This window comes from Sander vitreus, chromosome 18, assembly GCF_031162955.1.
Source record: "Sander vitreus isolate 19-12246 chromosome 18, sanVit1, whole genome shotgun sequence".
Classification (NCBI taxonomy): domain Eukaryota; kingdom Metazoa; phylum Chordata; class Actinopteri; order Perciformes; family Percidae; genus Sander; species Sander vitreus.
Window position 1 is genome coordinate 16653737 of NC_135872.1, and position 72089 is coordinate 16725825.

Here is a 72089-nt window from a genome sequence, read left to right on the forward strand (position 1 = left end):
CTCAAGAGTATGGTCTCAGTGTTGGCCTCGAGTCGGGCCCCATGATTTCTCAGGGAAAGCACATCCCCAAGGAGGGAACTTTTGCTCAATGCAAGCTCAGGTATTTTCTTCTCTCCAGGATGTAAGCAGCCTCACATCCAGTATAACAGAATATATATAACATACTTGGCCAATCCTGCTCCCATCACCACATTCTTACACAGAAAGGTTTTCTTCATTGAAAGGTGCCTTCAGAAGGACAATGGCCACCTCCCCCCTGATGTCTTGTAACATTCGGATTGCATTACACTCTGACTGACATAGCAACACACCCTCCCTGATTGTGTTTTACAGCTGGTAGTCAATCTCTCACCCTGTAAACCTGCCGGCCTGTGTCAGTGTGTGTTAGTGGGAGTTTTCTCACAGGTTATCACTCTTACAGCTGTTTTTTCTTGTTCGGTGGCTGTAATTTAAGCTACTCTGCAATGATAATGGATTTAACAGGTTCCTTTTAACAGCACCCTGACCAGATGTGCTCTGCAGCCTCAGGATAGACTGCTAAGTATCACTATGTCTTCATTTCGTCTAAGGTGGTCCTCCATTTTCAACCAGGTAAGTCTCGCCTAGAGGTCCTCGCTACACCTCTTAACTACCCTTAACTTTCACTACGTTTATAGCCTGATCTGATCCTCTCCGAACTCTTTTCTTCACAGCTCATCCACCCTGAAAACTCAACCTTAAAGGGATAGTTCGGATATTTTTGAAGTGGGGTTATATGAGGGCTGCCTGAAGGTAAAGCACTAAAAAAAATCGAAATATGGTAAACACTTAAACTGTTAAACCTTTTTAGGCTTTTTTGGTGGCTAAAATATGTTAACTCCTACCCCGGTCAACAGCAGTATCTTGCTTTGCTTCCGTGTGATCTGTTTCTCCAAACTGGGGGGCGTGCTGGCCGACATCCACTGTAGTAATACACTGACTATGTATAAGTACCTCAGACAACCCCACTTCAAAATATCCGAACTATCCCTTTAAGACTCAAGCCAGCAACACATCCATGTGCTGATAATCTTGTTTTCAAATTCCTTATATGTCATGTCTTTACAACTAAAATCGAATTACTTCAAGCTTAAAGTTCACAGTATGAGTCGCTCTCTTGTAGTCACGTATTTATATTCCACCTGAAGCAACTTCTCTTAAACAAATAGTTCAACATTTTGGAAAATACACTTACTTTCTTTATTGCAGAGAGTTGGGAGAGGTGATTGATACCACTCTCATATTTACATTAAATATGAAGGTCGAGCTAGGAGATGGATAATTTAGCTTAGCATAAAGACTTAAAAACGAGGGAACAGCTAGCCTGGCTCCATCCAAAGTTAGCTAAATCTTTATAGGGAACCAGCACTTCTAAAGCTCAATATTTAACACATTTTAACACACAAAAAAACAAAGTTTAAACCCCCACGTACCCTCACAGGTGCTTTCAGTTATGTTGCTGATTAGACCTACAAAGCTCTGCTGGGATTTATTTATGATTTATGTGAGGTCATTATGTACTAATAAAAAAGACAAAGTTGTAAATTGCCCAACAACAAAACTAACAGGAGAGCCCAAGTGCCGAAATTTTTTTTCTTGTTGCACATGATAATAACTCGTGTGTACAAATTATTATCTTGTGTGCATAAGATAAAAAAATATCTTCCGGCATCCTGAAGGCTCCATAATTTAAAGTGCTCATATTATGCTCATTTTCAGTTTCATAATTGTATTTAGAGGTTGTACTGGAATAGGTTTATGTGGTTTAATTTTCAAAAAACACCATATTTTTGTTGTACTGCACATTGCTGCAGCTCCTTTTTTCACCCTGTGTGTTGAGCTCTCTGTTTTAGCTATAGAGTGAGGCATCTCACTTCTGTTCCATCTTTGTTGGGAGTTGCACATGCGCAGTAGATACTCACTTAGTCAGTGCTTGGGCACAGACATTAGGGGAGGGTGTAGACTAATATGACTAGATAGAACTACGTGTGAAAGTTACGGACATGGCGGCAGTAGTTCAACCATACATGTTCGAACCAGAATCGGATCCTGAAGGAGGGGAGTCTCCTGCAGAACCTGAGACTCAGAGAATTCAAATGTTTCGGCCAATGACGTAGACGGCCCTGCCGATTTTGACCAGCTCAACTGGAGACTGAAGGAAGGATGCATTCAGAAACCCGTATCTCACTCAAAACAGCATGGTGTGTATGCGTGTGGAAGCACCAGAGAGACAAAATAACACCCCAAATCCCAAAGAAAGTGTTTTTTTTTCATAATATGGGCACTTTAACACTCGGGCAGGGGCCATTTTGCATAGTGAGTACTGTTACTTTTGAATCTTTAAGTACACTTCCACCACTGCACAAAAGACACAGAGCTCTTGGAGAAGAGATCAAGGAGGCAGAATGATGCAGCCAGGAGTAGGGCGTTATTATGGATTCCACTGCAGTTCTAGGCAAGACCTGCCCTATGAAGCAGCCCGATTGGTTGAGGTTAGCCGTTGACCTCAAGTAGTTAAGGTTAGCCAATTGGTCAGGGAATAGGACCTGAACAACGCCTGGCCAATCGTAGCGCGCAAATGCTATTGAAGGCCGGGTCTTGCCTAGAACTGCAGTGGGTTCCATAATAACGCAAGAGGAGGCTATGACAGGCATTTAGCCCCACCTTCAATAGTGGCCATTCAGAACAGGTATAAACACTTTTCAGACATGATCAGACAACACTTTGTACTAAGTAGTCTGCATACTAATACCCTGACATCTGAATGCTCTAACCATGCATTCTTATCTGTAGTCTACATAACTACTGTTTCCTCCAAATAGAAGTGACATATTTGAGAGGTAATACCTACCAGGTTAATAAATCTTCCTATATCTTATGAACAAGGATGATAATAGAGTTTGTGCATTCACTTTATGAAGCATCTCAACCTAAATGGCCACAAAGCCAGCATTTCTATGCTCTTAACCTTTCCCAGATGTGCGAGTCAACAGAGAGAGGAGGGTGTGGATGAAGAAGGTGCAGCAAGATGGGAAAATATCGCTGAAAAGAAAGAAAGAGTGAAGCCGTGGGAGAATGTAGCGGGGTGAGTGAGGAGGGGAAAGAGGCTGTCACTGCCTCCAGCAGTGAGGCAGGGGGCCAGAGGTGAGAGAGATGGGGGTCTCTGCTGTCTGGTTGGTGGGACCACAGGGAATGACAGAATTATTAGGATGAGCATCTGACAGGAAATAAATACAGTGTGGGCAGAATCGCCGAGAGGCAGCCAGCCAGACATTGTTGAAAACTACAATAAACTGTGCAGCACGGATTAAAAAAACTTTTCATAGTGTGCTGCACCAGAGAATTCTTAACCTTTGCTGCTCAGACTGAAAGCAAATCATTTATTTCTTCCAGAGGGCATCAGATAAATGCTCTCATCTGTCGGTTTCTTCATTTTATTTATGAACTACACTGTTGACTTTATCCAGTTTAATAAAAACTGTTAATTAGAGATAATTATTTTTGAGAGAAAAAAAAATCCCATTTTGAGTCTGTTTGGAAAACATTGCTTCATTAATCTTGTTCTGGTCATGTTTGTTGAGGTTGTTAAAAGACGTCACTGCGTGGGTTACGTTCCATCATGTTGTGTCTGGATTTGTTGTCATGTGTTGATTAACAGATGGAGCAGGAAGACAACTGGATACCTCTGTAGCTTCGCTGTGTAAGGGTCATCCATCCTCTCTGTCATTTGTACAAGGATATTTGAGAGGAAAAGAATGAAAGGCATGGAGAGCACAAAGACAGAAGAGAGCGGTGACTTTGAAGAATCCTCCTCGTATGTGTCATTGTCAAGACAGCGGAATCTGGGACCCCTAAGCAACACAAACAAACAGCTGAAACACTCCACGGCACTGCTTCTGACACAGTCAAGGAACGACATGAAAGAACATTTTTCTCATTCTGCTGAAGACATGACTTATGTGGCATTCTTTTTTTTAGTTTTCGTCTCTTTTTTTTTTTTTTGCAGGCACAGCACTGGCTTACAGCAACCCCCAGTTTAACAATTAGTAAGGTTATTGGAAAGGCTGGAAAATGTAACAATCATAGAAAAATGGTCAATTAGCTTCAAACAGGGCAACTGATACATTATCCGGTCATGTTCACAATTTAACTAGCTTAAATGTCTGGACATAAAAATTGAAATGCCTTTGTAGCTTCAATGTAACTCGATGTGTTGCTTTGATGTGGTTCTGACATCCCAGAATGACTCCACGATAATGAAATCAAATGACTGTGCTAATGCTTCCTGGCCAGGAGATGAGGATATCGCTCATACAATTTGTAATACTTCCTGACCACTAAACACACAGACAGCAGAGGCCTTCCAAGAGCAGTGTGTGAAAAGCAAATAAAAAGAAATGGATGTTAGAGTATGTTATGAGTCAGTTTAAGACAACTTTGTTATGTTGGATCAAATATCTACTGAACTAGAATCTTCTGCCTCCAATGTTTTGTTTTACAAGCCAATTTCCTAGTAGGTGGTTGGATGTCTAAAGAAAGTTGAAGCCAATGTTGTTTTGATTGAAGAGTTGTCACTGTTTATCCGAGCGGTAGTCTGGTTCCAGACCTCTAAATTGCTGCTCAGAGCTCAAATTTCGTCAGTAATTCAAATGGGTCAGTAGTTGTGCTCTTTGACTGCTCTTTCTCTGGTTGGAGAAACCACCAATCAGACAACCAGAGCTTTGTAAGTAAGATTTCAAATGAGAGCGTTATCTTTCTGTGCCAGAGCCAGAAAAATGGTTCCAGAAAATGGTTCCAGAAACATGGCGACAAGCATGAAAGTGACGCAGGTTGTTCCAAGCCCACAAAAACAAATTCTTAAATCAACATATTTCTTGAAGTAACAAAAATTTGAAAAAGATTTCAGGTGGACAGATATGTCTGAATGGGTAACAGCTAGCATGAATAAAATGACGAGATAATGTAGTGAAACAAAATGGCACATCAGTCAGATTTTCAGGCTACTGAGAGGTAGCTTGGAAACAAGAGTCTACAGCCATGGTAGTGGCTCCGTGAGGCTGTACTTTGCTTTGAGCTAAATACTAACATCTCCATACTAACATGCTTACAGTAACAATGCTAATATGCTGATGTTTAGCAAGTAATATTCATCATCTGTGTAGAATCTTAGGCAGTCCACAGTTGGTGTCAAAGGTGTCAAAGATGTCAATGATGGCGACGCTATAGGGAAAAAGTCACAGGAACACCAAAGTTTTAATGTCTGTACAAAATGTCATGACAATCCATCCTGTAGTGCAGTGGTTCCCAACCTGGGGTCCGGGCACCCCTCAGGGGGGCGGCAAAGATCACAGGGGTGCGCAAGTCTTTATCTGGTTTGAGGTTGAGGTAAAAACAAAAATATGTGCACATGTTAAACAAATTATGATAATACACTAGAATATATAATTTATACAAAAGTCTGTATAAAAACTATATATTTTTGTTCTCGCTTAAAATTGTAGGCAGGCTACTTAGTAGGCCAAACCTCCGGGACCTCTTAACCTGTGACCCTTGCTGTCATCAGGTCAGCTGCTAGCTGCTTGCTGCTATCATTGTCGTTTTTCCTGCCGTCACGGCATCACTATTTTATGAATGAAACATGGTGGAGAAACGTAAAAACGCTGATAACTCCTCTGTATCAAAAAAGGAAAGTAAGGCTCTATCTCGAGAGTTACCTCATCTTCGGTTTCGGGGTGGGGGGGGGGCTCAGCTTTTCTTAGACATGAGTAGCCAAGGAAAAAAGGTTGGGAACCACTGCTGTAGTGGTTGAGAAATTTCAGTATGAAACAAAGTGGTGGACTGAAAGACTGACCAAATTTTCCATTCCCAGAGCCAAGCTACTAATGTGGCTAAAAACATGAAAAGATGGCACTACAGCTATGCACTTTGTTTCCTCAAAAACAAAACAATTCTCCAATTCATTTCAGTTTAATTTATAGTTTCAAAACATAACAGAAGTTATCTCAGTACACTTTACAGATAGAGTAGGTCTAGACCACTCTGTACTTTACAGAGACCCAACTATACCCCCCATAGCATTTAAGATTAAAATTCCCAAATCACTTTTGAAAATGCAAATCAAGACACAGAATACAGACTTGACGCATGAATGCACAGTTATTATACTGTACATGTGTTTTGGGACAAGAACAGAGTTCTTTAATTAAAAGGGGCCAAGCAGTCACTGCTGTGCAACAGGCATGAAGCTAGAGCAACATCCGTGAAAAGTACATTTTCTGTTCTATACCATACAGACAAAATATCCTTTTAGTACATTTAATTAAGCAAACTAGTGTTTGCAACAGCCAAAGGGTGTGTGTGTCTACTCATCAGCATTATCTTTAGCAATCTAAAAACTAATATTATTCTTTATGTTTTTTTTAGTTTTTTTTAAAGTGACCACCATGCTTCTATGAAAAAGAGATAATTTAATTTCCAGCAGGGCCTCAGTCCACAGAGGTATTCTCTGCTTGGAGCAGATCTGCTAGGATCCCCTGTCAGGATGTAAAGACTAACATAGGATCTCTGTTGGGAACACTGCACGGCTCTTGCTCTGGGTACATGTCTTCTGTGTATGTCTTTTTTTGTACTTGAAGATGACAAAGATAATTTAATTTCCATGTTAAAAGACTGGTGGTGAAGGCTGAGCCCCTGGACACGTGCCCTGAGGTCCCTCTAAACTTTTACTGCGTCCCAGACCTATTTAATATGGATACAACATACACATTATTGCATGTGCATCTTAAATAGTCAATTGGGATTTGGGTTATTGTGAGTTTCATTATCGTTTAGATCACTGCTGGGATTCAGCAAAATCTCAAGAATGAGGTAAGGATATTATACCCCTGTGTGGGACGAAAGATAACTGCAGTTGTAGTGCTTCCAATGGGCCATTGTATGAGCTATATAAACATATTACAAGGATTTTGGCAATTGCAAAACTTCTAACTGATAAAGTAAACTGTTCTGTTTCAGTGTGTCTGAAAAAATGTATTTGAAGATAACACAAACACATTGCTAACAAACACTCCTTGTAAAAGACAGACCCCTGGGGTCTTTGGTTTGATCGGCAGTCAATGTGATTGCAATCTGGCTGGATTCCTGGAGAAATGTTCAGAGACCAATTTCATACACTGTATATGGTCAGGTTAGAGGTTGTCTGTGTCTTGTTCTGGATAGACAGCTTTCTATTGAATCCTCTGCAGAACCATGTAGAGACATATTCAAGGAAAATTATGGTTTATTTCAACCTGGCGTATTTCCCGTAAATGTGGCTATTGTGGCGCTCTGGCTTGTGCTGACTTTGCACTCGCCACATCAAAGAATTGGGGAAACGAGGACTCACGCAAAACAACGTATATTGGGGCAAGCTGCATAAGCCTCCTACAGCTCCAATACTTTTCTCCAAGTCTGAATGAAAATAAGGACAGAAAGCAGCCACCTGGAACGGCCATTATGGCTAACGGCATAGGGATCTACATCTGGGGAAACTTGCTGCCTAACCTTATTACACATCCGCGCATGCCGGTTTGTTTACATGTGTGATGCTGACTTTCACTATCGTTATACTGTCTTCTTAGGAAGCTCCCAAAGTTAAATGCAATGGTGGATTATCACCATATACAGACATTTTCTTTTGTTAACACAAAGGAAGAGGAGACACGAAGAATGAAGGCATAGAGGCAACAGGAGGAAAAGCTGAAAGTGGGACCTGTTGATGCCAAACTTGGAAAATAGATGTGTCTGCGGCTGTGAGTGATCCCAGCTGTGTAACTACAACAAATGAATTTGCAGGGCCTATCAACATGATCGTCAAGCAGACTTTGTTTCACTGTCTGTCTCTACCATTTTCTCATTGTATTCTTTCAATTCGGACACCTACAAACATTTGTTTGCTAATTCTTGTCTATAGCGCAAACACAGCCTCACATGTACACAAACCAATATGCAAATTGCCCTGGTTTTAGATCCCTATGCAGTTAGACAAAAAGGCTGAGCCAATTAGTCGCTTGTGCAGCTTGCCTTGAATCTCTACAACAGAAGCGACAAGTGCAAAGTTAGCATGACCCATACAGCCACAATAGCCACATTCATGGGAAATACAACAGGTTTAAATAAACAGTAGTCATCCTTTAAGAAATCAAATACAGTCAGATATTGTAGTGGGACTGAATGTACCCAAAAACAGAGCAACCAAGGCAGATGTTTTATATCTGGGCTCATATTCATTAAAACTAACAGAAGGACAAATCCCTGCTGAAGTAAGGTCTGTTAAAGTATTTTTTTTATTTATAGACCAATGTAATAATGTTTGCCTCAGAGGCCTTCATAAATTAAAAGATCAAAGAGTGGTCATGTTTGTCAGCGAGTACAAACAAAAACCATCTATTTAAACATTAGTTCTTGCAAATTAAAATACAAGATACAAGCTTGAGGAGTGACAATTTATATTCATATTTTAATTAGTTTTCTAATCATAAAATACAGCAATGGTTTAAATATTGACATCTTTAAAATGAATAAAATGTCATATTTACCACTGATATACTATATCTGGAGACCTGCTGGAATAGGAAAAGCACAGGATCTGGTGCAGTTGGGAAATGAAACAAACGTTTGTAAAAACAGTAAATCCCACCAAAGATACTGTGGAGCCTTCACTTACCTGTAATAGAGTTGCAAATATTTTGACAGTGCATGGGTTTAATGATGTTGGACTATCCTATTACTAGTGGCATGCAAACTCTATAGCCTACCTCCTGTCAGGGAACGCTCCGTTGCCTCGGGCTAAGCAGATATTACTTCAGGGAAAATAATCTCATTCAGCAGGCAGGTAATACTGTCTGTGTCCTCAGAGACTGTTGTCTGCTATCTGGATTTGAACAGCAGTGTTTTACAGCCAAGAGCGCAAGAGTTTAACATGATTTTCTGGATGATGACAAAGGTATGTCTTCCTTGTAAGTGTGGCCTATTGTGTCAAAGATATAGTATATCTGTTTTACATTACTGTGTGTCCCTAGCTTTACCCTGCTTTACCCTGCAACTAATTCAACATACATCTCCAATAATCAGAGCCACATTTTTGCTGCAGGGAGGGAGATTATTGGACTAGTATATATATATATATATATATGTACTTCTTTTACATATATATGAGGTCCAGGTCGTGATCACACTGTCAAATTGCCGTGGACGATTATTTTGTGCTGGTTACAGTCTCCTGGACCGAGCATATGCAAATAATAATTCACTCTTTATAATAACTATCTATATATAACACTCTATGTAGTTTTCAAAAAAATATTAAACTATTTTGGGACATTTTTGGAGAAGATTGATACCACTCTCATGGTTGTATTATAATTATGTATCTGGAGCCTGCAGCCAGTTATCTTAGCTTAGCATAAAGACTGGAAACAGGAGGAAACAGCTAGCCTGACTGCGTCAAAAGAAAAGAAAAACCTTACCAGCACCTCTAAAGGTCACTAATTAACACGTTATATGTAGTTTGTTTCACCCGTACAAGTGTTAAAGCACTTAATGGTGTGGTTATGTGCCAGACTATTTCTGGCTGGCATCCGTTAACTTCTTGAAGGTAATATAACGTGTTAGTTACTGATCTTCAGAGGTGCTGATAGGTGAATATATTTTACCTTTGGAAGGAGCCGGGCTAGCTGTTTCCCAGACTTTATGTGCATACCGTCTTTATGTACATACAAAAGTAGATACAAGTGTCTAGTTACTGTCTTTAAAGCTATTAGTGGCACGGCTTTGGTCCAGCTTTCATTTGATTTTTGGCTCCGAGTTCAGCACAAACACATGCTCTTTTTGAACTTAAGCGATCTTAAGAGATCTTCCTCAGATCAAATATCTGCAGATTTCCTGAGGATCAGCAGTAGATGAGCTCCAGTAGTAATTGAATCATACAGAACACTTACAAAAACAACACATACATTTTAACTTAACTTCTAACAGGTGGTGTGGTCAATGCAAAAGAGAACCTCAATCACTGTCATGAAAAACAGTACTGTACATGTATGTGCAGTGCTGTGAAGTCAGTTAAACCAATGGCATGTGCTCCATGAGGATGAAAACAAGTTGTACAGCGATGGAAACCCATCACTGCTTAAAAAATCATATTCGCTTTTTTTTTTTAGATATATAAGTCTGTTGAAATGAAATAAAAGTTCTCTCCGGAGATGAGCTATCTCTGTTTAAACATGGAAACACTTCCCATTGTTCACAGTAGGGAGTGAAGCTCGGACATGATCCAGATGCAAACGCAGAGCAATATTTTAGGAAAAGTCTTCCTAAAGCGAGAACTGGAAGTCAGCCTGAGGTTAAATTCTGGCAGCAGGCTATTATTTAAACACAGAAACAGAATAAGCAGCTACGCTGTGAAGAACTGTGAGTGAGCACGGTTGGTTAGCTGAAAACATCGCTGTGCTTAAGAGCCGTGGCTGTAGACTCTTAGTCTTGATATAGTTTTCTGTTTGTGACTCAGTCCAGTTTCCTAGTAGTTATACCAACATATTAAGATCATATTATAAGACACTCACTTAAAGGTGCAGTAGGTAAGACTTATAAAACTAACTTTCTGTCATATTTGCTGAAATTGACCCTATGTTGTACGAGTAGACCTACATGAAGCAGGTAATTTAAAAAAAAAAATCTGGCTCCTCTGGCACCACCTACAGCCTGTAGTGTGATTTGCAAAAATCGACAGCTCCTTGTTCAGATGCACCAATCAGGGCCAGGGGGGGTGTCTAACTGTGTGTCAATCACTGCTCATGCACACGCATTCATTCTCCCTTGTGGGGGATTTTGGGCTTTAGCAGAATGGGGGGAGGGACTGAGAAGTTGTCGAATTTGTGTTCAAATGTTTTGGCTAAGTCCTGGATCTTCACAATCCTACCTACAGCACCTTTAAAGGTACAATATGTAACATTTCTGCATTACAATGTCTAAAAACAACCATACCTATGTTATATATTTGCTTGAGTTGTATTCGTACACTATCCCAAATGTTTCCACCGAACTTCAAACCCAGAGAAATCTGTTATTTTGTCTTTGACATGGGACGTTTCCTTTAGTCGTTTATGTTTATTACTTTTGCAACAATCCATAAAAATCACAAATACTCTGTCAAAAATATCAATAAAAAAAAATCACAAATACTGTCTGGAACATTCTCCAGAATAACCTCAAAGTGTCATGGTTTTGAGTTTGAGTTTCTGTTGGTTTTGAGGTTCTGTTCTTGTTTCCTGTTATTGTGTATTTGTTCTGTTTTCTGTTGTAGCCCGTGTTTCCTCCCTTGTCTTGTCTAGCTGTAGTTCCTGTCTTGTTTTCACGTGTGTCTGTATGTTCTGTTTCCTGTTTTATTTTGATAGTCTGTTTTCTGTCTTGTCTTGTCTAGTTTTGCTTCCTGTGTTTTCTCGCCTTGTCTGATTATCCTGCCCCGCCCTGATGTGTTCCACCTGTTTCACCTGTCCCTTGTTAGTCCTCGTTATCCTGTGTATTTAGTCTTTGTGTTTCCCTTGTCTGGTGTCAGGTCATTGTTGTAGTGTTCCGTCTTCTGGTTCTGTGTGTACTGTTTGGATTCAACCCTGTTCTCTGTGTTCCTGGTTATGGATTTCCTGTGTCATTTGGATTACGTTGAGAAATAAATCTTCTGCTCAACTTACCTTTGCCTGCACTCTCTGCATTTGGGGCCACCTTTCCCTGAAGATCATGACACAAAGGTACTGTATGCTCAAAAAATATGCTGAAAGCATAATATGGCAAACAACGGATGTGCATATTGAACTAAATGTAACATTACTTGGTAATACTAACACAATGTAGTGTCCCACTTTACACTTTTACTTCTTACACTTCTTACGTCTCTGTTGCAAACTATCCAGCGCGGCCTGCCTTTGGCGCATCAGCCGTATGCTTGGCAAGCAAGTGGTGTTTGAGGCTCGACCCATACTCCGGTGGTAACTCAACTCACATCGACAGTACATGCAAATAAACTTTAGTCTTGTCGAAAGAACCATCTGGAAGGGTTTTGAAACTGAACTTGCCATTCAAAAGACCCTTTTCTTTATCCAATTCTGCTCAAGGTTGGTTTCTGCTAGCCATCGACAATGTTACTGCTGCATCGCTTTCTGATTTCCCAAAAGACGGAGCGGCCCGAGGCCCAAATCACAGAATGCACGTGCGTCAAAGTGGCGTTGAAAGGAATATACGTCAAGTCGTTAGTATCGCGTTCATTTTGACAGCCCAAACTTATAGTAAAAAGATTACACTTCCTAAAATGAATCCAGGTAGAGGTCTCCTATCTCTCAAACAGCTGTAGGGTCAAAAACATGAAAGAGCATGAGACATTGTTCAAATGTAGGGGACATGAGGGACCAGAGGCTTTGATGCTTTTGTGCGTATTTATTTCCTGTACGAGCATATAGGGATACTCTGACAACAGGGTGTTTATCAAACATGAATGGACTTAAATCACCTGAGAGGACTTTTGTGTTTGTTCTTCCCGGTACTTTGTGTTTCCTCCCTGTTCCCTCTTCTCTTTAATCCTTTTCTTTCTTTCCGCCATCACCCCATGAAGGTCCCTTCTGAGATCCGGGTGTTTAGAATCATTTTGCTTACCACAACAGAGAGGGAACATCCCACATTTGTAAATTTGGCTCTTGCCAGTTGGACAGGTTTTCTTAAACAAGTATCTCACCAGAGGGGAAGGAAGTCTGCTCTTCAGAATCTCAGCAGCCAATACCGTGGGTTGAGGGTGAAATGCATGACCCAATCTGATCTAATTAGATTTTTACAATGTTTTATACAGTTGACACCTAAGATCTCTGCAAGTCCTGTGTCTATTTACAGATCTTAAGTGCTGGGTGAGATCCCATAAAGATGCTTTATCATTGCGGCGATACTTGTGAGCTGTAGGGGGTTTATTAATCATAACATTGACTTGTTTCTTTTCAAAGTTCTTCCGTTGGACTTTTTCTTGCTTGTCTTTCCTTTATGAGAATTAATGTAATCTTTGTAAGTCAGCCAGAATTTTAACACTGAGCCCTTTTCTAAGACCAAATAAATACAAGCACGTTTTTTAAAAAAAGGAAATGTATGTATTTCCTTAGTTTGGCTTTTTTTCATTGCCAACAGAGAGAATATAGCAGATAATCAATTAAAGTTTTAAGTACTCAATACTAAAGCAGACACCATTGCTATGTCTCAAATGGAGCAGAAGAATCAGTGGCAATACACCGAGGTGTCATGGACAATTTGGTCTGCGGAACCAGTGCCAGTAGAAAAACCCGGAGAACAATCCGACACTAATGACATGCATACAGCTATGGTAAAATATCAACGTTTCATAAATTGGAAACATCGGGGGGACAATTTGGAAACACCACCATCCAAAGCTCATCTACAACACCTAAGAAGATATGGGTGGTGTCGCTAAAAGTCAAAAATGAGTGAACCCCTCATTTTCGCTTCAAGACAGTCCAAGCCAGCTGAATATGGTGTAATATCAGTTTACTGCATAAAGATAACAAAATGGTGATGCACTCAAAAACCTTTTTGACTCACTGTCTGCAGTGTGTTTTTATTGGAGTCAGTCAGGGTTTTTGCTGCTACAGCCTTACTTGGTGTTCTATGGCCAGTATTTAATGATGGCTAATGTTAGCAAACTTTAGGTAGATATTGAGTTAGTTAACCGACTCTCTTTTTACTTGTGTATACTGTTACACTACATTATAGGGATATCCTATAATGTTTTATAACGCAAAACTAAAACAAATAGGCCTACTGTACCTCTCCACCTGACAACCAAATGGCATCAGTAGGCTAATTTTCGGTAGCCTTGCGAGCTTGTCTACTATTCTAGAAGGTAAAGAGTAAAATACAAAATACAGCTGCCCTTAAAGTCCATACAACAAAAATTGGTTAACTTTTTTTAATTTCTACTTGCTGACACTGTCTGCAAACATTACACAGTCCCACCTTTTTAAAGCAAGTAAACTCAAAGTAAAGGTAATCTGATTCATACTGAAACATGGCACAAGTCATAAGAATTGACCATAAAGCATACATATGGCGGTTATGAGCATAAAACTTTTTTTTTTTTTAAGTTTTCCTTTATTTAGTGTGAACGGAAAGAATTATGCATGTGAGTGCGCGTCCACTTGATGACAAAGCAGCTCTTGGAAAAAGTAGCTCTTCCTTTCTGACTGTTCTCAGTCCTGTTTGCCAGCCATGGAATTTTACTGGAGAGTTTGCCTTGTGTTTGACTGCCCAGTCCTTATACATACGAGTGAATGGGAGATGGAAGGACTTCTTCAGGTTTGCTTCTTTTCAGCGTCCACTCTTTTGTTACATCATGTCTCTTTATGTTGAGAAAATGTCTCCTAATTAAGCCTGATGCATAAAGACAGGAGAAACTCTTGACTGCTTGCCGTTCACTGTACTACTACTTCTCAACGTGGCAAAGGCAGACTGGAAACACACACACACACACACACACTCTAAGGTTTTTACATTCTCTTTCAGGAAATGAGATGTATTGGACATGGTGCTTAAAAATACAACAAAAAAGGGTAGTGGGGGGGGAAAAAGACGGTCTCAAGTTGTTTCCATGAATAACCCCCAACCGGGAAAGGAAGAGAGCAAGGGACAAAGATCATGTACCCCATCAGGGAGCCCATATAACATGTCTCGATGATGGAACAAGGGGTTTTGTAGGTCTGAAAACGCACTGCTGTGACGGAAAAGTAATTAACTGTCTCTTTTATTCCACTTGCAGATTGGAGACATTTAATTCCTTCATTTATAATGTTCTTTTTAAATTTGTGGAACAGGATCAGTTTATTTAAAGGTATAGATGTCACTAGTGCCTTGTCTGCTTTGTTATATGTAATAACTGAACCTACTTGAGAAGTTGTGAAACCACTGTGTCTAGTATCCTTGATAACATCCTTTTTTTCCCTCAAGGTCTGGCTGGCTGCTGCAGGTCTACAGAAGGTGGGAGGCGAGGCAGTCAAACAGTGTCAGTGGAGTGAAGCTGCACCTGAGAATCACCACTGTCCCCTGCTGGCCTCCATCTGTCTACAATTCTGTGCATTCTATACCATTCAATACATTAACCCAGTTTCAGTCAGAGAAAAGGAGACAGACTAATGAGGGTGAAGCAAATGCTGAAGTGACATTATGTAACACCAGGTTTCTTTACAAGCCAGGTGTGGTTCACATAAAGGAGGGGTATGGAGCAGGCAGATATCTGCTGTTCTCACTCTCTCTTTTCTGTGAGAGAATACATCATGTTGAACTTGAAGGTTGCCTCACACAACTTTTAACCTTGTGACAACTAAAGTGTTACTATCCACTGGGGAATTCAGTATTAAAATGTCCATTATTTCAATAAAAAACTTTTAAACATGCTACAAACCCCATAGGGTATTGTGGTTTATACAGAGTGTCAGCAGTGCAGGTTAACCAGTTCACATTTTGCTGAAATAAGTATGTGATGTAGAAAAGCAAGGCAACATTAAAGTCAACTCAACAGATTTCTCAATGGAGTTGAATTTCGTGAATGGGGTGAATTTCTTACCCATACAAAGAGGAAAAGAATGGCACGTATTGAGGCTACACTGAGATAAGCATTACTGTGAGGAAATGCAGTGTAGAAATAAGTAGAACCAGAGTGACGTCTGACGGCGATGTCAACAAAACTAATTTAAGTGTTTGCACCATGGCAACACATTTCACAAATGAAAGTGTTGTGTTTTTTTTTAAAAGGCCAGAACTCTCATGTCAAACTATCATATCAGAGCAGGCCTTTTGCACAGAAATGCTAGAAAATATGTTTAAAGCTGCGCTTCAGCTCTGCTTATAAAAATAAATGTTTCCATTCAAAGCTTTTTAGCATCTTTCAGCTCATTGTTTTGGTTTTACAACCCACAGCTTTTTGTGTTTTGATTTACTGTCCCGGCTACGATCAGTATCGTATTCAGTCACAACGGGCAGCTTTTTTTTTAAAGCTCCTCTCACTGTACCCTTTCCGCCTAGCACCAAACAGATAGCATTGTTTAGCTGGTGAGCATACTGTAGTGGAGCATTTCACATGGAAAGAACCAGCTATTTCCCTAAGGAGTTAGTGGAGACCAAAACAGAGCTAAAAGGAGAGTGAATATTTGACATTTGTCAATTCTGAATGAAAGCTAAAGTTGCTACATGCCTGCTCGATATGTAAATATGCCACTGTTTTGCTAACAACACCATATCAACTTAAGGTGATCTTATGTCAATTTTGTGTTTATAGCTCGTTGTGCTGCCCCCAAGTGGCCAACAAATCAATTGCTGTAAGTCTGAATTTAATACATCGACCTGAGGAGTAAAATTCATACATATGTTGTAAGGACGACATCAAACAGAAGTAAGTCCAGCAAACAAAGAAAAACAAACGGGAAGCTTCTTATTTTTTTAAGATAATTTTTTGGGGCTTTTCCGCCTTTAATTTTGACAGGACAGCTAAGTGTGAAAGAGGAGCGAGATGGGAAGACATGCAGGAAATTGTCACAGTATGGATCAGAACCCTGGACCCCTGCGTCGAGGCGTAAACCTCTAGGTATGTGTGTGTCTGCTTTACCCACTGAGCAACCCGGCCACAAAATGGAAGCTCCTTTAATAAAAATGGTCACCTCATAAGTCATGCCTAGGCCTACTTGTAGACAGCCTTTTAGTAAAAGGGACTGCAGTTGACTGGAAACCATCTGGTCTATGTAAGAATGCCGCTGCAGGCGTCATGGCAACACAAGGAGGAAGTTAAGAGCAGAGGCAGCCATGGTGGGAAACTAATCTGGGCAGTGCTGCACAAATCAGCACAGCATGAAATGGCCGTGTCACATTTAAACATTCTTCAGAGCTTAAATGAATCACAGGTTACATTTTTGTTGTTGCTATTCCTACAGGTATAACAAAAACAGATGGAGCAGAAAAAACTCCATGCAGGTCAGAGTTTCGTTTTCAGGTATTGATCCTCCTGCTTTAATTGATTTATTTGTTGCTAGTCACTGGGGGTCACAAACACAACTCAGCCGAAGGAAAAGAAAAATGCAAATGGTACAAAATGTTTCCAAACATTTGAAGAGCATCACTCAGGAGCCAAGGAGCTATTGTTTGTATTGTAGTGCAAATGTAATGCAACCTGCATGAAAATTGTACTGACTCGAAGGCCCGCTCGTCATACATAAAGTGTGTATATGAGAAAAACAGATCCAGGGGAGCATGTATTTGTGTGTACGTGGATTTACGGGCAGGCTGAGTTTGTGTGTGAGAGAAAGGATGGAAGCTGGCTCTCAGAGGGCTAAGTGGAGGAAGAAACGGGGATAAGAGCCTCTTTAAAGAGCAGCAGGTTTGTTGAAGAAGCCAGTGCTATTTAGCACGTACACCCAAATAAGTGAAGAGTAGTGAGTGAGAGGGGCTGAGAAAGAGGCTGGGGGGGGGAGTGGCTCGTTGATACTTGGATGGATAAAGATTCATGTCACTTTAGGAATCTTTACCCAACATCAGAGCAATAAACGCACATTGGATGTCACTGTAGACTTTGAACTCCACTCCCCTGGTCGAGCGTCTAATGTTTCCAGTTGTCTGCTTTGGCAACCTTCTTTTCCGTCACCTCATCTTACAAGCAGTGGGGGCCTTTAACCAAACTCATTCTCTTGAAATAGGCTAATTGTGTTCAGTTGACTTCCTTAGATGCAACAGCCCTTAAAGTTAATCACCCAGGAAAGCCTCTTAGTGATAGCTATGCCTTAATTGCATACCAGACTGTGCCCATCAATTTGGATGGCAGCAAATCCACACATTCCATCTGCATGGGAATGAGAGAATCTGTCGAAAAGTGTTGGCTCTCACTGAGTGAAATCTTCATCTTAGGGTAACACTCAGCACAGACAGGCATTGGAAAGCCACGACAGTCAGGTTGTGTAATGCAGTGATTTTGAATAAAGGTACCACCTCAACTTCTGAGATCCCACGGTGTTGCTGTTATGAGCCCCTTGGAGGTCTTTTGTGTTTAGACTCTTCAGCAGAAGCTATCACCAGGGGCCCTTCAGTCTTCACCAAAACATTAAAGGCAAAACAAACTGACCAGTGTGACAATAAAAGGGGAATGCGGTGGGGTGGGTTAGATTTGTTTTTGTGTGATGTGACCGTGCCCACTCATCTTCGCTCCAGTCTCAGCTCTTCTGCTTGTTCCATGCTGCGTTTTAGCAGTTTGTCCAAGGAAGCGGGGGTGAAAACTCTAACCTTTTCCAAACAGCAATAACTTCCCACCATGACATCGAACCAACATCGCTTCAGCGTCCCTCAGCTCTCGCTGTGAAAATGTCAGACGAGTTCTTTTCATCTGAGGGAAATCCTATCTGGTATACTCTCCCCCCTCTTCCTCAGCTGAGGCGCCTGTTTGTACAGGGCCATGTTTCATTTGAATATCAAAGGCTGTGAGGAGGTGGTCAGACACTTTAAATGCCATTTTTTGGGCTTCTCTCAAGGAATGTGACTGCTTAAGTGTCCTTGACGAAGGGACCTGATCACTGAGACAATGCTTCCTTTGTGGCGGCAGGGTGATGGTAATCTCTATCTATCTACTCTCTGCTCCGTAGATGAGATGAACACAGAAGTTCATTTGCATTTCAGTGTGCAGCTCTTTTAGGCTCCAAGATGGCATTCGAGCAATTGTTCTCTTTTTTTTGCCATGAAACCAAACAACCATGATGGTGAATGTGAAATGAAAATTGTTACGAGAACAACTTAATTGTTTAGTGTGTAATGACAAAGTTGTTCTGCATTACAGCTGCTGGAATCTTCACTTGATGTGGTCATATCCCAATTAATGTGTGCAATATCAGAAAATAAACAACTAAGATGTCCACTGTCTACAACGTGCATACTGCTGTATCAAAAATACAATTCTAAATTTAACTAGATTTCAAAATCTTAAAGATGTCATGAGTTTTTTTTGTGAAACAAAAATTACTTAAAGTGGACATATTATGCATTTTAGAGAAATCCCCATGAGCTAAAATGTTCACATTTCCAATTGTTCTGAACGTTCCGGTTTCAACAGTTTGTTTTACTCTCGGCTGAATGTTACGCAACACTTAGCTGGCCTTCTCCGGCCTGATTGGTCATCTGCTCCAGGTAGGCAGGACTGGAGTGTTTTTTTTTGTTTTTTTTAAGCTACATGGCAGAGGATCGCCCCGCTACTCGCCTCGTCACAGCTGCTCTCGATCGTGTTCTTAAACCTTTCTACCACCGCTGTGTTGCCCTTTTGATGTATACCCTCCTGTTTTTACCTCTTATGAGTTTCTCCTAATGTCAGTAATTGATTTTTAACATTGTCATCTTGGCTGCCAATGTTGATAAATTCTCCCTGGGTCACATTACTCCTGAAATATTTTCGATTATGAAGTATTTGGTTTAAAAGCCTTTATCTGCAATTTCTTATTGTGAAAAGTGCTGCTATACTCTGTTAGTGTCCACTGCTAACTATAGTAGCTATATGCTAACGGCAGTAAAAAATGTCATCTTTTCCTTCTATCATCAATTGACCTCTCTAAGAGGAGGAACCCATGAGCAAAACTGCATATTAATAAAGAGACTGTTGCATGCATCTTAAAGCTCATGGTCAACTGTGGGAGTGTTTCATATTAATATTTTTATAATTTTGTTTGAAAAATTTAGACTTACCCTGGAAACCTGTTTGTACAAAGATAATAATTGTAACCAAACAGTCTTTATCATATTTACAGTTGTAGGAGATCCTGCAAAGGGAGGCTATGTCTCATGATGGCTACGCTGCAAAGTTATTAGGCTATAGCTCTAACTTGCACAAAAATAAGTTCCACAAATGTATTTTACTGTATCTAAGAAAGGACTTCTGTAAGTAGATCTATTGTTGCAGCCTGTATTGGCTTTCTTAATGCTTTCTTTATGCACACAGATGAGGCCATGAGATAAATCCTGAAATACAGCAAACAAAAACATAACTGAAAAATGGCATACTGTTCTCATGATAACACTATCAAACATCAAACTCTTTATCTTCTCTGAGTCTCTTTATCTGGGCATGAAAAATCTGCCTGTATCTTCCAGATTCTGCAACAAAAGCTTGGCATGTTCCTACACTGCTCCTTTAGGTGCCTCTCATACGTTCATCTGATCAGCGTGGTATAAAGCGTGTTATGAACTCTGAGCACCTAAACGCAAGCAACACAAGGATGAAAGTATCTCTAGGATCCACAGATTCATGCTGCAGTTTATCGTAAAGACTGAAGGATTTATTTTCCCCTGCACTGGCACGTTATGTTTAAATCTTCCATATAGACAAATACATTCTAGCTTTACACTGATCTCTCTCTCTGGGCTTTTAAGTTTTATGATCCAGATGTCACTATCTTAGATAGGATAGATACTTTTCAACATGCCATATTTTCATTGCTGTTCCCCCTTGTGTTTAATTTTATTTGATATTGTGTTGCAATTTGTTTTGGGGTTTATTGTAGATTAATTACATTTAGGCTATATTGGCTCATAATGTGCTGTCCTTGATAAAGGAAAATAAAACCTAGAATTATATTCATCTGTTTTTGAAATGGAATTTCCTGTTGGCCATGCAACTATTGTTTATCAAGCCAGTTCATTAAACACAACCACATGTCATACACAGACATGTTTCTGTTGGAACTTGTCTTTTATTGGTCTTTACCAACATCGATGTAATAAGTGGCCTACACCGTGAGTGTCGCTGTTTTCATTCTCGCGAGATTACCATACAGGAAAGCGAAGGTCAGGAATTAAACATGGCAGCTCGCAGTATGTTGAGTTCTGTGTGGACCTCATTTGCGAGCTTGAAATTAGGTGCCACGGGCACCAACGTGAAGGTTCAACGGAGGATAAATGTTTCCCAGCTACCGAGTTTAACCATTCAGAGCAGAGGGATCCGACAAGGTGGGACTTATCTTCAAACGTTAAGATTTTAGTCGAGCAGTGTTAGAAGAGCTAACGTTAGCTAGCATGTTAACGCAGTGATTAGCTAGATGCAGCAGCACACGACCTGCATACAACAACACGCACCTCTAAGGAAATACTGACTTGCTAATGCAACAACACATGGGGACATTTTTTTTTATATTAATTAGCTGTTACCAAAAGCTATGCGCCCGTTGAGGCAGTCTTTCCCCTTGACATCTTTTCATTCACTCCTAAACATCCTTAAAATTGTTGGTTTATGTAGACTATCTTAAGTATTTCAATATGACTATAATATATGTGGCATTTAATAACTCAACAACGATGTAAAAAGTACTTACTGTAGCCTCACCTAACCACATTTTGAGTCAAGATTACTGTATATAAACACCATTTGTTGTTAACTGTGATTTAGCTAAAGTTGGAGACTCAAGCTGAATGATATCTACTGGCTGTCAAAGTAATTGTAACTAATGTTTGTATAACTTGGGACCACACTCGCTGCAAATGTCTATCAAAGATTAGGAAAGCAGAACTGTTTAAAGTCTTAACATCATACAATGTGTCTGTTTTACAGTGGTGGAGAAGCAGGAGGGTAAAACAACAACAGTAAGTAAAACCAGGCTGTAATGTGAAACTGATAATTATGTTTTGGTTGTTAGATAAAGCCCTTGTCCGTTATATTTGCGATATGCACACAGAGTTTTGATGTTTAAAGCACTGTAAAAACACAAGCATCAAACTGTATTAATTGCGGCATTCGAATGAATTGTGAACTAGTGGTGAGCAGAAATACACATAACCTATATAATGTATTTCTCAAATCCTTGATCGCTATTGTATTACATCAGGCTATTTAATAAAGAAACACATTTAAAGCCAGATGGAGAAAACTCTTCTGCTTTATTATAGCATGGATATTCAAATTAAAAGAACACTGTGCAATACATACAATTCAACAGTGATCTATCATAAAAATAAAAGCTGTTGATATGTATGCGGTTGTTTTTTTTTTCTTCTACAGTAGTTAGCAGGGCCTTTCAGTTTGGAGTAATATACTTGCGGTGATCTTATATTGTTGTCCAATTTTACTCAACATTGACATTTCAAAGGTGTTATTTTAGGATCAAGATGACATCATTGCAACACAGAGCTGTGTTTTCCAAAGGAGAGGCCTTGTCAGATGTTAGGACATTCAACAAACTTTTGGCCTACATTGGCACACCTCTATGACCAACAGTTAGATAGGATATGGGGAGAGAGACTCGTGTCTCATACTGCATACATAAATATTCAGTCACCCTGTCAAGGAACCTACCATAATGTAATATTACCCTAACTGTCTGTCAGATTGAGGGAGAAATACTGAACATTGCAGCAGGACCACAGCCTCCAAACCCCACAGCCAAGTGTCCTATCTACAGATGGAACCTGCAGCACAAATACAACTACACTGTAAGTCCGTCCACAGGCGTGTAATGATCAAATAATCTCCCACATTATGGAAAATGTATCAGCTGTTTATTGTGTCTGGTTTTCTTTCTCATTTTTTTGTTTGACTCCCTCCAGGATGTCTTGTTGCTCAGTCAGTTCATCAGGTCAGATGGAGGCTTGTTGCCCAGGAGAATCACTGGTCTCTGTCCAGAGGAACATCGCAAGATTGCCGTGTGTGTTCAGATGGCTCACAGAGCAGGTCAGTGTTAATGCCTGCCTTTTGTTTGTGTGTTTAAATCTTTGACCGCTCCAAACTCAAATTACCCTCATATTCACTATCTGTTTGACACTGGGAACCGCTTACTAATTTAAAATGATCGCAAGATTTCTGCAAATTTCAAATAAAGGCATTTACAGGCTAAGGTTGTGCATGCCTGACGTTATGCTGTTTCTTCAGGGCTGCAATCCTCACATTTGAGAATCAACAAATGTTGGGCATGTTTGCTTGAGAAATGACTTAAATGCTTGATCAATTATCAAATTTGTCCACAATTTCATTGATTAATTGAACAATAGTTTCAGCACTGTTGATTTGAAAAAGAAACCAGACAATGCTGCTGGTAAAAGTGCTAATGACTTAGTTTAACTGTGCTAGTTCCTAATCGAATAGTTTGAGTCTTAAGCCGCCTTCACACTGGCAGTTGAAATCAGCTCCGTAATACGCAATACGCCCCCAGCGGACGTCGTATTACACCGTTGAAAAGCTTCGGAAGGGACTCACAAAAATGGCAGAGAGACTAGAACGACTGATAAGTGTCTGAATGTACGATTCTCTATGACCTCTCTTATACAGATATAAATAGAAAGGCTGCTGCGTGGAGAAAAGTTGCCCAGGACGTTGACATGTCACGTCGGTTAAATGTGATATAGCGGTATAATGTCAATAGTTCGATGTCTGTTGCTAGCTAACTAATTAGCATTAGCAGGTTTGTTTATCAGTACCATAGCAACGCTGGAATTGTCGGATAGGAACCGTCCGTAGCCTTTCGCAAGAGTTACATTTTTTGAACGCATCCGTATGACCAACTGACACGGTTTTTTTTTCCGGACCCAGTTCGGACCCATTCGCATGCAGTCTGCGACTCTCCATAGGAAACGAATGACTTCCGGTCGTTTCGAAGCCGTATCGGAGCTGATTTCAACTGCCAGTGTGAAGGCGGCGTTAAGCATCAATAGAATCCAGCAAATGATTTCTGTAGTACCTTTTTTTTGGACCTGCTTTACTGATGATTAGCTGTTTTGATGACTCATTTACATAATCAGTACATAAATGTGACTTTTGTTTTCCTCTGTGTTCAAGGTCTGCTCCCTGACCACAAACCCAAACTTCCGGAGGGCCATGTCCCAAAGAGGCCCAAACCCCAACTCAACAGGTAATGTTTGCATGTGTGTCTGCTTACATGTGTTTCTCACCATTATCTACCAAATTGTCAGTCGAAGTGCAAATGAAACTAGCAATGATTTTCTGTTGTGCAGATACCTGACTCGCTGGTCCATTGACTCTGTGAAACCAATATATAAAACCGGACTAAAGTGGTGTAAGAAGCGCATGGCTGTCGGCCACCCAGTACTCAAGGACAATGTGCGTTACGGTGTCAAGCCCCTTAACATAAAACACTGAAGAACAGAAAGCCTGATGAATCAGTGCAGCAGCTTGACAGAAGTGGGTGGGCGCAGTTTTATCCGAGGAGTTTCAAGTGGATTACATTTTGTCATACTGCCCTGGGAAAAGGCCTAAAAGCTTCATCCATTTGTATTTATTCTACCTTTTTGTTTATTAAGATGCGTCACCCTTTTGATAAAGCATGCTCAGTCCCACCCAGACCCATCTATTCTGTCTCTGCTGGTTTTCAAAAAGGCCTTGAAGTAAACTCTCTGACAACGTAATGTGAGCAACAACTGGAACCGCAACACAGATGTGCAAATAAAATGTGCATGTTTACTCTGCCTCTCATGTGTTTACTGTATAGGAATAGCTTTTGTATGTGAGAGCTGTAGACACAAACTGCATGTACCTCTTTAGTTTATTCGTTTCAAGATAAAACCAACAAAAAGTCCTGCAATGTTACATAGAATACATGTTGAGGGTTGATGTGAACAACAGAGACACATGAGTCTGTAGCTTGAAACAGGAAATGTCTCTTTTTTTCTTTTTTTTTTTATAGCATAAAGGGAAGGTCCAAATTCTTGATCCCATCACCGATATAGATGTATCCATGCTGAGGTGTCATTGGCACATGGTAGAAGCTCAGGCCAAGCCACAAGAGGCTGCGAAGCACGCACACTTTGCTGGCACATTCAAGCTGAAGACTCCATGATCCTACACACAAACGAAGGCTTGCTGTAAACAATTGATGTGAAATGTAGGAGGGTGCCACGCCATGTTGAGCGGAATTGTAAATAGAGGCTGCAGTAACCTTTTAAATCGGTCCAAAAAGTTTATACTATTCACATGCTAGAGGCAACCAAGGGATAATTCAATAAATCAACCCTTTGTGCTCTTGATATTTACAGTTGAACCTGTTTCTCAATATGTTTGGGTGTGACCATGAACCCAAGACCCAGGGAATTGAGAACAATAGGTGGATCAGCTACTATGTAAACGTAAAAAGCCCTTTGATTAATGCTTTTACACAAAAGGGAGATGGCTTCGATCTATTTGACTTTTTTTTTTTTTTGCTTTTTGAACTTATCTGGTATGATTCAGCTAAAAGTATAAGGGTCTCAGAGAAAAGCACCTGTCTTTTGGTGGAGATAACATTTCCCCCAGAGTCCTGTTTTAAAAAATGTTAACTCATTCTCCTTTTCAGCAAATGCATGCAATCTGCCGTGGTGATGGCTGCAGTAAGTGTGGCGTTGAGACAGCTGTGTAATGTCTGCTGCAGTGCTGACATCCACATCAACTCAAAGAACACACACAAATATATACACATGTGGAAGCCCTCTTAAATCAGACATCTGTTGCATGTTATGGTCATGGGCGCTAAACATTTTTGTCTTTCACACACAAACACTTGTACATCCACTTCATCAATGTCCACTATGGGCTGGAGTGCATTCATCTGCTGTAAGCAACTCACCTCAAAACTTTCTTAACACCATTTAATTTACATTCTTTACACAGTTTAACTACTTGCTTATTCTTTGACTGATTGGTTTTTCCAATATATGTAGTATTTTTCAACAGCTCACATGTTTGAGCTTCCCAACAGGATTTGAATTCACAAACCTGAAAGACTCAAAATCATTTCCTGCTTTCAACTACACAAAAACAAATTAAAGGCAATACAGAATACAGGGAAATTACCATTCTCAAGAAAGCAAGTCTCAGTTCATTGTCATACTGCACTTCAATTTTGAATGTTTAAAAAATGTATTAAAAAAAACCCCTGTGTGCTCTCCATACTAATTGGCAGTAGTAATGTGTCATAAATTAGTTAAAACTTGCTAAAACACTGATATTAATACTCAAATTGTTTTAGTTTGATTTCCCAGATATGTGAGCAATCCCATTAATCATTTAACATCTGTTTGGTTCGAGATGGTCCTCTTCCCTTGTACTGTGTTTTATGATGATAGTAGAATTCTCTGTAATTTTTTATGATGATAGTAGAATTCTCTGTAATTTTCCATACCATTGTATGCAAAGGTTCCTCCAACATATTCCCAGAAAATCTGTTGCATCATGGCAGCTAGGTTGACCTTAGCATTTTATAATATAACTATTTTTTTTTCAGTTGAAGCTTGCGCAGCCAACCATTTTACTGTTAGAATGATTAAGCTTTTACTTGGAAGATTCCCAAAGACTTCCAGTTAGTTGAATTACCATTATGATTTGTGGTAAAATCACACCTCATTTCGTTGTAATGTAGCATGGCAGTTGGAACACACTAAATGAGAAAAAGAAAACGAATGTACCACTGGCATTGTAAAGGCCTCAGCAACACTTGCCAATGCTCAAAATAGTTGTTTATGTATGTATAGTTGTGTATTAGTTTATGGTCCAGATCATAGGATGGCCTTTTTCCTGCACTGGCTTCATCGACTGTAGTTTTCTTTACAAACCCTCTTAAAGCCCAGTGATCATAAAAAAACAAATCTTGTAAGATATATCTGTTATGTGATGAAACGACTGGTGATATGTTATAGTGTGGAATAGACTGAACTCTGTGGTTTCACCTTTAGGAATGTCATCACTCAGTACATCCAGGAAGTCGATAGCTGGGTTCAAATCACCCATTTCCAGGATGGATTTCTTCTTCAGATTCTTTGCCTCGCTGAAGTGAAGGAAGTTGGCAAGCTTCGCTGCTTCTGAGTGAGACAGACCTGAGGAACAATGCACATTGGCAAGTAATTCAAATGAATCACAGCAAAGATGATGCAATTTTACAGTCAAATGATGTCAGAATATACACAGACATGCATATGTTTACAAAGTAGGGGTAAGCAAGGTAACCACGTAATTTTGAGAAGTGTTTTTCCTAAAAATGTTTTGTCCACTTAAATATAAATACCAAATTTGACGCCTTATCTGGGTCACTCGCATGCCGCAGAGGATGTTAACACTCCACAATGAGACACAGACACACACACCATGTGGGAGTGATATAAATATTTACCACCAAAGCTGCGGTTCATCTGGACAAGACCATGTGGACTCTTGACGAAGGCTCCACGTGGTACCACGGACGCTTCATCGTCAATCTGATGAACTGTCACTGCCAGCCGGCTCTCCTCGTTGACTTTAGTCTGAAACCAAGAACAGCCAGTTACTAAGTTGGAATTTTATGGCTGTGGTGTTGTAGATAGCGTTGATATCAGCCAGAAATGGACAGATTCAATTCTCTTCTGCACTAATTCTTCATGAAGAAAAACACTTGTTTGTTGCAGAGATAGTTGACCTTTTTTGTATGATTAATTGTGGTCACATCACCCTTGTTTTAGGTTTAGTTATAATTTTACTTGCATACTAAAATATTTTTCTTTGTATAGCTAGATGGCTGGATTTATATTTTTCAACTCGTCCCTTGCTCTGATACAGTACTACTGACTATAATAATGACACTATGTCTTGAGTTTCATCTGACAGCTCAATATTTTCACTATGTTGAATTTACAACTATACAGTATTGATGATACTTACCACTACCTCTTCTGTAGTGTCATCCTCTCCTTGCCTGCGGATCTCAATGTGCTCATACACATATGAGGGGTCTCCTATGAAGCGACTCTTGATTTTGGACGCTTTCTCGATCATAGATTGTGTGGCAGGAGGGAGCAGGAACCAGTCCATGCAGTTGAAGCTGGAGATAGCAAACCAAAGGACACACAAACAGGTATTTTACACCGCCAAGGGCAGACATAAAGTAGCTACAATGAAACAGAATCACAGTTGAGGCTATTTTACCTATAGAGATTCTTTTTATCCTGCAGTTCATCTTCTCCTTTCCCCTGAGCGATAAAATAATCCTCCTTTAAACCCAATATTTTGCCCCAAAACAAGACTCGATGGAACTTGTAGTTTTTCTTCAGGATCACCAATGAAGTCTGCAGTGCGGTTCTTTGCTCAACGTTTAAAGTACTCCCGCTACCGGCAACGAGTTCCAAAGAATAGTATAACGAATTAGAGTCCATTGTTTATGTAATAAACGACTATAAAACGGCGTAGATATTGGTTACCGTAACGTACCTGGTGTTTTAAACTACTTGCTAGCCAACATAACAGCTAACCAAAGCCTTCGGGTCGAAACGCTAGTTTGGTTGCTAATGACAACAAACACTGTTGCGCTGGTTGTCATAGCAAAGTGCCAGTTTGTGTTCCTTTTTTCTTTTCTTTTGCAAATGACATTTTAGTGTGAATATAACAGTTAAAACAGAAACAAAACAGTAATCGTTTCTGTTTGCATGTAGTGTTTATACAAACCAGACCACACGCGAGTCTAACTGCGGTCACGCCATCTGTGCTTCGGAGAACGCTTAAAAATATATTGCGCGTCTACACGAGGTTGCGTGGTAGGCTCAAGGTGTATGCGCTTGGTGTCGGCAGACTTTTAAAATATATTCATAATAAAATAAATAAAATAAAATTGTTTTCTGCAAACTCCACCAGATTATTGTTACATCTCACAGACTACCACTGTGGTGTTGTTCATGTTGCTTTACTGTTTTATTATTTAATAATTGCCACAGCAATATTTAATAAATTCATAAAAATTTCAAATCAAATTGTTTTCTGCAAACTCCACCAGATTCTTGTTCTTCATCTCACAGACTACCACTGTGGAGATTTTCATGTTGTTCTACTGTTTTATTATTTAATAATTGCCTGCCAAAGTCCTATACTGGAGGTGCCATAACAAGACTTTGGTCCATAGTTTCAGGCAATGACTGACATATTGGAGTACAGTGCATCACTTAATACACTCATACTGAAAATCAAACAATGTTACTGTATCATTTTGGAGATTTTTGGAAGCAAAGTCCCATACTTCTGCTGTAAAATGACTAAAAATATGAAACTTGAGGTGTCATAAAAAGACTTTGGTCCATAGTTCCAGGCAAATACTGACATATTTGAGTTAAGGACATATCTGACAACACACCAGTGTGTTGTAAAAATTAAACATTTTTACTGTACGTTTTGAGTACATTCACACATTTCAACAGTGAAATAGTTACATTCCTGAAACTGGAGTTGCTATAAAAAACGTTGCTCGATAGTTCCAGTCAATGACATATTTGAGTTAAGGACATCTGGGACTAAACCCAAACCAAACATTTGTACTGCTTTAAATGATTTGCTACAGAACTTTGAGAAAATCATAACACTGCTCCATAATTCAAGGAATGATATATTTGATTAAATGACATCTCATTAGTTGTGATTCTCTGAAAATGTGTATAAAAAAACTGCAATCTGCATCTCTTTCTAGCATTATAGGCTGGTTATCCGCATTTGCAAATATGAAAGCTGTTAATTGAACTAAATGAATAAAGACTGCTGTCTGTGAGTTCTGGTTTTATTTAAAGTTAGAGGAAAGGTACAACAACACTCTGTTGGAACATATTTGTGTCTCAGATGAAATGATTTAACCTTCTAAATAAGAATTTCTCTCAAGATCATCCAGAGTCTCTTTCATCACACTGCCAACGACTTGAATTTGGGAAGTAGAATTTATATTCTCAATCACCATATAGCTGGTGTGATGCTCTGGGAAGAGAGAAGTGGTCAGAAGGAACAGTTTATCCAGGGTAAGTAGTCTTTTTTGTCGTGTCGACGTACAGATGTTTGATTGTTTCAATGTTAGCTGATAAAACATGTTTGTGTGACTGTGTGTACAATATGAAAAAGCAGATACAATTTAATAAATCATTTTTTTTTTTAAATAACATTTTAAAATGTAAATTGTTGGATGTGTTACAGACCAACTTTGACAACTACGAAGCAATAGTGTCTTTTGTGAACGTACACAATGTACACTGGACGTTTCTGGTTAGTATTGACTTTGTTGGTATTTATTATGAATTTTTTTCATGAGGTTGGGAATGATTTGTGAATAATACTTAATGTGTTTTCAGTACATCAGTACAGCAACAAGCTGCGTGTATTTGGTTGATCCAGCACGCAGCTCCACAGAGCTGACAGACTCCAACAATGCTGCAAAAAGATTGAAGTATGCAATTACAGTTTTTTTTTTCCTAACTAGATTTAATCCATTCCCTCATCAAGTTATGTCACAATATTAGTCAAGGTAGTAAAAGGAACATTAGTATAGAAACAATGGTCAGTTACAGACTAACAATAATTGGCCGCTGGTCATAAAACACAGTTAAGTAAGTTATTAAGAGTGTCATTGTTTCTTTTTGTGAGTATGACAATGATCTGACTGTATCATGTGCTATAGCCTTGACAGTGACTGGATGCCAACCTCAGGGAATATGTTGTTAACATGTCTTAACTGTTTTGTGACACATAATGCTGTTGATTTTTTTTATATTTTATACACATTGTATGTGTGTGTCTAAGTGCATATAGAACATTATAGTAGTACTTCAAAATGAGGAGGACCTCCCTTGGCAGGACTGACTGGGTTGACATTAAATGGAAAGGAGGTGTTATGCAACACCCAGTGCAGCAGGATGGAAATAGCTGTGGGGTACTTGTCATCATGGTAAGATTAATATTGCAATATATTACCAGATTTTTGAATGATCTCCATTAATTCAGCATTTTGGATTTAATTCTGTTTTCCAGCATTTACAATCCCAAATTTTTTTTATCAAAAGTACATCACATATTGTGTCATTGTTTAGATGGCAAAGGCAGTCATGGATGCCTTTCCCAAAATTCCAAAAATGGAATTTGGTACATCAAAGAGAGAGATGGCACAGCAGTGTCAACATTTTGCTCTGGAAATACTTAAAGCCTCAGGTGGGTGAGACCTTTTCATAGTTATTATGTGATATTGTAGTACTACAGATCTAAAATAATCTTTTGTATATTAGTTTGACACAGAGAGCAACTGTGCCATGTGCGCAACAACAAAACCACCCAGCCACGAACCTTCCATCGCTGACTGGGTAAGTTATTGTATGAGTCTTTTAATTTTTAGTTTTTATTGTGCATTTTTTTTTGAAAATCAAAAGATAGATGACAGGAAGCAAAGGTTAGAAAAATGGACAATGACATGCAACAAAGGTCTATGGTCAGAATCATTTCAGGGATGTGTAGTTCAACCATCACCCACCATGGCGTCCTCTGAATGCAAAGATAATGGTATGTCTTTTTAAGTAAAAGTGGTTATATATTTACCTTTTACAGATTCAGTGTGATAGCTGTTCCCGGTGGTTTCATTCCCAGTGCCTGCAGATGGACACAGCACAGCTTGATGCTGTGAAGACAGGTCATTGGGATTGCTCTCTGTGTCGGAAATGATGCCACATACAGTATGTGCTGTGTCATAACCTCAGGACAGCAGGAAATTTCAGGTGTAGCCTATCTAATAGCATTATGGTGTCCCAGTAAGCAATGACAGTGAGGATGAGGATACAAGTTAATGCTTAAAAGCATGCAGCCATCATAAATCTCCTACTGTGAAAAGGCAAGTCTCTGCCACAAAAATGGTGATTGTGGGCACTTTGTGCAGGCTTCAAGCCCTCTCTCTCACTTTCACCCATAAAGCCCAGGGGCAGGGAAGCATGCAGAGGAATGGGAGGACTTAAAAGTCTGGCAGTTTGGTTTCTGTAAAACAGAATCAGTAAAGCTCTTTGCACAGCTGGCAGGATGCATGCTTAGATCCCTCTATTGTGATCTGTAGGGCACTTTGGAATAGGAGTGAATAGTGCTCGTAAATCATCTTGCATTATGCTATTTATACACAATCGTGTGTTTTTGTCTGCGTTCTAGGGAAAAGAAACCGCATGTTAGTGTTCACCTGAATAGGTTACAAATGCATGTCTAAATAGAGATTGCATATTGTAGAGGTAGGCTACATTTGTCAAGTCCTCCCATGTTCAAGGTACCGTAACTTCAGGACATGAACTCCCAGCACATGGCAAGCTGTCTTCCTTTGGGCTTGCTAGGATTTCGAGCTGGAAAGTGAGAGTATTTCAGTCATATCTGATCAATCAGCTGTCTACCAATCTGATCTTTAATGTGCTTGTGATTGTGCAGCATTTGACCAAAGAGTTTTTTTTTATCTTCCACCTGCTGCAGCTTCTTGTTTACCAATGGATCTCTTCTTATCGAAACTTTGCTCATTGTGGTGATGTAACTTCCTGGTCTCAGTGGTCCATATCTACAGGTATACTGAGCACTGAAATCACTGGTTCATCTAAGCAGTGTATGGAGCAAATCCTGCAAGACACCAAATGAACATCGGTTGTTTGGTTTATCCTGGCTCAGATCCAGCAGTCTCAGCCAGCATACGCAGTGTGAAGCTGGCTTAAGTTACACTTAGAAAAACATGATTGGCTACTGTCCAGCAAATGATTTTTGACAGTCTGCGAGTGATGGGCTAATCTTGTGGTTTGTGATCCTATTTTGGTCCCTCACCTTGCTTGACAATACTGGCTTCCTCTGTATTCATTTGTTTCTGGGTTCCTGAAAAAACAGGGCTGTGCATTCATTCATGCTCAATCCAGCATTACTGTTTGTAATTTTATCTCATTGATATCGATATTGATGACTGTTTACTGCTCACTCACCTAATGTATCAGAGCTGTATAAAGTTACTGCTAATGCAAATCCAACATGTCCTACTGCGGCTGCATCCAACCAGCCAATTTAATGTAAAGCATGCATTATTTCCTTTGAATCCCTTGAGCGTGTGAAGGCAATATCAATTCAGCATTGGAAAGGCGGACTCAGCCACTAACAATGAAAACTACTGTCTAAAGAGGTAATCACAGAATGCAAATACATTGAATGCCTATTGCAGAGAAAAAGCAGACCATAAATAGTAACAAAAATGGGGTTTAATTTCATGAACATTTTAAGGGTTGTAACTTCAAGAACCCATTGCAGGCAGTTTCTCTAAAGAACACAAGCAGGTTTTAATAACTCCTAATGTCCATTCATTCCCATGCATGTCTATTCCCATGCCACACTGCATTTCCAGAGCTCTGTGTGTTGGCTGTAATTGTCCAAACAAAAGGGTCTCGGTCTGGAGTCACATGCTTCATCAGCAGCAGTGATTTCAGCTGTCAGGCCCTCCGCCCTTCTGGCTAATGTAGTCCTCCAACAGAAAAGGGAGAGAGAGTGGGGTGACTTTTCTACAGAGTACCCCACACAGACGAGAACACACAAGGACAGCCCCTCACCAACCCAGCCACTCACACAGACAAACACACTTTGAGCTTGTGGCTCAGGATGTCACCTCATTAGAGTTGGCAGTCTAGGTGGAAGTTTTGGACTTGGAAGCCACAGAGTGACCCACACAGACACACCACTCCAGTTCTGTTTCCCAATTGGCCGGGAAGGAAGTAATACTTGGAGTGAAGCAGCCTGTTTCTGTCCTGGTCCCGCTGTTCTGGGAAACTAACCTCCCAGGCGACCAGCGTTGCCACGGCACTAATCCTGACGGACAAAAGATGGGAGTGCCACAGAGCACGATGCTGCCAGACACTCTTATTGGCTGGCACCATCCCACGCGATGCTGTGATTGGCCAGTGCTATGTTTATATACAAATCGGAGCAGTCAGAGGTCACATCCATCGATCTTAGTGGTGACATGAAGGAAACCTGACCTCAAAACCTTAGAACTCTAAATGGGTTTAATTCCTAAATGGGTTTAATTCCTATTTGATACACACACACACACACACACACTTTCTTAGGTTCAGTGGCCTGGGAGTGCAGAATTATGTGAATACTGAGAAAAAGGGAGGGAAGTGACTAAATAATAGTGTCTGTGGTATACAAAAACACAGATGACAACAATACCAGGAATGTATAGAGGGCACTGAGTTGTACTGGATAAATATTCTGATCCGGAGAAGGGCGTGTTGTGTGAACTAGTAATACCTTACAGGCTACATTACTGATATTTCATTTGACCTGGGGTGCCAACAAACTGCTTAAAACCAGTAATTATCATCAATAGGTTTTATCTGTTTTCCTCAAATTTCAAAACATTATTTTCCCTTAATACTCCCCTTATTTACTTCTCTGTGTTTTCCAAAGCTATCTAGTATCCACACTTTCACTTTAGATTGGATTAGGAATAGACAAATATACCTATAGACAAATTGGCTAGGCTTACATAGTGGCCAATTTTAGCTTGTTGCAGATATATCTGTATCAGTGTATGTGTCGGCCAACAAGTAACAAGAAATTTCAGTACAGAAATGCCATTCATATGTTTGAGGAAAAAAGTGTCTCATTAATATTTTGTCAATTTTTTCCACTGTTAAATCCCCTGCTTACATCTCGGTCAGAACTCTGTAAAGGAATAGTTTGACGTTATGGAAAATATGCTTATTTGCTTTCTTGCGCAGAGTTTGATAAGAAGATTGATATCACTCTCATGTCTGTGCTAAATATAAAGCTACTGCCAGCAACCTGTTAGCTTAGCACAAACACTGGAAGCAGGGGTAAACAGTTAGCCTGGCTCTATCTGAAGATAATAAATTCCACCTACCAGCATCTCAAAAAGCTTACAAATTAACATCTTGTTTCTTTAATCAAAAACAAAGATAAGTGAAATTTGTGTACAGGCAAGCATACAATTTAACATATTCTCTGATAATAAATTAATAGTTAATATTTTCTTTGAAATACATTCCCTTTACCCTATAATTTGATTTAAATGAAATAGTTGTTTTCTAGGAAACTTCTTGGAAATCATTAGCAAATGAATTAACCACTGACCTGTCAAACACAGTTTTACCACACAAATGTAATGGTGTCTGATGATGTCATCTGGGTCATCTCAAAGTAGGCTTGGGCCTCCATTTTGTTTTTAACAGATCTGTTTGAAAGATCTGTGCATTTAAACAGGAAAAAGAGAGAAAATAATCTATCAAGCATTATGGAAAAGGATCCAGCATTTTTGGATCTTGTACCACGCGAGGGACTGAAGGTCAGGACGATGCAGCCTCTGGTGCATTTCGACAATTCTTTTTTTTAAACTGGAGAATCCCTTTAAGTGTCTGAGTGTAGGTGTAGAGCATTGTTCTTATGTCTGTGACAACATCTGAGTGAGCTGTTTGAACATGAGATGCCACAAACCGCTCCCAGTTTGCATGTAATTGGATCAAACTTAAGATCAGACTTTCACACACCCATTACTAGAAGCCCAGAACCACGTGGGCTGAAACTGAGCCAGTTAATTTGTGGTGTGTTTAACATCGGGTCAAAGTTTGGATTTGGGTTTTGGAAAGCTGTACACTAGTTCTGGCTGCTGCTGGTAGACAGAGCTGCTTCCCAGGCTCCTGCAGTCTTAACATCCACATTATTCCTGTTCCACTGAGCTCGCAGGAGATAGTCTTCTGTAACAGCAAGTGCATTAAACACATATTTAATACACACAAAACCCACAGACAATACAGGTGTCTAGTATAAAACACTCATCTCTTCCCCAGCTCAGCCTGAGGATATCTGCAAGTTATTAGTGCCCCCGCATCCTGACCCTGCGCAGCTTTCTCATGTGACTTTGTTGAGGTACAGTATGTCTGTTCACATCTGTCTCAAAGTCTGTTTCCATAGAAATCATGCAGTGTATGTTTGTGATTATTAGATTTCCATCAAAAACCATTGTGAGTTTTTCCTATCACTTTCAGCACACTGTTAAGAACTGTCTTTATTGCTTAAAAAACAACACACACACACACACACAATTTGAGAAAAACTAAACAAGTGAGATTGTTTTGTAATGCTTAATCTTTGTCTGACAGTGGTAAAGCAGTCAATAACCTTTTTGCACTCAGGTCGTACAAAATGTATATTGCGATGAAAAAAAGTTTTAAGATGTGTTTTGTCAAGGTCTCTTTGTAAACAATCTTTAAATGTGTGACCACTATCTAAATATGCAGTTATTAGCAGCAGCTCAAATGTGATGGTTTTAAGAATGTCTTTAGTACACTGTGACTTCTATGTATTTAAATGTAAAGCCTGTAAATGTGCACATATAGGCAAATAATAAAGCCGGGGAAGGGGAACGTGTGTCAGATACTTGAGCCAGGAAGTACTCGTTTGTTGTTAAGCTATTAAGGAACACTTCAATAGCTACTGTTCCTGAGTTTTCAAGAACTAGTGTGAGGCTCCATTAGGGTACACTGATTCTCGTCCAATAGTCAAAACCTTTCTGCAGCTAATAACCTATATATGTTGTTAGCTTAGCACTTCATTAACCATATTTAACAACTGTGCTAATCACTACAGCTTGCTAAAAGTCCTCAAATGACAATAGAGGTCTTTCTCAGCTGAGGCAGATACCGTGGTGAGAAAGGGTAAAGGGCAGGGAACAGACAATAGTGAAAGATCAGGTGAGGAGGTGGAGCTACTGGAATTGTCGCCCAGTAAAATGGTTCATACCAATGTCAGAATAAGTTAGAAATCCTCAATGCAACACTGTGCATTTGTCCTTTTAACACTGCTGAATGAATATTTCAGAGGTTAAGCTATGGCACTGCAGCTCAACAGTGCCACCCAATGACAAGACACGCTCATAACCGTAAAGTTGTTCCCGTTTGTATTTAAAAACAGCATGTAAGATTGTTTCATATTGACATTTAAATCACCAAATACAAAGCTAAGTCTGAGTTTCTCGTAACATTTGCAATCTGAAGACATTTTATCTGCTAAACTTCAACACTCTTATTAAAGTTACACATTTGCCTTTAGGATTTAGCCCCTTGTTAAAATGCACATTTAAAAAAGCTGCAAAAACATAACTTCAAAGTAAATTAAATACAAAAAACGTTGACCTGTTTAAAACGTTCCTTCATTAATGGAACAACATGATTGTCTTATCTGAAACAATAAGAGAAAATAATAGCTCTAACCCCATTGCCATATGTGAATTAAATAAAAAGTTGTGGTTGCAAAACTCCTGCAATACTGAAATACATGTTTGTTCTCTTGTCATATTACAAAAGCCAACATTAACTTCTTGTGTTAGTAACACCAAACAGGCCTCTCTTGATACAAAAAGTGCATCATGAACATTAGGAAATAAGGTATTCCCTTGGCAGGTGTTGTCATCTGGCATCGGAAAAGGCACTGTGAAGAAATTTAAACTGGAACAAAATCTGGACAACAAATAACAGTAACAGAAAGTTCTGCTTGTCCACCTCTTTGGCATCAGTGTTGCTGACTTGGCTTGATTGTCTTGTTCTGGTAATACTTGCATAATCAGCTTCACAAGGTTTTTTTTTTTTTCACATACAACATAATGGCTTGTTTGAAATGGCAGGTTTTGGCTAAACATACTTTGAGAGGTCTCATACAGAAAATACACATGCATATGTAACTAATTCAGATAGACTCAGCACATTCATATTTACCTTCTTTCCTGTAGAAGGCAATTTAAATGTAACACACTGTCCCCCCACTGGTTATTTTACCAGACTTTCCAAACGCAGAAGGTAAGAAAGGGGGACTTGTGTTGGGCGGCACAGTGCAGGTCTTTGTAATCTTTTGCACATTCTTCTGTAGTACCATCTGGAGATTTTCCTCTCCTTAGCCTCTCCTTTCTTCTTAGCCTGGCATTGCCAGACTAATTCACAAATGTGTATTAGTATGAAACCTCTCAGTTCATTTTCGATTTCCAAGGGACATTAATAAGGGCGCAGACCAAAATGCCTCTGGACGCAATTGGATAGACCTACAACCAATCAGAGCAATGAAACGTGTGACATAGCGCTGAGTGACACATGAAAGTTGGGGCGGTGCTTGGTCCGTTTTCAAGCAGGTAAAAAAATGGCGGCCCGGGTCACAAACTTTCTCAAATTACAGCTAAACATTACAGTAAAATGTCTTTTCTAAAAACATTTTAAGCGAGAAATAGGCAATAATGTCACAGAATCTTGATTGGTATCTGATTAGCACTGCCCAGTTTGACAGTTTGATCTGAGTTTCGTGAGGCTGGTACGCGAGCCAGGCTAGAAATCATTGTGAAGGAAGCAGATTTCCGATCAGGAGTTGTGGGCATCCTGACTACAAAGCTTTGACTCAGTGTTGAGATACACTGAATCAGCCATCTGACATGCGGTCTGTCACTGGGCTGGAGCTGTGGACCGGGCTGCCCTCTGTAGAGCCGTAAGACTGCAGATGTTTAGAGCCCTGTTGTGCTACGGCAGGTGATTTGGGATTAAGCACTCTGGGAAGGTAGACCTGTAATTATACCATACAAAAGAGATGAGTACTGAAAACAAACAAAAGGGCTCTTAAGGGTGTTTTTCAATATTCATTGTTGTGTATTCTTTTATCTCTCTGATGTGTATGATGCAATACTGCATGCGTTGGCCAAAGTATGACGTTGATACAAAAGAATGTTTAAGATTAGCGAAAGAGAAAAGCTTGTGAACATGAATAAGGGAAACTAGGATGTGTTAGATATGAGGATAAGGACCAAAGTTCACTGCAAGAACAGCTCATTTGGAACAATCAGGGCTTTACCATATTGTTCAGAAAGCAAGGTAGAAAACATTGGGCCTCATTCACCAATATCTTCCTAAGTTTTCTCTTAAATATGTTCTTAAGAAAGTCCCTAAGAAAAGTCTACGTCGGATTCATGACGTGTTCTTAAACAGCAGAATTGTTTGCACCCGTGTTCTTAGGATTGATAAATCCCACGTCTTCGTAATTGAAAGCGCGTGCCAGTTGTTCCTAATTAGCATAAGGAAACGCCCTGCAAATTCCCATATAAGGACATCCCTGACAGGACATTCCTGTGCACCTCCTGGGAAGTGGTAGACTGCGTTCAAGAGATAATTGTCGGAGTCGCAGATGACTTGTACATTGAAGTGGTGGAGGAAGTACTGAATCTCAGTAGCCTAATTAAGTAAAAGTACAAATAACCAGAGACATATTTACTTTAGTAGAAGTAGAAGATGTCCACTACCACAAACAAGGCCAGCTGGCTTTTAAAAGAAGTTCCTATCCCTACCAGCATAAAACGGAAATATGTTGTTAGAATCGGAATGTGGTTGGTTTTATTCATGGATGCATTTTAACACGGTTTTACTTTCTTTAACCATGCAAGTAAGCAAATAGAGATGTAAAGAGGTCCAGCCAAATAAATAAGATATGAATGCGTCTTACGCTGCCCTGGCGGAGAAGAAAATGACGCTGTGCAGAGGCAACTATAACTATAAAACGGGAATAATAAAAAACATTTTCATTTTCACTTTTACCGGAGGCTGTATTACCGAGGGTCAGCGGCGCTGCGCCCGGGCTCTGGAGCACCGGAGCCGGCTTGGAAGCCGATAAAGGAGCGGCGGTGCCCACATATATACAGTATCTGTGGCAACCAAACTTCACTGGTGAGACAAACGCGTGACGGTCAGGAAGACGTTTTGGCAGGGGGAAAAACTGATCAGAAAATGTAACGGAACGTTGTAGAAATGTAGTGGAGTAGAAAGTATAGATAATTGCTGCAAAATGTAACAAAGTAAAAACCACTCCATTTTGGCCCTATAAATAGCGCGATCAATCACCAAGTAACGCAGGATTTAATCAGTTTAATTGCTGATGTAAATTGCAGTGTTAGTGTTTCTTTGCATACTATGATTTTTTTTCTTCCAACAAATGATCAGAAATACATTACAGTACAATACTATCATTGTAAGCGACTGTAGTATTAAATAAAATGCAGTAACCAATTATTTGGAGCAAATTGTCATCACTCAAATGTGAGTAAGAGTGCTCGAGTGTTCGTATTTTGTTCTTAGCGAAGAACAAATCCAAGATAAGAAAACATTAGTGAATGTCAGAATCTTCGTAAAAAGTGCGTAAGTGGGGTTTAAGAACACATTTCTTCGTAAGAACGGTTGGTGAATGAGGCCCATTGACCTTAAAAATTCCGCAAAACAGCTTTACAGCAAAGCTGTAAATGTAAGTAAACTTAAGATCAGGCCTGCCCTAAATACATCTGATCTTTATTCAAGCTGTGGACTTTGTTATGGAACAAGTACAATACCTTGGTGTTTTCTTCCACTCCCTCTACTCTATCCTCATCCTCCTCTTTCACCTGCAAAAGAACACAAACAATATAAAGGCTCAGTGGGAAGGATGACAAAGAAATGACAGCATGTGCCCACACAAAGCAAGCGCTCACCGCATAGTTGTGTGGACTGAGGTACTTGAAATGGCCAAAGCAGGTGTAGCTGACACAGATGAAGACGGTGATACATAGGACCACCAGTGTGAATAGAGATGTAGGTTTCCAGAAACCTGAAACACCACACACACACAGAGTTTAAATGGCGACATAGAGATTTTACGTTTTATGTAGCTGCATGAAAACACCTACATTTACACACATTACTAAATCTACATTTATAGTTTGTTTACATCACTAGTACTTAATTGCCACTAGTGAATCTCAGGTCACTTGTCACTATGTTAACTTTCTCCAGGTTTGGCACATGCTTGTTTCTAACCTGCTCTGAGGACAGAAAAGAAGTAAAGCCATATTAGGCAGATGATGGGCGCGGCCAGAGCTTGATTGACAGCTCCCAGGTGGACCTGGCGGTCTAAGCGAGCAGGTAGGTAGGCAAAGTACAGGTTGTGTTTGTCCACCAGGTGCTTGAGCATCATGTACAGGAGACCTGATTAAGAAGACACACATACACACACACACACACACACACACACACACACACACACACACACACACACACACACACACAGTGTAAGTGAAACTGAGGTCTCTGGCAAAGGCTGACAGTGTGAAGCAATCAAGATAATGTTAAATAGATCTACTGATGATATACTGAAAGTGATTGAATGTGTTGAGTGTGTGTGAGTGCATGCTTGTGTGCATAACTACTCACCGAAAGGCACAATAATAGGACATATGATGCTGTAAGCCATAATTACAGTGAAGACACATAGGGACCAGCCATACATGGCTCCATATTCAAACTCATAGGCCTGGTTCTTTAAACAGAAGTAAAAAAAAAAATAGTTGACTTGTAAATGTTGAGGTGAGGCTGACAACAAAGCAAACTACAAACAAAATATATAATATATATATATATAATTGTCTTCTGTAATGATCATTGACTTGACTCTAAAGGACAATAAAGCACAGTATAAATCTCTATAGTCACAAAATGCATTGATCATTCTTTGGCCAGAGCACTTGATATATTACACATTGTCCATCTGTCTACAGGCATATTTACACTTGTTTACATATCATGCTCAGTCTGGAACAACTGACCAAAGATTTTCCCTGCATGCCTTCATGGAGAACGTACAATCTAAAAGTGGTAGCCCTTTATATATATTTTTTTTAAAAAAGTTGACAAAGGACCCTTAAAAACAGAAGAACATCTATAGAAGAAAATCACTAAATATTTTTACAATTTAATTGTTCAAAAAATTTATGAGCAGGACATTTTAGTTCCCTAGTGCTCTGTTTCAGGCTATGTAAGATATTGATATAAAACACACCAATGACTTTTAGGTGTAACTTTCCTTTAAAGGACAATGCCTTTACAAACCTGTTTGACATAGTTCCTTTCAGCAGCAGAGCGAGCAAACGTCATACGGATGATGTAGAGCAGTAATCCTGGCAACCGCAGCAACTCCATCCCAGAGCCCACCAGGGCTGCTGTGATCACATAGTTGACAAAAAAAGCCCCTTGATCAGGTAAGAACACACACCTGGTGTAATGGAAACCAAAAAGACAAAAGAAAAGATGACTATAAAATCCAACAATTAATAAAATCCAGTCCACTCTGATAAAAACTGTACACATGCAAGACCATTTTCTTATTTTGCATTTCTCACATATTTTTCTGACCAAATCAGTTTCAACAAACTTTTGAAAAACTAAAATTACAACCAAGCTTTAAAAGTTAATTTTAAAAAGAAGAAACTAGATTATGAAACAAGGTTGTCTTGAGTGACTGCAACAAGAGTGGGTCACGCATTGCAACTAAGGGATGTTTTATAAATAGCAACTTGAATACAGCTGAACCTTTATGATGCGAGTTGAAAGTAAAACTGACAGATTTTTCTCTCTTTATAATGTAATTACTATCATTATTTTAATTATAATAAAAAAAGCAGAAGCAAAAACAAGAGGGATCACTTACTCAAACCTCAGTTTCCCATCTGCGAGAAAATTTTTATCAAACAGCCAGCGGAAAAACACTTCAAGACTAATGGGGGGGAAAACACAAAGTTAGGAAATGTTCTCCAATTATACAAACATCATCCATTAACCTTTGAGGAATCCCTTTCAGCCAACTGACATTCACTGTTTTATTTGGTATTTTACTGTATATACATACAACGTGTTAACTGAGTCACATCTTGTGCCTCCTATTTTTTCCAAGTTCATGCTAAAGTTCCCAATTTATCACTGTACATCTGACACATCTGATTGCTTTGCTGTAGCAACTAAATTATTACTGCAAAGAAACAATGTTGGGCAAATTGTTGCTTATTCAAACTGATGGTTATGCAAATTACCTGGTGAGTCCTAGCGAGGGGAGGATAAGCACCATGAAGAGCAGGAAGAAGTACAGCTTACGCATCATGCTCAGCTGCTCACTGGACCTGAGACACAGATGGCACTAGATCAAAACATGTCCTCTGCCAACAAAAAACAATCACTGCACTACCAGTGTGTGTGTTTGTGTGTGCGTGTGTGTGTTCAATACCTGCTCCAGTGTGCCTCTCCTATTGTAGAATAGTAAACTATGGTAGGCAGCAACGCAGAGAAGGACCACAGCAGGAGAGTGGGGAAGAACTGACTGATGATAGGACTCTAGGGTGAAAAATAAAACAATTGACGAACGATTTATGGTTTCGAAAGCAGAATTGTGACAAGTATGTGTCTGCACGTGTCTCACATTGAGATAGTAGATGGGCATAGTCACGTTCCACTTATCCATGGTGTTGATAATGATGGTGGGAGTCGTGAGGAAGGTGAGCAGGACGAAAAGGAAGAAGTTGAGCGTAACATAGCGCATGAACCAGTGAAAGCCCCGCACTGAGAGATTGTTCCTGTAGCATGAGGAAAATAGGAAACTGAAGCAACACGACAGATTCACATAAAGAGGCAGTGCAAAGTAGAGAAAACATATCAGTGTGGGGTACACACAAATTCCTCCCACACAGATTTATATTCCTCTCCTTTGGGAACTCAAATCAAAAGTGCTATTTTGCCATACTGCATAATCACAAATAGAAAAATCAAACTGGCGATCAATGCAATTAATTGTGTTCACTGTTATGACTTCCGGTGCGTAAATGGGGTTTAAGAACACAAAAATGTTTTTGTTAAATTGGAATTTCATTGGAATCATTCATTTTGAATTGTCTAAACAATAATACCATATGATTAGACTAAAAGTCAGTCGATGATAATATTGAATTATTGCCCAGCCCTATTGGCACCAGTACTATAAATACTAAGTCATAGGATCTGCATGGTGCACATACTGTGTGAAGGGGTTGGTGTTTCAGACCTTACCAATACACATTTCTGGGATGGGGTGCATAGCTGACGCTCCACTTGTTTACTTTTAGAGTTCCACTGTTGGATGACGGTTGGGGCAGCCTCCCACAACAGCAGCTTTTGCCACCACACTCGAGTGCATTGAAGTCTCTCAGAATGCTGAAGTGAGTAAATGACCGCTGTTAGTGATACCAGCGTTAAACAGTGGCAGCTGTGCAAAGGCCTGATTTCACTAAAAAGTCAAGCGGTGACAATAAAATCAAAAGATCACGGTCCTGATCAGGCCAACAACAAAAAAACCTAAGCGCAGTCAGCCGACATAATACTGCTGCTTCTCCGCTGTACAGTAAATACAGATGCAAGTACTGACAGAAAAAGACACCTATAAATTGGTACTCACTACTTGGCCATAGCCTCGGTCTGCAAGGTGACGAAGGCCATCCCCAGGGGGCGCTGTGGCACAAGTTCTGTCTGCTTCCTCACCTCTTCCAGCAGGTCTTTTTCTTTAGTACTATAGTACTCTATCGCATCAACCTGAAAAAACACACACACACACACACACACACACACACACACACACACACACACACACACACACACACACACACACACACACACACACACACACACACACACACACACACACACACACACACACACACACACAGGAAATGCTTTAGTTGGAACTACCTTCATTTAAATCTTGGTGTAAAATAGTTCACACATGCACACTTAACACTTACACTTACTGCCACTTTAAATTAATAAAACTGATAAACCTTTCTAATTTTATCACACAATTTTAAGCTTTGCAGCCATAACACACCTATATGCAGTATTTGCTTTCACTTTTCTTAACCAAAATTGTAACATAAAAGATAAAAACTAAAAGCAGTCAGACACCATGCATGAAACTGTTTTATCATCTGATCCATCTCACCTCAGAGTGGGAGCAGCAACAGAGGTGACCACACAAACGGGTGTTAATCAACCCACGTGTCCCTGTTTTCTCTAGGGCATGCTCATAATAGCGCAGGTTTTTTCCTGCTCGCATCCTGAGGGTAAAGAAAACATACAATCATATACAAGCTGGTTTGAATTTGAACATTTTGTTTTCACTTGGAATATGCTTCACATGTTGGTGCTTGCAACCATTTCCTCTGCAGATATGCATACAACTTCTGAAACTAATTAAATATTGAACAGTTAGAGTGAGACTGAACCATACAGTACATTTGTGGTCCATAAAACTAAGATAACAAGCTTTAAGAGGCTGCAAAGATCACGAGAGCTGCTGAGTTAGGTGAAAATCCTCTCTGTGAGTTTGCTGCTGCAGACACAAAATTCACATTGCACATAAAACTTAGATGCACGGTTAAAATGAAAAATATTTATTAGTGGCACACACTAAAACATAATCATCAGCGAGGACTTGTGCACAGTTGTCGGCTCCACAGACCATGGCACAGAGGGCATTAGTCACGTGATTTATTTTTAGTTAGTTGTGATTAATCACCTTTCCTTATCAAGGTGCATGAGCTTTGCCACGTCATAGCCCAGGGTCACGGCACACACTTGACAGGAAGGGTACGCCTCTCTATACAAAACAAGAGCAAGGCGTAAAGACCAAAATTCGACTTTACAAATTATGGAAACATTGAATTTTACAATTCAGTCTACTTACGTGAAATGGGTCTTTACATCTTCCTCTGTTGCTGTTTTAGGGACTGAACACACAAACAAAGTGTTTCTGGTCTACAAACAGAAAGACAGAATGACAAATCAGTCACGTACGAGCGTAGGTGAGCGACACTCAGCTCTTCCTAATATAATTAAACATTGTGATCTGGCTTTCATTATGTGCTTAGCTCCTCACAGACAGGTCAGACATTCAGACGTGTCTTGTAGCTAGTAGTCTGACACTCACCGTCTCTCTGCGCATGCCTTTCATTTGTGATGTGTGACGGCGCAGCAGAACAACTGTCAGGATCAGGTACAAAACTGCAAACACTGTATGCAGCCATAACAGGTTGTTTCTAGAAGCAGAAATGGCGGAAACCAAGAAGCAATTTGTCATAAGCAACCCACAATCTGTTTTGCAATACAGACATTTGTTTATATATCCAAACAATTTAACTTCTACAGTAGTTACTTTGTTGGAAGATTCCCAACAGTGGTCCTTCCAAAACTCTGTGGATTATTCTCTGAAAAAAAGAAACATATATACAGTCAATAGAAATGAAAATAAGAAAAGACAAGAACATGGCCATAAAGATAGATCTGAATACAAGCAGCCTAACTCTGGAGTTCACAAAAACAAGTATTCAAAATCACCAATTCAAAGAGTACACACTTTAGGGACAACAAAATGAAGTGGACTGTGCAGCACCTCAGTTTTGATTGGTTGATTCACATTTGAAACAATCATCAAATACACACCTGACCCATTATTTGTACATAAAATAACCTTGAAAATATGTAATCTAACTGTAACTTCAACCATTAACAGACAGAGAATAGCGCAAAACGCACCAAACAGGTCTCCTGTCATGTTGACTGGCAGTATGACTGCAAGGGAGGTGACAGTTATAACTGACAGCAGGGTGATCAGATGATGTTGGAAGGACAGGTAGTGAACAGCATCCATGCCACATCTGGCTTTTATTTTTTCCTTACTGAAACACACACACACACACACACACACACACAGATTACACATGCTTGTATATATGATAAACATAGTTTTGATTGAGCCAAACGTGTAGAAACAATGTCCAGCAAAAGTCACTCACTCCATTCTGAGGATGTAGGGCAGCCAAGAGCAGCAACCCTAAACAGAAAGAGAGATATTTTGATTACACCATCATACAATGACAATTATATTAATAAGGAATATTTGTTAAGTTCTTTATGGTTAGGCCTGATTTAAAATGATTACAAAAGTACATTCAATTGATATCTTAAAATAGCAGTGTTGATAAAGCCAGTTTGACATGATATGATATATATAAAGTTATTACTCATCTTGGTTATTCTATTATTATGCTTTATGAATACTGACTTTGGTGCTGAAACTGATGACAAAGATTTTGTTTTACATACCAATTCATACTCAAGGTCATCCATGCTGGACACTAAGGATGACATGTGTCCATAGCGACGGCGTGTTGACTCGGTGAACCTGACACACAAAGTTCATTGTCAAGGAATGAAACAAGTTGACAAAATGGATTCAATCCACTATTACAGTCTGAAATCCTACAATGAAACTTGAAGTATGTGAGATCATGAACTGACCCTTCGTTATCTGCAACTAATGCCAGACGCCCGTAGTCCCAGAACATCCTCCTGATAATAGAGAAGACAATCAGCAACACCTGTAGGTGGCATGGGAAATAGAACCAATCAGCTTTCACCTCATGACACAAAGTAAAACATACATTGATACAGAATGATTTCCAGTCTTGTCTCACTTGATCACATCACAGGAAGACAGACACAGTGGATTACTAGACATACCAGAAAGACCGAGAAATCGAGCAGTAGCACAACTGGCACTCCTCCAAAGCCGACTCCCGTGAGAACGGTGCTCTGTTTGGAGCTGTAGCAGCTTCTGTTGTCCATGTGGGTACCATTTGTTTCCAGCAACTGCTCCCACCACACAGAAGACATCACTGGAGTGGAACCAGCAGTTTGTCTGCAGAGATTGATAGCAGTAGGCTATATATTAAGAAACGGCCTCCCAGAGCAAAAGCTGCTCCCACAGTGATCAAAATATTTTTGGGGATTAATTGTTGATAAAATGACTGAAAATACTGAAAAATATAGGTCACAGTTTCCAAAAGCCCAGGTGACGTCTTCAAATTGCTTATTTCGTCCAACCAACAGTACAACCCCCAGCCAAAAAAAAAAGATTTAATGTAAAGAAAAGAAGCTGGAACCAGCTAATATTTGCCATTTTTGTTCGACAAATGACTACTCCATTATCAAAATTGTGGGTGATAGGCTGCATTTTCTACATTAAGAAGAGCAATACAATATTGAGAACCTAGATCCATTTTTAAATTGGGTGCCACAATGAAGAGGAGAGAAACACAGAGGGATACTGTCTGTGCAGGAGAAACATAAAGGCAAGCAATGTATGAAAATACTGAAAAGTGCTCATCACAGTTTCCCAGAGCCCAGGTTGATTGTCTGAAGATACTGACTTACACTGTAACAATGACAGAAAACACAGAAATGCCACAAATTCTCACATTTCAGAAGCTGTAATCAGCAAATAATTGACATTTTTGTTTGAGAACTGACTTAAATGATTGAATTTCAGTTTTTACTTTTCTGCCAATCCAATAGACTCCTTGGCTTGTCAGTGGTGAGCAATGAGGAGAACCAAGAGGCTGAAGCCATTTATCCCAACAACTAAGAAGCTTTAGCTTTTTAATAACTTTTCATTCCTGCAACTAAAGATTAAATCAGATGATTTCAGTGATTAGCATACTTCAGACCAGCTAGGAGGAACTGATACATTTGCTGGTGTTATCTCATGAAAGCCTACATGTTCTTGGTTTCAGCAGGATGAGAAGTTTCAGATCCTTACTTAGATAAAACAGTATACTTTTCCAAATTCTACACCAGAACGGCCCCTCTCTGGTGTTATTTTATATTATATCCTTGGATTCCGTTTACAGATGCATTACTGTACAAAGTTTTTGTAGCTGGTGGAGCTGAAGCTAGTATTAACTATTTACAAGTTTTTAATTTTTTTCTATGCATTATATTTTACAAAGTGACCACATGTGCTGTATGCTGAATCTGATTTTCAAAGTAACTAGTATATGTGAGGGAGTAAAAAGTACAATATTATTCATATCGGAATTGTAGTAGAGCAGTACACACACAGTAACATATAAATGGATAATACTGTTAAAAAAATGTACTACTTTAATACTTCAGTACTTGAGTTTATGTACTTGCTTGGTTGGTTTAAGACCCCTTAAAGTAACTTTATATTTTGAAAGACATGTATCATCATAATTACGACTGTGGTTTTTCATGTTCTACAGTATGTGGAGTTATTTTTTTTGTTATGCTGAACTATGACTTGGCCGGAAGCAAATATAAAACAAATGTCAGTCTGTTAGTGTGGTTTCAGTTCTGGAGTCCATGTTAATCTCACTCGTCATTAGCAAAGCCCTCGCGCCACACCTGATGGTCCTCGTTCTTTTTGTCACGCGGGTGCACTGCACTGAGACTTTAGTCTTAACCCCTGACGTTAGTGTGGGTTAAGTTAGTGACCAAAAACACAGCTCAGCAGACAACCAGTCCAATGTAATCTGTCGGCTCTTAGTTTGACTGGAGACATTTCTAGTACAAGTGAAACCCATATTTTCCCCAACAGCTGTTATTATGTTGACAGTTTGCCTGAACACACTAGCGGTTACTGTTGACACTTAACGTCAACAGTCTCACCAAGCTAAAGCCAAACAAAAGAGTATTGTGTTGTACTGAACACCTAGAGCAAAGAGTTAGCTACGTGGAAGCTACATTGTTCACAAGTTACACAAACAGTTTGCTAATGCTAATGAGGTAAGCAAAAATGTGCATGCTGGCTAACGTTATGTCAACATCATACATCCGCTAACATAACCTCATTAACTTGTCTGAAAATGGCACAAATCGCGTTTCCGGGTTGCCTGCGTAAGTATGTGTCATGTGTCATGCCTTACCTGTATGTTGTCTTTTATTCTGGCGAGAAGTTAACTTCTTTCTATACTGTAAATACTCGAACGACCGCTCCCTGTTCCGTGTGTGCGCAGACGCTGCAGCAGAGCAGACGGCTGTCTCGTGCTCAGGGTTGTAATCAGTTCTCAAGCATCTACAGAAAAACACACTAGTAGAATCCTGCTGTTTCTCCTGTATACTTCTTACTCTTTTTACGAGTTTTTTTAGGCGTAGTCTAAATTAAAGAGTGTCCACTGATGGGAATATGATAAAGAGCGAGTAAACATTGAAAAATGTCGGAATTACAGCATAAAAGATCATTTGATTGGCTTGCCTTGTCCTGTAGCCTATGTGATTTGATTTGGTGTGATTTAATGTCTTATTTTGTCAAGTAGCCCACTACAGAGGTAGCCTATGACCAACATACTTAAGTTTAAAAATATGTTAAGTGCGGAACGAAGTATTATTAAGTTATATTAAGTTTCACTTAAAAATAGCAATACCACAAGTACAAAAGCAAAATGTAGCCTATACTAAAACGTATCACAACTGAAAGTAGGTTACTTTACAGTAGGTCACATGGCAGAATGGACCCTGTCAGACTGTTAAATTATATTATTCTTATTACTGATGCTTTACTGTGTAAGCAGCATTTTACATTTTTAAACTTAATATAGTAGGCTATATTTGTATAACAATGCATCACACTTAATAATAATAATGATAATACAGTGTACAGTACAATATAGAGTGTCTCTCTAGGGGTTCAGATCATTTCACACAAACCATAGTCAGGGAAAGGTAGTTATTAGCCTTGAAAATGATTAATACATTGCAGGCTCTTTGAAATTACTCTTTTCTCTTGTCATCTTCGATATAATTACCTTGTGAAGGCGGAAAAAGTTAATCAAAACTTGTTGACTGATTATCTGTTACCTATTTAGTTTTCAAAAGAAGAGTCCCTGGCATCTTTTATAAAAATTGAAACAGATGATGACTCATGGGCCTGGGCAACCAATTCAAAAATGTTTCTCTTCCTTGTTCTCCAATTCCTTCTTTTAGGCTGTTGATTTTTGTGTTTACTTGTTGTTTTGTTTACTCGTAGGGTAAAAGAGAAGAAAAAAAAAAGAGAAAAACAGTGGCATGTTGTATGGGACAATGACATAAAAGTTCAAACATCAAAAAGCTGATCATTTTACATTTCCCAAGGCTTTGGAAAAATCACCTAAAGCAAGTCTCATAATGTTAATACAGTGTACAACACACTCCTCCTTTAGCTCTTCAGACATTCCTCTCAATGAGGAATGTCCCACCCAGAGAAGTCAGTAAAACACTCACTGTCATAAATAGAAACCAGAGCAGATCAGTCTGTCTTCTCCACTTTCAACCCACCGGAGAGGAGCTATAATATGCTCTTTGTGACTTCTCCCATCTCATCTGATCAGTGATTAGTCAATGCTCTGCTTTGCTGAGATTTGAACAAGAATTAGCATAACATCAGACATAGCAGAGAGAATCTGAATTGTTCCACTTTTGAGACATCATAGAAGAGGTGTTGTTTTGGTTTGTAGGACAGAGCATTGCTAACCAATGTCACGCTCCCCTATCAGATGTGCCAGTGGTCAAATTAACGAATCCAATGCAATTAGTAATTTAATGTACTGTGAGATTCTGTGGTTGCTCGGAGTATGTCTCTCTGCCTCGCTTCTCTCGCTCTCTCTCATTCTCTCTCTTTCTCTCTCTCTCTCTCTCTCTCTCTCTCTCTCTCTCTCTCTCTAGTTTCCTCTTCTTTTCCATTATGGGATTTTCTGTTTATCTGTTGTGGTCTTGGCTGTTCATTTCTGCTTCCCATGTCTTGCTGTGTGTATTTGTGTGTGTTTCTTGTCTCTGTGTGAATGTGTGCACACAGTGATGTCCGTGTTGTCACTGTGTATACACCAACATCAATCTGTGTGTGTGTGTGTGTGTGTGTGTGTGTGTGTGTGTGTGTGTGTGTGTGTGTGTGTGTGTGTGTGTGTGTGTAGTGACTGTTCATGCCTCACTGTGGGACGCGTTGATTAGCACTCACTGCGGCTCAGCTCCCAGCTGTCCTTGCGGCTGGCTACTGATTGAAACCAATCAGGCTTGCGATGGCCCCATCGCGGTGACCCCTCACCCCTCCCACCCCCGGCCTAATCACCTGCTGATTGGCCCACGCAGGGCCCCCTCCCGTTGGCACGGAAGGTTAATTTGGCCGGTGGATGAAGGCTCCAGGAGGGAATAGGAACGTGCGCTGGGTGATATTGCATGGATATAGCCCACCTGTCAATCACAGCCACTTAAAGAGGAGCAGCAAGGGAAACACACTGACAACCAGAGAGAGAAAGTTAGGAAGGTAATAAGGAATGGTGATGTTGGTGTAAAACCCTTTTAGCAGAAGTGTATCTTCTGGAAGCAGCTCTACTTTGTCACATTAAAACATCCTCCCTAAAGGTCCACTTGCAAGCTTTTTCCAGAGTATCTTGAGTTCTCATTAAATGGATCTTTCTCAGTAAACTCAGTAAACAGTTAGAAGTAGTCTGAAACTTAGCAATCACCATGTACAGAGGAAGACCACAAGATGTGAAAGCTCAGGAAAAACAAATGGTTTCCAATGGCAAGACTGAACGTTCATGCTCAGGTTTGTTTACAATCTGTTGATTTCTTTTGTTTTTCCTTTCCTTTACTTTACTCCTCTATCCCAATGGATGCCTTCAATAATTTTTTTTATTATATTAGTGTTAGATATGTGGAAATGGTTACATCAAAATTAGCTATTGTGATATATAATTGTATGACAATATTCCATGAAGTAAAACAAGGTCACAAAACTCACCTGAGTCAAGTCATTTGAACAATAACTGAATTAGGTTATGGTGATGTTTTTTATTTGTCGGATGTATATACACAGAAATTGGATGCATGGTGTAATGTTTTTTTTAATAGTCGGCTTATAGACATGGTTGGATGAATTTACAGGATCTAAATTCCTAAGTAACACTCTCATTTAACTACAATCCAAGTTACAATTACTCCTCGTTTTTTGTACCATTATAAATACTGCAGTGTAAAGGTTTATCCAGAGGGGGGCAGTGTTGTATTCGATGTATAAAGTTGCAGCCTGTAGAATAAAAGGTATATTAGTAGTCCACTGCTTTATAATCAACTTCTCTATTTTAATTCTTCAGGTCTGATTTTATTTCAGACTTCTTCTACTATATATATATATATATACTTAATCATTAAATATGTATTCGAGTTACAAGTTCATTCTCGACTTTGAAAACGTCCACGTCTTTTTCCGGAGCTTATCTCGTGGCAGTTCATCAGCTGATTGAGTTTGCAACTGTCATCAGTGATTAGGTTGAAAAGCTAAAAGAAATCTGCAGTAGTAAGTGGACCTTGAGTCAATATGTAGAATTTGTTTTCCGCAGCATAACACTGATTTTTTATTTTTAAGTTTTGAAAAAGTGTTGCACTTTACAGTACATTACAATTTACTGCTAAAATGTGTGTGTGATCAACCGAAAATACCATCAACCTTTTGACGACACACCCCTCCCCCCACACTGGTCTTAGCCATGTATGTCAGTCCATAGATTTCACCTTATCCCTGTGTGTGTGTGTGTGTGTGTGTGTGTGTGTGTGTGTGTGTGTGTGTGCGCGCGTGCGTGTGTAGTTTGTGGCAGGTTCTTCTCCCTCCTAGTCTCTTGTGGGCAGAATAATGTTGCCAGATTACCATAGCATTACCATATCATTTCCATGTCATTATCACACTTCTGCCTGCGATTTGTGTCTGAGTGTGTGTGCGTGCACGCATGTGTGCGTGTGTCTGAACTTTGCATCAGATCTTCAACTGTTTCTCTTTGTGATGCTCTCAAACACACATGTTCTTACACCCACACACACACACACACACACACACACACACACACACACACACACACACACACACAATCTCCCATAGGAATACACACATCCCTCTGACACGCTCCCTCTGTTTTTCACTGTCATAGACTCTATCTCTCTATCTATGTCCCACACCCGTGTAAGCACATCATAATTCTCAATAATCTGCCATTCATGATCCATGTTTCCTTAATTGTTTGTGTTAATCTAATTGCCAATTAAAATTAACCTGTTAGTGGAATGGCAACAATTGCTAACGCTTATTTTAAAGAAAAAGTTGGCACTGCTTTATTGGCCTGTAATGGCAAGAATTTACATTTTTGTATAGTGATATGAGTGTATGTCACTAAACTAACTTCCTTTTTAACCATCATTGGCGCTGAAGCTATTAGTCAAATCAATCAATTAGTTGATTGTGAAAATTAATCAACTTTTAACAGCTTTTAGATTATTTGTTCTAACTTCTCAAATATTAATATTATCCGGTTTTCCCAGTCCTCTTGTACATTAAATATCTCTGGATTTTGAGCTGTTAGAAAAAAAAAAAAAAAACAACAGGCAATTCGAAGACATCAACTTGGGCTTTGATAAATTGTGATTGTGATGATACTTTTCCCCCATTTTTTACATTTTATGGACCACATCATTATCGTGAAATCACCATCAGATTAATCCATATCAAAACAAATTGTTAGTTGCAGCCCTGACTGTTATTACTGTTTAAATGGAAATAATCCAACATTAAGATTCAGGCTGCATACAAATCTAAGATTAGGTTCTGCTTTTAATTAATGTTAACTTCATTTCCATGATTATTATGTCCATACAAATAAGTAGCTACGTGGTTCTGCATTACAAAAATCTGTGATTCATTGAGTTGTACTGATAATCCATCACATCTTCCCTTTATCTTGCCTATTTGTCTCCAGATTGGAGCAAATGTAAAATTCAATCGAACCAGCACACCATCCCCTTTTGCTTAAAGTCAACCATTCTGGGGGTGTTGGAGCGCTGAACTCACTGCTGCTAACACATTTTGGATACATGACAACCTAACATCTTTTGTACACAGTCAGAAATGTTGCAGTGATGAAGAACAGAACGCCCTCCGCTGTAATACAGTCAGTTAGCCATTCTGGCTCCAATCCTCACCCTACAAGGTCAGCCATTTTGGGGTCTGCAGCTGCCAGAAAATGCCCATTTAGTGAGGGGAGCATGTTTGGGGTCGTGCCCTTGTTTACATGGGGAGCCTGAGCTGATGGTTTTAAAATGGCGTCCAGATGGTGACAGAGGCTTGATTGCGGCAGAGGGGCTTCTGTGTCCCGCCTACTCCTGCTGTCCAGCTACTTTAGCTAAAGCTGCATGTCTCTATGTGCTCACTCTCTACCTCATATCGTCATACTACCACTCCTGTTTTTATCACTCCCTTCTCTGTCCCCCACTGCTCAGAGCCATTATTGTGTGTTTCCTCTGTGGATATGACTCCTTGCCTACACTCCGCGTTATATCTGCCATCATTTCCTCCCCATCTTTCTGTCTGTCTCCCCTCTTTTTCCCTCTTTTGCCCCTTTTGCTTTCTACTGATTCCCTCTTTTGCCTCTCTCTTACTCAAACACACCACAGCCACAAATGCACACACTCGCCTGCAGGTGATGCATGGCAGCGGTGTGAGTACATTGCCCACGTGACGGATTGGAAGAACCGTTGTTAAATTACATTGTCGTAGTCGCCGCCCCCCCTGAAAGCCCAAGCTTAAATAAGATTGTGTTGTATTAAGATGAAAAGGAGAAAGAGGATAGAAAAGGGGGAAAGATATACATAGTTTGATGATGGGAGACACAGGGAGAGATGAAGCAAAGAGGAGTAAGGGGGATGGGGGTGTTAGTCTCAAGCTTTCTGTCTCTGTGTATTCAATGTCTGCTTTATCACTCCATACAGGAAAAGAGAGGATAGAGGAGAGGAATGAGAGAAAAGGAAGTGATAGAAAGCTGGAGAACATGATGGAGAGAGTACGGAAGGGGAAGCAGGGAATTGAAGTGAAAGATGGGGGTGGGAGGAGGAGAGGAGAGGGAAGCTACTGTGCATTGGTGGAAAGCGGGGAGAGGAATGAGAGGGCGGGCCACAGTAGATACAGATGTTGTGATTGTGTTTGTGCCAGTGTGAAATATGATTACTGTTCTCTCTCATTAGGGAGCTGATCACCCTCGTGCCTGCCATACACACACACACACACACACACACACTCACACACTCACACACTCACACAGACACACACACAGCAACAGTGGGAAAGCAAAGGTGCTAAATGGGTAAGCACGAGCGTGTCAGGAAGTCTTGAGTGTGACCTGTGTGTGTGTGTGTGTGTGTTTGCAAGTCTGCATTTTTGACTTGTCAATGAGTTTGTTTGGGCCTGTGCACATGTAATTCTTCATGTGTGTGTGTGTGTGTGTGTGTGTGTGTGTGTGTGTGGACATGTGTCTGTCTTCTCCCCCATGGTGGTAGCTGGTAAGTGATTCCACAGGCTGTTGGCGGAGCTCCAGCCCAGCTCAGAGAGGAGGGAAGACAGAGAGAAGTGAAGGGACAGGAGAGGAGAAACAAGGAAAGGGAAAGAGAGGGAGAGAGAGGCAGCGGCTGTGTAATTAGTAGCAGGTTTTCTCAGCCCTTTACTTCTGTTTAATTAAAAACTGAAAGAGCGAAAGAGGAAACAAGGAAGGAGAGGGAGCACGCAAGAGCGAAAGAGAGTTTTGCATAGTTATTTTGTTTTTGCCAGGGGCAGGTGTGAGGCTGGCGCTGGGAAAGATGCCCAACAGCTCCAGGCGTCTCCCTATAGGCTTTGGGAAGAAAAGGGATGAACTCCACCAACAGTTTGATTAAAAAAGTAAATTAAAGTGAATATGTTGCTTGCTTTAATATTGAATGATAGACATAAGATATTTTATCTTGTGTAGTCGTAACGACAAGGCCGATGAGTGATAATGGAGACGATGATGTTAGAGGTTGTTTTTTTTTGTATCCTGCAGCTCTGTATCCGGGCGATGATGACTCAGCGATATCGGCAGCATTCGAGGTGCTGATGAAGAGTTCTCTCTGTCTTCACTAACCCTGGGCTATGGATCCATATTGCTGAGCACGCTCTTTCTCTTCCACCACAAAGTCTTTCCTTTGTCTCTTTTCTCCACCTCAATCTTATCGCCAACTTTGTTGCTGTCATTAGTCTCGGCTTGTTGGGGATCACTGGCCTGTTTTTCCGTTTCTCAATTTCTATTTGTCCTCTGAGTTCCTGCTCTGTGCCTTTCCTTTATCTTTCTCCATCTGGTCCGCCACATATAGAAGCTTCCACTATCAGGATTGTTTTGTCTCGCACTGTTTTCTCACTTTCACACAGTCTTGACCTTAATAAAACACAGTTGCAGAAGCTGCTGTAGTGTTGATTTCCCAGCTATATGCTGATGAGGAAAATCCCTTCTCCAGATTTTTCAGAGCCACTTTTTTTTTAGTTCCCTTAAACCTGCACTAATTGATTTTTGGCCTCTTGGGGGCAGCACAATGGAATCATGTTTCTGGTCTCCTGACAAATATAAGTCCAATATTCACGCTTCTTTTAGCTCTGTTTTGATCTCCACCAACTCCGTCGCTCCGTCGCTTTTTGGCAGAGTGGTGAGAGGGAACCAAAACAGCGAAGTTGCGGGCCGTCGCGGTTTTGAATGGTAAGGTCATGATTTTAAACACGTCTTTAACATTGTGAAATGGTCGGAGTTTGGTAATGTCTAGGCATCAAAACTACTTAGATGAGTTTAGAAAAAGATCGTGGTTTGGTTAAAATCAAGCATTACTTCACTTTCGGTTATGCACGTGACGCTGACCGTGATGTTCGTTAAGTTAAAAACAAAATCACTGTTTACTTTTAGTTTCAAACAGGACTCAAACCCCCATCTCACGGGTGAAAGTCCTGTGTTTGTTTGACCCATCAACCACCCCATCCTACCTCCTTATGCAGACATTTGGCTCTTATATTTCGTAACCTTAATTCCTGCTTAGCTCCCATCATAATTAGTACAGCCACTACAGGGTACCGCCACTATAAACGTAAATATAGGTCGTATTTTGCTGCTTGAACAAACGATGTCTAGGAGCATTTTTCGGGGGAGGACAGTCTTGTTGGTTCACATTTCACATATATGTCTCTGAAATACATATTCTGCCATCATCCCAGTACAGTGAACGTGAATATAATTTCATGTGTGGTGCTCACACTGGATAAATCAAAGATGTCACTGGTGGGTGTCACAGTTGTCATTAGAAATACTTTCTACCAAAAAAAGTAGTCCCTATGAAAACAGTTTACAGTGTATTCTGTAGATTCACCAGAGTAAGAGCAACACACTGTTTCTAGAAAGAGTTACTGTTGAACCACAGCAGCACCAAAAACTAAATTCCATTCACCTCCATTGTGTTGGGGTGGAAGAAGAAATCACAGAGGCAGATATCCACAAAACAAAACTGTCATCCCAAGAAGAACAACAGCATCAGTCGTTTCAGCAGCTGCCCCAAAAGATTCTAGAGCGACAAAGTCCACATAGGGAGGAGGTCAGGGTGGATGGATGAACAAAACATTGGACTTTAATGCAGGCAACCGCTGTTAATTTCCCATTTCCAACAGGAACAATCAATGTCTTTTAAGCCTGACCGTGATTGTTTGTAACTTCGCATTTATCATTGTAACCATGACAAAGAAGCTCAATCAAGAACAAAGCATTGCAATCCAACTCCTTCCCTAAACCCAACCAAGCTGCTTTTGTGCCTTAACCTAATCAAACTGTAACCATAGCCTTATAACATCATAACACTGATTTAGTTTTCAACACTGATTTGTAGCCATTTTGCAAAGCACATGCAAATTATGTTTTCCTGACGATAGAGGCGTCAGATCAAAACAGGCTTGTGTCGTTATAAAGGACACGGACACATTTTTTTTAATTTAATTTGGAGCACTTGTTGCTTAAAACCTGGACAAATAAAACCGAAACCGTCTGCATGGTTAGATAGCACTAGAAGTGAGAAAATGTGATTTTTGTAATTTGTGTGCACTTTATTTATTTGCTTGGTTACTTTATGATAAGGGAGTAGATGTATGGGGTTGCTGTAGAAAATCAAACAGTGGGAGCTGCACAGCACGACCAGAGCTGCTGGCGATGGCTTACTGTGCTGCATTCCAGTGATACAGCTTAGACACAAACAACTGTACAGGTTTGCTCTGCTCATACTCTGTATTTGCCTCCTCTTCTCTCTTTTTCTCTCACTGTACATCAATATATTTCCTTGTCAAACAACGTTTTTCTCTGTTCCATACAGTGCTTTTTTTTTTGCAAAATGTCTCCATGATGTGCTCTGCCTCTCTTTCTTTCTCTTTCTTTCTCTTTGCTTTTTCTCTTTTGAGTCTTCCCTTCTTGAAAAGTAAATGAGAGAGATGAACTGGCATTTGGTCAGGTAGGGAAATAAAGACAGGAGGGAAATAGAGATGGGGCAGAGAAAGAGAGGGGAATAGAGGGAGAGAAAAGGGGAGGGGAGTTGGAGAGTGAAGAGCCGCTGCCAAAGCCAGTCAGGTGGAGGAGAGTGAGGAGTAGTGAGATAAGGAGGCAGCCAGAGAGCAGGAGCTAGCCGACCCGAAGGAAAGACACTGATACCCTCTCTTTCTCTCTCTCTCTCTCGCTCCACCCCACCACCACCTCCTTCCCTTCCTCCCTTCCTCCCTCCACTCCCAGCCTCCTCTCCTCCTTTGTGCAGTGTCTCAACAGAGCTGTGTTTGAGTGGCAGGCCGTCACAGATCAGCTAGCAGCTAAAGCAGAGGGCTCTGTGTGTGTGTGTGTGTGTGTGTGTGTGTGTGTGTGTGTGTGTGTGTGTGTGTGTGTGTGTGTGTGTGTTAGCCAAGGCAGGGGGCTGCCAGCCCAGAGCGAACAGATCAGGGTAGAGTCTAAGTGGGTTTATCAGTGCCGCCGAGAGCCAACACACACACACACACACACACACACACACACACATGGCATAAGCATTAGCACACAACTGTCGCACACAAACAGAAAGTAAAGAAACAAAGAAGTGGGGAGTTAGACACACATATAGTCAGATTTAGGCATATGCTCATGTGCACACACACACACGCACAAATACATACACATACAGAGAAAGGGGTATTAGACCCAACTAAAGCAAACCTGTGAGCGTGAAAGCGCCTTACTGCCTGCCTGCTAGCAAGAGATGTGACTGGATTCTTAAGCAGCCAGCTAGAGAGTGAGGGCTGCTAAATACACTCACACACACACACACACACACACACACACACACACACACACACACACACACACACACACACACACACACACACCGCTCATATCTCAGGGTTCAGATGAAGGCTCGTGCCTCATTCCTCTTGTAGCTCGGTGCCTCGGATGCCGCAGCATGCTTGTTGAGGTAACGATTAGGTGTGTTTGCTCGCTTCTGTCTGTGATTTCCCAGGGTGTCATATCTTTATTTTGATCACATTTATTGACTTTTTAGATTATTTTTAAGCAGGTGACGTTTTTATTAGATCGTGTAGTTTAGACAGAGGCAACAGAGGATGAAGAAGGGCGACGTTAAGCATAAAGTACACCTTTGGCTCAGTACATGCAAGGACATCCTGACTGATGCAATTTGTTCGAAATTACCGAGTGGAGAGCTAAACGCTCTGTACTTCAAAGCTACTCCAATCAATATTTTTATATTTAAAATGAATTAAATGATGTGTATGTGATGATGTGTATGTGAAAGCGGTGATGAACCCATAGTAAATCTCCCGACCCTATGGAGCATTTTAGTGTCTTCCAACAGTTCCAACCAATTATTTTTGGGGCCCAGAACTTAACTCTCATTTACAGTTATAGTTTTGAAAAAAGTTCAGCACCAATAAGCAGACAGAGTTAACGGCTAGCTGGTTAGCATAGTGGAGCATTTAGAAGCGAAGTAGCCAGAAATTTTCCTCTGGAGCTGGTGGAGGCCAAAAACAGTGCTATAAAGAGAATGAATTTTGGACTTTCATAGTCCATTCAATGTTGTTTCACGTCCACTGGCTGTGTAAACAAGCAACTGTTTTTTATACATGGTAATAGATCAGTGTTGTTTTTCTGCTGCCCCCAAATGGCCAAAAATTCAATTTTTGCAGGTTAAGAAAACATAATTAATAAATAAAAGTATATTTGTTACTTTGAACAACACATACACTCATTTTATAAAATGCTGCAGGAAAATACGAGCAAACACAGACATGCTGCAAGTCAAACACAACGGACATTTCTGAGTTTTCTGAGGGACCCTATGATGATAAGCACTCTCATATGGTATAGCCAATATCTATCAATATCCAAAGAATAATATCAGAAATCAATTTTTTTTAGTAAGTAGTGAAGACATTTTTCTTTGCATTTTATTCATTCGCATGCAAGCTGCAGTGCATTGAGCTCTCTCGGCCATTGTAAAGACTCAACCCATACCCCGTAAAGCTAATAACGAGCCAATATATTTGTTTCCAAGTTGGTTTTCATATATGTTAAGTGTGCACAATTAATATGTTAATTAAAACACGTGTGTTTGCTTGCCTGTGTGTGAACCTTCTCCCTCCTGGTGCACTGTGTGATATCTCTTTGTGTAGCAATGGAACAGGCAGGCCTAATTACATCTTTAAGTGTGTAATTATGAGCGAATGTAATTGGTGGTTTGCACACACAACACACTCCTGGTTGGAAAACACAAATCGTGTCTGACACAATGCCTAACATGGCTATTTAATGCAGCAAGGACAAGTGGTATAGGCGCTTGCATGGAGGCTTTGTATGCACATTTACGTAGGCGCTAATGCAAGCACATATGCAGTATTTATTTGTATTGAGATAGGACGGCAAGATTATTTTCACTATCAATGTTGATTTTGTGTGGGACATTTTTGCATTATTTGATAGCTGACAGTGTTGATTCAGACAGGAAATGTGGGGGAAAAAGATGTATGACATGCAACAAAGGTCCCTGGCTGGAATTATTTGGTGTGCATCTAAACCACTAGGCCACCAGGACTGTTAATTACTTTTTTAAATGACAGAAATAGTGATACATCCACATCACATCTTCCAGGAGCCAAAGGTTACATCTTTAAATAGCTTGTTTTCTGCAACCACCATGGTTGAAAAGATATTCAATTTAGAATGATATAAAACAAAGAAAGGCAGCAAATCATCACCCTGGTAGTTAATGATTTGCTGCCTTTCCAGTAAATGTTTGATATCTTTGCCTAATAAATGACTCAATGGGTGTTCAGACTATAAAAAAAAAAAACTGCTTTGATCAGGGCATGTAGTTTCAGGTACCAAGTGAGACAATGTCTTATCAAAAACTTTCTGTGGTATAATGATTTCACACCTCTGGAAAGTTATGTTTGAAGGAAACATTTATCAGTGATGATCACAATGTTACAGTCTTCATGGTACAAACTAATCTACCGGAAAAGTGACATGTAGTTTGCCAATGCAGTGCGTTTCTGGATGACACCTCAAAGACACTGCAAAAGTTAAGCCAGGTTTCACTTTTTTGCAGGACAATATAGCATGTTTTTTTCTCAAAGCTTGTCAGCTCTCATTGCATTAATGCAGTGTTAAATAGCCTTGTATTTTAAAAGTGGTGTTACAGAATGTTAGACAATTAAAGGAGTGCTCCAGCAATTTAGTATTACAGTACAGTTACAGTAGTCCAAAAAAGGCAGACTTTACAAGTTTCGTTAGACCCTCCATGACAAATGTCCTGTTCTTTCAAATTCCATGCCTACAGTAGTTAGTAACACAGGTTTCCTGTTCCACATTTTAAGTCTCCGAGCTCAATCACATTTTTTTACATCGCTATCCAGACCCCAAAAAAAAGCATTGTACAACAGGCTCTACAGGCTGAGTACTACTCCTCATGATGAGTAAACTGAAACTTTATGTGCAGTGTTGGTAGAGTGCCCCTTTACATTAATAATTCAAAGTTGTTGAGTAATTTCTGTCCATCAACTAATCATTACATGACTTCTGCATTAAGTTTAGAGCAAATAAACAGTGTTTGTGGGTCCGAAAGTCCATGCATGATAGACATGGCAGTACTGACTGTACTTTCGTTTACACGCACACACACACACACACACACACACACACACACACACATCGAGAAGGTGAAGAAGGACAGAGGGAGAGCTGAGGTAAGAGAGATAGGGCAGGCCTCCAGCCTCTCTCCTTTTCACAGAAGGGATGTTTGTTTAGAATAAATGACACGTGCTGCAGAGGAGGAAATGATCTGTTTGGCCCCATGTAAGATCCTCCCTGGCACCAAGACCACTGCACTCAGCTCTTTTCTCTCCTCTAACACACCCTCACACACTCATGCACACACACACATTCTCCCCCTCCGTCCCTTTCTTCCCTTCATCTTCTCAGCTCTCCATCCATCGCTCGTCTGTCACGGCAGGAGTGCAGCCAATCCATCACGGGTCGGAGCTAGGCGAGCCGTTAGGGCGTGTGTGTGTGTGTGTGAGAGAGAGAGAGTGTGTGAATGACTGAATATGTGAGGTGTGCTTATGTATCAAAGTACCTCTGTAGCGCCGTTGAACACCCTCTGTGTGTGTGTGAGTCCACTTTATGTTTGTATGCAAGCTTTCACATTCACAAACACACACACACACACACACACACACACACACACACACCTTTCCTCGCTCCTTCACCTTTAATAAACAGTGTGACTGGTGTGTGTGTGTTTGTGCGTGACACCAAGGAAGTGGATTGGCCCTGCCTTCCCTGTGCTCTGTTGACAGATTGTTGGACCATGACAGGCTGCAAAGAGCCACACCATGCTGGGATGGAGACTTATGATGAAATATCAAATTATCTAGCAGCGGAGTGTGTCTGCGTGGGGGCTTGCACGCACACACACACACACACACACACACACACACACACACACACACACACACACACACACACATATGTACAACAACACACCTAATCAAACTGTTGCCATATTCCTCTATAAGTTTCCCACTGAGTCATTATGATCTGCTGGCGGCAACAAGCCAGCATTACTGCTGGCCTGTTGTTTTATTTACATAATACATCTTCTTTAGGCTGCTGATGTGGTCTCTGTAAAACCACTTTGGATTTATGAGTCCATTTTCACGCTTGTTACCACAGGAAATATGAGTGTCTATCAGCATGTGTTAGAGAGGGAAAGAGTGAGAGTCCCAGCTACGAGCAGCACTGACAGCTTCACACTGAGAACACACACACACACAGGTCGCCGTGCTTAGTTTTCTGGTGACAGTGAATTGTGGCTGTGTACAGAAAGCCAAATTCAGGTTCATAAAACATTCCAAAGCTAAAGCTTTGCACGGCTCTGTGGGAAGTGTGTGTATCTGTACGTGTATGTGGATATATGTTGAAGGTTAACCATCGGTCTCCAGAATTGCAAAGCCATCCAGAGGTGCATCGGGATCAAGCTAAGCCCAGCAGGAAGCTCTTGGCTGGGCATCAATATGCACCACCACAGCCTCTCAGCACTGGATTTCATCAGACGATTGTATGAGTGTGTGTGTGTGTGTGTGTGTGTGTGTGTGTGTGTGTGTGTGTGTGTGTGTGTGATGGTAAGTAGCCAGCCTGTAATTGTTTTATGTAAAAGCATTGGTGTGTGTTCTTGTGTGTGAGGTGGCTTATTTGATTTACTCTGAGCACTTTGTGATCGTTACCACGATCGAGGTTGTAATGGGCAGAGTGAGGTTCTTTGTCGAGAGTCATGATAGTAGTAAGTCAGTGGTTCCCAACATAAGGGTTTGGTGCACACATTTATAGTTTTTGTGGGGCTTTTCTCTGATTTTTTTTGATACTTAAACTTCTTCTGTCCTCTAAACTGGAATTTTAAACAGTCTGAGAAGATTTAAAAGGAAAATCACACTTTCAATACTGGACAAGGGGTCTCTAGTCGACACTGAGTCACAGTATCTATTGACATGTTGTACAATCATATGTTACATTCCTTAAGTATAAATTATTCAACCAAGCGTTTGACAATTTGCACAAGAGGTGTAAGAGGTGAACCAATTCAACATCAAACAGGCAAATTATTTTTGCACAGTAAATATTCACATTAAAATAAATCACGAAATAAATGTATGGGTGTGCTGCTGAATTTATAGCAGCGAGATGATTAAAGGTTACAAGTCACAAACAGCATAATCTTAGATCCACACAATGTTAGAACATTTGCTCCGATTTCATGTCAAAACAATCTCTCCCCATGGTCTCAGGAACAGCATGTTCTTCATCAGCTGGTGGAATCTGCTCAGTGTCATGGAATAGTTTTATTTTTTCCTGAGCACTTTAACCTAAGATAGTGCTCAGAAGAAAAAGATTTGAACATCTTCAATTTTCAAGAGACGGAGCAAATTCCTTCTACTGATGAAGAAATGTTTGAAAGCTTCAGAATAGCTAAATGGACCTTGGGGTAAACTTATTTGGTCAACTGCTGTTTGGATAGTTAGTATGAATAAATACACATGGCCCATAAATATCAATAATAATAATCACATTATTATTAAGTAATTTGATGAAAGTCCAATGTTTTTCTTTCAGCAAAATAGCTTCATCACAGGAACCCTACCCAATTGTATTTAGTAAATATCTGATATTATTTTTCCATAAACTGAAATTGTTTCTCTAGTAATTTATGAGTAGTGGGATTTATTTGCAAAGCTCAAATTATGACAAGAAGATCCCTGAAATGACAATCAGATCCACATCGTACTGTTCTCTGGGGAAACAAACACAGAATCAAAAGCAATTTCAGTATCGATAGCTCATGTTTCAATAAAAATCAATGGGGCTTGCCTTGTGTCAGGTAGGGTCAACTCTCCAATTCAATTTCCTCTGAGGTAGAGCTGCACAGACAGAGGTTAGAGGGAGGTGTGTGTGTGTGTGTGTGCGCGCGATCTCAGGCTCTTTTGTCCTTACTCCTTTCCAACCCTTCCAGTTTCAAGTAAACTGATGGACAAATGTAGTCCACACAGCAGTTTTAAAGGGGTGATAGAATGATTATATAGGGTATTTTACACTGTTCCTTAAGGTCTATAGTAAGGTCTATAATAGGGTATGTAACATTGGTTGGGCTGAAAATTGCCCGAATGCTATTTTATTAGGCCCTTAACTACCCTGTGAATATGGCTCTATTTGGAACAAGAGCTTTTCTTCCAAATATGGTATGCTCATGAATATTTAGTTGAGGTGCGCGCTGATTGGTTTGAGCGAACCACATAGAAACACATTGGAGACGAGACAGCAGGTCTCATATTTCAGACACTGCAAAGTTATACATTGTTTGTCGGGCTATTTTGTTATTAAATTCACTTCTGAGACTTTTTTAAGCGAGAAATCAACTATATAAAGCTCAAATATGGGCCGTTTTACAAAAATTGATGGCTAATTGCAAATTTGGTAAGACGTGTCGGACCTTAGCTAGGAGCTCCACACAGTCTGACGAGAAAGCGGAAACCTCCATACCCAGTGAAAGTCACCGTTTCCCTGGGTACTGGACTACTGGAATACTCGGGGAGCTGGCTGGCTGCCAGCTGCCAGCATAACTAGAGTAGCTATATTTACAGTTTGAATTTCGTCACGCCACTTATATAACATCTACCCCAAGGTCTTATAAAGCTAACAATGGTGTCCGATTTCAATTTAATGAATTTTTGTGAACATTAGGGGTTTTGTTAGCTGCGACTGTCCCTCCAATCCTATGTGTACAGATCGCGGCTAGTTAGCTTCATTTTCGGCGTAATTCGAGTATATTTACAGTTTGAATTTCGTCACGCCACTTATATAACATCTACCCCAAGGCTAACAATGGTGTCCGATTTCAATTTAATGAATTTTTTGAAGCTCCATCTACCTCACAGCAGGCCGGGGTCTGTGAAGGAAGGCAGGCCGGCGGCGAGGCAGCAACACAGGCAGCACCGGCCGCTGAACTCCGACACACAGCCGGACAAAATTTGCAATTAGACATCAATTTTCATAAAACGGCCCATATTTGACCTCTACACAGTTGATTTCTCGCATAAAAAACGTCTCAGAAGTGAATTTAGTGGTAAAATAGCAGATTAACAATGTATACAATTTCTGAGATTTACGCGACCTATTCAGAAGACTAAGCTGACCTCAGATCAGTGGTGTAGCCTATGTAAATGTTTGGGCGTGACAAAGAAAGCGACTAGAGCCAAATAAGGAGGCTCGTTGAGATTTGCCCGTTTTCAGAGGCAGTTTCAAATTGTGAGATCTGCAGAGGAAATAGGTGTCAATGGGATTTTGAGGTTCTATGTATGTCCTAGTTACCCACTAAACTGTCATTATTCAACTATGACAAGGTAAAATCGGTTTTTGCATTCAATCACCCCTGAAAGTGATTTAGAGCCTAATGTTCAGTCAGAATTACTACATACTGTAGCTATCAATGTGCGAAATATTGAAGTTTAACATTTGCGTGCGTGTGTGCGTGCGTGCGTGTGTGCATGCGTGCACAGACTAACATGGACTGGTTGTAATAGCCTTAATAAAACTCCTCCAATTTGAAATTAGCTGCAGCGATGACAGTGTTTTTTCATATGCACAGTCATATATTTCAATAATTCATCTGTGATATAGGCTACTGTAGCTTATAACTTCTTTTGGTTGTTTTACCAAATAACATCATTGCAGAGTGCTGTCAGTGTTCCAACGTATTTATTTTACAGTAGCAGTCACAAATTATGTTTTTTAATAGCCTATCAGCATTTAGCCTTAAACATGTGCGTATAGGACTGATGTCATTTTAAGTATAGTCTGCACAAAAGATGACAGACAGATTTCTCCTTCATTGGGACAGCAACATGATACCATTGATCATCTTTGTTATTTTATTATCATGGCCAATTTAGAAAACTGAACATGAAAACAATGACAATTTTATCAACTTCATCTATTTTTATAGTGCAACATCGATCAATTAGACTCTATACACTTGTTGAAAATTCAGACACACAAATATGAGTACTCACATACACTCATATAAACACACACAAAGGCTGATGCTAATTTTCCATATTTTAAAGTTACCTGGCTGAGACCACACATTCAATATTGAATCCCTGGGTTTATATGATGTCAAATGTTCTTTTTCTCTACCTTTTTTCTGTTTATATAGCCAACATCACAAATTACAAATTTGCAACAACACATCACATCCCCACGTCCCCAATTAAAATAATAAAAACTCAACAACAACAACAACAAAACCTTTAAAGGGTAAAAATGAGACTCACCTCAGGAAGAGCCTGAACAGCTTGAATCCCAACCTGTTACAGTGAATGCACTAGCATGCATTGTTTGTGTGAGTATAAGATGAAGAGCAGTACATTCAGCTTTACCCATCCTACAAAGTACCACATTAGAATTCAAACAACTACAATATCACTTTTACAACCTGGCATCCCTGTCCTCTCCTATATTTTCTTCAAAGCTGAATTTATTTTTACAGAGGTCCTTGCAAAAATAAAAGAGTAGAGTTACCTAATGTCAAGAATTCAATAGCTTATCCTCCTCCGCCCTTCTTTACTATAAAATTGGCACCATCATGCGATTCTCTACTTGTCAATCTTGGAATGGCGACGCGATCATGAAGGACGACGCATTTGGAGAGTCAAAAATTTTTCAGAGTTGAAAAATGATGGCACTGTGCCATTTGTCTTACCATGCGCAATGCTTGAATTTTAGTGTGAAAGGAGGTGAACGCTCACACACACACACACACACACACACACACACACACACACACACACACACACACACACACACACACACCCACACACACACACACCCCGTTACATTCTTATACATTTGGGATGTGTTGTACAATTCTCATGGGCTGTATATATACACATACAATATACATCACAGATTAAATATAGCCCTTCAAAAATAAGGCAGAACACCTCCCACCTCCATTAAAAAAAACATCTCTCTCTCTTTCACACACAGATACACTTTACACTGGCTACATGTGCATTGGACATGGGCAGGGGTTTGCAAACAGAACTGCTAGTGACGGGAACTATACTGAGCGAGAGAGATGAGAGGAGCCCCTGCAGTGCTCAGGATTGGGCTGCAGTCCATGCTCGTAACGATGAAAACATAAAAAAAACAAGACAAACGGACGAGGACACAGACAGCAAACGTCTTCAAACACACACATAAATGGATCCTGTCAATGGCCTTGAGGCTGGCGAGGTTTTATGTCTACCTTGTAAACCAGAATCCTGGTCATGTGAGTTTTGGGTTTATGAATGTTCAGGTGCTACCAAGAAAGAAAAGGGGGAAATAGGGAAAAAAAACGAGCATGGATCACTGACCCCCAATGATCCCATTCTATTCAGATTGTGTTGCTATTTCCCGACTGATCTATGCCATCTGGCTGCGGATCTAAATTTTGGCACCCCATCCATGTGGAATGCCCTGACGTACGGCTCAGCTCACAGTGAAATGAAGGGAAAATGAAAATGAAATGAGCTGAGCTTCTCTCCTGATCCTGGTCTCAGCTCTGTCCTCTGCTCAATCTCATCACCCCCTCCCTTCCTCCCCTCCTTCCCTTCTGTATCATCCTCCTCCATCCTCTCATCCCTCCCACCTCCCTTACCCTCCTCCTCCTGCACCCCTCCCTCCTGCCACCCCTGGGTAATCAGTGTGCTCTCTCATTCCGTGGCACACGGAGACACATTGATCTGGCAGTGCGCACTCTCTCTCACACTCGCACACACACACACACACGCACACACACACACACACACACACACACACACACACACACACACACACACACACATTGATCTGGCCCCCAGGTCAAGTTCAATAGGAACAGCCAAGCGGCCCTTTTTTTTTTACAGACTGGCTCTGCGGTATAATGCAAGGAGCTCTCTCTTTCTCTTTCTCTCTTGGACACACACACATAGGCTACACACCAATGCAAAACACACACACGCTTTCTTTCTTTTCTTTTTACAAACACAGACCTTGGCACCTGAATTTGACAATAGAAATACACAAAATAAATAAACTCACATCTCACTGCTTGACATTCTCAAGCATCCATCAACTCTAATTTAATTTTTAAAACCTTCAGTACTGAAAGAGTCAGAAAAACCAAGATATTCACATGGTCATGAGTCAAATTCAAGTTTAAAGGTTAACATTCTATTAATGTCCTTTCAAAAAAGTTAGGTGTTGGTCACAAGTAACTGGTTGAGCCCAGGGGTTACATTTGGATTTGTTTTGTAGGGGTGGGGGAGGGGGCTACCTGCTGCATCTGCTGCCGTAAAGTTATAATGTCATTTTGTAAAAGGGAAACATTGCATAATATCAGAGCAATTTACATTCTGTTATTAAACCTAACTTGCCATCCACCTTTCACCCTCTACCATCTGTGCTTTCTGACTGACTTTTATGGTGGCTAGCAACCAGTGTTAAGGTCATAGAGTCATTGGTTAAGGTGCATTACTGCCATCTAGACTGAGGTTGCTGATCTGCTCGGTAGATTTGTAAGAAAACCCATAAACAGAAAAAAAGAAACCCTGTGAAAGTTCTGATGTTCGCAAGTTCTTACATCACCTCATTAAGAACTATGTTTTCTACAGCTACCAAGAAAATGTGTTTCAGTTATTGTTTGAATTATTAACACAAGATACGTGTAAAAATATATGCATTGTTGAAGGTGTGTGAAGTTAAGAATCCCCTAATGACATAGAGGAGCGTATGCCCATGTGCGTTACCCATGCTTGAGCCCACACGGCCCGCCTCTGTTTTTGTACATATCAGTCACTAAAAATGTTTATTTTTTGTACACATAAATGTGAATTCTCCTGTGAGATTAAGCTGATAGGAACACACAAATGCTGTAAATACATGCATGGTACAACCAAAGAGACAAAGATGCACAGAAACAAGTAAAAAAGGAGCATGCTGGAATTGTTTGGGAGGGGGAATCCCACTTGACTAAAATCTCTCTTTTTCTCTCCCTCTGTTACTCTGTTCTTTTACTCTTTTATGATTCTGGAGTAATTTATCCCTCAGAGAGAGAAGACAGACAGACGAACATACAGAGAGGGAGAGAGACTCCCACATTTGGCGCTGCACTTTGATTTAGCGAAGTAAATTTAATTTTGTTTTATTTATGCAAAAAAGCGGCGTCGGCCTCGACTTCTGTTGATTTCTACTGGAGGCAGAAACATCGCTAATGGGAGCTAGCGCCGCACTCACCACAGCTACAGGGCTACGACACTAACCGAATTAGCCTCATGCATATATTTAATACAGACCTGCTACACAAATTAGCCGAGTAGTATGTAGCCTAGCACCTCTCCAGTGAGGCTCTGAGATCTGAGCTGCAAATTAATTGGCTAGGTTGCCTCCAAGAGCAGCTCCTCTGTTTTTCCTCCACCCTGAATTATGCCTTCCAATTGCCGAAACACATTTGATATGCGAGGGGGGAAAAGCGTGTAAACCAGTGTTCCTTCACAAAAGTTATGTTTGCTTTCGCTCGTATAATGATAGCAAGGGTTATATAGTTGTGCATGTGTAATTTCCTGAACATAATATAGGCTAATATAACAAAGAAGTACAGCCATGAATACACAAAATACTCTGTCTCATACAGACCTACTGCAATGCTTAGATTTTGTTTTTGACATTGAATTTGTTTGTGTTTATAGGAGTCACACAAATTCCACACGCTGAGAGACAAATCTGTATCACATGTTAACTAGAGGCAGGCAATACTGGGGGACTATACCTTGTCACTGCTAAGTAAAGAAAGAGAAGAAGAAAGAGAGATACTCCATTTGTGCTAGTGTTAGAGATAGAAAACAAGTAAGAGAAGAAGACAGAGATTAGTTTGATTACCACACTGAGAACAGCCATTATTGCTCCCTGAGGTCTCTCCCCCTATCCATCTTGGTTCGATCCCTGGACATGCATCTTGGCTCAGTTTCAGTACGAGATCTTTAAATGTAGTTGTGGTTTAAAGTCAAGCCTCAGGCCATCACCATATGTCTCATTGTATCTCACATATTGACCATGATCATGACCGTAGACAGGTTTTAAGACAGTTTTGGTAGCACTGTAATTTCAGTAGTGCACAAATAAGGTTACTGGGATTGATTATATATGGAGTGTGCTAAGAATAAGAATAATGTGATGTGGAAAAGTACACAAACATGTTTGCTGCATGTTTGCTGTTTGGTGCTGTATGTTGCAGTGAAGGGTGTGTGTGTGTGTGTGTGTGTGTGTGTGTGTGTGTGTGTGTGTGTGTGTGTGGAAGTCTGTGTGTTTGGAAGCGTGTTTAAAAAGGAGACACAAAAGTAAGAGGTCCATTGAATAGAGGCCTCCCTCTGCCCTGCCCCCCAGCTTGTGGGACGCAGTGTGATGGAGGGACAGCTGGGGTGTCTGGTGTGAAGATGGAGAAGCAAGCTGGAAAAAGTGTGGTAGAATAAAAACACGATAAGTGATGCACATGAAAAAAAAAGTTGATTCTTCTCATATTATAATATATATAATATTTGTGGAATGTGTTTTGGTTTAGAAAAGACATTCATATATTGTGTG

The 72089-nt window shown here is 40.2% G+C and overlaps 3 protein-coding genes and 1 long non-coding RNA gene across 5 annotated transcripts; 2 read left to right on the top strand and 2 right to left on the bottom strand.

The window, feature by feature from the left end:
• Positions 1 to 20881: 20881 nt before the first annotated feature.
• Positions 20882 to 24517, top strand: mrps18a (mitochondrial ribosomal protein S18A). Its single transcript, XM_078275315.1, has 6 exons — positions 20882 to 21060; positions 21659 to 21690; positions 22432 to 22536; positions 22651 to 22774; positions 23876 to 23948; positions 24052 to 24517. The coding sequence occupies exons 1-6, from the start codon at positions 20913 to 20915 to the stop codon at positions 24194 to 24196; spliced, it is 627 nt and encodes a 208-aa protein (XP_078131441.1). The 5' UTR covers positions 20882 to 20912; the 3' UTR covers positions 24197 to 24517.
• An 89-nt stretch (positions 24518 to 24606) lies between these two features.
• On the bottom strand, positions 24607 to 28689 carry rsph9 (radial spoke head component 9). The gene is made up of 5 exons (XM_078275314.1): positions 27983 to 28689; positions 27719 to 27878; positions 27195 to 27324; positions 26755 to 26901; positions 24607 to 24895 (listed from the first exon to the last, which is right to left on the bottom strand). Exons 1-5 carry the CDS (start codon positions 28207 to 28209, stop codon positions 24735 to 24737), a joined length of 825 nt encoding a protein of 274 aa, XP_078131440.1. The 5' UTR covers positions 28210 to 28689; the 3' UTR covers positions 24607 to 24734.
• Positions 28690 to 29553: 864 nt separating this feature from the next.
• Positions 29554 to 37456, top strand: LOC144533765 (uncharacterized). Its single transcript, XR_013503467.1, has 6 exons — positions 29554 to 29826; positions 29999 to 30067; positions 30154 to 30746; positions 30889 to 31006; positions 31081 to 31155; positions 31397 to 37456. It is a non-coding gene; the product is annotated as an uncharacterized LOC144533765 (long non-coding RNA).
• tmem63a (transmembrane protein 63A) lies at positions 34739 to 49551 on the bottom strand. 2 transcript variants are annotated; one of them, XM_078275312.1, is made up of 23 exons: positions 49443 to 49551; positions 47236 to 47413; positions 47014 to 47093; positions 46819 to 46897; positions 46509 to 46546; positions 46249 to 46391; positions 45869 to 45920; positions 45644 to 45752; positions 45401 to 45471; positions 45233 to 45313; positions 44657 to 44771; positions 44117 to 44250; positions 43732 to 43875; positions 43109 to 43262; positions 42917 to 43023; positions 42726 to 42812; positions 42347 to 42412; positions 41749 to 41911; positions 41074 to 41179; positions 40681 to 40848; positions 40356 to 40471; positions 40218 to 40268; positions 34739 to 35565 (listed from the first exon to the last, which is right to left on the bottom strand). In XM_078275312.1, exons 2-23 carry the CDS (start codon positions 47386 to 47388, stop codon positions 35419 to 35421), a joined length of 2364 nt encoding a protein of 787 aa, XP_078131438.1. In that variant the 5' UTR covers positions 47389 to 47413; positions 49443 to 49551; the 3' UTR covers positions 34739 to 35418. The 2 variants fall into 2 exon arrangements, with proteins under 2 accessions (XP_078131438.1, XP_078131439.1); XM_078275313.1 differs by lacking the exon at positions 34739 to 35565 and adding an exon at positions 35859 to 38410.
• Between the last annotated feature and the right edge of the window lie 22538 nt (positions 49552 to 72089).

Bases quoted from the DNA above. Each gene is read 5' to 3' on its own strand.
- mrps18a (XM_078275315.1), top strand. From the start codon at position 20,913: ATGGCAGCTCGCAGTATGTTGAGTTCTGTGTGGACCTCATTTGCGAGC. The intron at 21,691-22,431 runs GTAAGTAAAACC...ACTGTCTGTCAG, and splicing joins AGGAGGGTAAAACAACAACA to ATTGAGGGAGAAATACTGAA. The intron at 22,537-22,650 runs GTAAGTCCGTCC...GACTCCCTCCAG, and splicing joins AGCACAAATACAACTACACT to GATGTCTTGTTGCTCAGTCA.
- rsph9 (XM_078275314.1), bottom strand. From the start codon at position 28,209: ATGGACTCTAATTCGTTATACTATTCTTTGGAACTCGTTGCCGGTAGC. The intron at 27,879-27,982 runs GTAAAATAGCCT...TGCTATCTCCAG, and splicing joins GATAAAAAGAATCTCTATAG to CTTCAACTGCATGGACTGGT. The intron at 27,325-27,718 runs GTAAGTATCATC...TCTTGGTTTCAG, and splicing joins ACACTACAGAAGAGGTAGTG to ACTAAAGTCAACGAGGAGAG.
- tmem63a (XM_078275312.1), bottom strand. From the start codon at position 47,388: ATGTCTTCTGTGTGGTGGGAGCAGTTGCTGGAAACAAATGGTACCCAC. The intron at 44,772-45,232 runs GTGATTAATCAC...CTTTACCCTCAG, and splicing joins ATGCACCTTGATAAGGAAAG to GATGCGAGCAGGAAAAAACC. The intron at 35,566-40,217 runs GTATTGTACTTG...TTGCTGTTACAG, and splicing joins GAGTGGAAGAAAACACCAAG to AAGACTATCTCCTGCGAGCT.